Source organism: Falco rusticolus, chromosome Z, assembly GCF_015220075.1.
Source record: "Falco rusticolus isolate bFalRus1 chromosome Z, bFalRus1.pri, whole genome shotgun sequence".
In the NCBI taxonomy this organism is placed as follows: Eukaryota; Metazoa; Chordata; class Aves; order Falconiformes; family Falconidae; genus Falco; species Falco rusticolus.
Window position 1 is genome coordinate 34,042,543 of NC_051210.1, and position 71,524 is coordinate 34,114,066.

The 71,524-nt window shown below is 41.2% G+C and overlaps 3 protein-coding genes and 1 long non-coding RNA gene across 4 annotated transcripts in view; 3 read left to right on the plus strand and 1 right to left on the minus strand.

Annotated features, from left to right (window-relative positions):
* Nucleotides 1–18,103: 18,103 nt before the first annotated feature.
* On the plus strand, nt 18,104–29,043 carry PHAX (phosphorylated adaptor for RNA export). Its single transcript, XM_037373663.1, has 5 exons — nt 18,104–18,314; nt 21,356–21,975; nt 24,148–24,268; nt 25,952–26,035; nt 27,693–29,043. Exons 1-5 carry the CDS (start codon nt 18,210–18,212, stop codon nt 27,960–27,962), a joined length of 1,200 nt encoding a protein of 399 aa, XP_037229560.1. The 5' UTR covers nt 18,104–18,209; the 3' UTR covers nt 27,963–29,043.
* Nucleotides 29,044–30,414: 1,371 nt separating this feature from the next.
* Nucleotides 30,415–40,107, plus strand: LOC119141380. The gene is made up of 3 exons (XR_005101915.1): nt 30,415–30,427; nt 34,870–34,871; nt 39,696–40,107. It is a non-coding gene; the product is annotated as an uncharacterized LOC119141380 (long non-coding RNA).
* A 1,175-nt stretch (nt 40,108–41,282) lies between these two features.
* Nucleotides 41,283–52,145, plus strand: LOC119141544. The gene is made up of 4 exons (XM_037373976.1): nt 41,283–41,910; nt 42,484–42,594; nt 45,679–45,783; nt 50,652–52,145. The coding sequence occupies exons 1-4, from the start codon at nt 41,694–41,696 to the stop codon at nt 50,825–50,827; spliced, it is 609 nt and encodes a 202-aa protein (XP_037229873.1). The 5' UTR covers nt 41,283–41,693; the 3' UTR covers nt 50,828–52,145.
* Nucleotides 52,146–70,182: 18,037 nt separating this feature from the next.
* Nucleotides 70,183–71,524, minus strand: part of MARCHF3 (membrane associated ring-CH-type finger 3) — a 20,689-nt gene continuing 19,347 nt past the window's right edge. Inside the window, 1 exon segment of the mRNA XM_037373878.1 lies at nt 70,183–70,394. Coding sequence (XP_037229775.1) covers nt 70,236–70,394 — 159 coding nt within the window. The 3' untranslated portion in view covers nt 70,183–70,235.

Consider the following 71,524-nt stretch of genomic DNA (forward strand, 5'->3'; position numbering starts at 1 on the left):
AATGGTGAAGGGCAAAGGAGCTCAAACGGGCTAGCAGGCCTTTAAAGACGGTCTTCTCCAAACACAAGAAATGTCCATGCTGGTGCTCAAGAAAAAAGCACAACAGATCTATCAGGAGGCTGGCATGGCTAAAAAGGGAACTCACGGCAGAGCAACGCAAAACAAGATGTGGATGGTTGGTGGGAGTCAGGACAGGTCGTGAAAGAGGCTATAGAAACACTGTTGAGGTATGCAGAGATACGATCAGGAAACCCAAAGCTGAGCCAGGCTTTGCAAGGGATATGGAAAGCAACAAGAGGGCTGCTTCTGCTGCTACGTGAACAGTATATCAGGCAAGGAAAGTACGTGCCTGCTTGCCAAGTGGCTTGTGCGATATTGTAAGTGCAAACGCGGGCAAAACTGAGGTCCTCGGTGCCTGCCACCTTCATCTCAGTCTTCACTGACACCGTTCCCAGGCGTTTTAGCCCAGAGGCAGGGAGCAAGGAGCAGAGGAGTGCCAGTACCAGAAGATGTTCAGCTCAGGAGTCTCCTGCAAAATCTTGTCCCATACAAGTCCATTGACCCTGATGGGATCTGTTGGAGGGTGTTGAGTGAGCTGGCTGATGTCACTGTGAGGCTGGTGTCCCTCACCTCTGAAAGGTCGTGGAGCCTGGGGGAGGCATCCAGGTCTAGAGAGCACCAAACGTGAGAGTCATCCTTGCTTCTGCACCTGTGGAAAGTATGGAATCCTCTTGGTAGCCGTTTCTGGCCACTTAATAAAATAACATGGGGTGTGTGTGGATGCCTCAGGACTGGCAGAAAAAGGGCTGTGACAATGGCAGATTTTGATGGCACTCACACTAGCACTTCCTCAAGATCACATCTATGTGCAGCTTCTCAGGACACCCAGGCAAGGACAATCCGGGAGATGTGAAAAGGCCTCCAAAGGCTGTGCCTCTTGTCCTCACCTCACCTCAAATAATTCTGTCCAGGCTAGGTGGGAATACACATTAGCTGCTTGCAGACAGGTGGCTATGACAGCATGCATGTGAATGGGTGAAATAAATTTTATTTTGAAATAAAAATCTCCCTCTCCTCCTTACTTTGAATTTTGCAATATTATTGAGATTTGCTGACAGTTTGAAACAGAGGTTTGGGGCTGGAAAGCCCAGAATGCCCCAGGACACCCTTGCAGACTCTGCCTGGAGACCAATGGTGCAACATGATCTAAACAATTCAAGGAGAAGATTACATATTATGTTTCATGGCCCTTCTCCTTGCTCACATATGATTTATTTAGGATGAAGTGGGGGGGAACAGATTGCTGTTCAGCGATTACAGTCATGCCATTTATAAAAGAGTACAGTGTGCTACAGGGAACCTGAAAGAAGACCATGTACTCTGTTTATATGTGTTCTTTATTTTCATCAGACATTTCAATATAATTTGCCTCATGTCATCAAGAAGCATATAAAAAAAAGTCTTGAATGCATTACTTTATCAAAAGCTATCTTCTAATTACATTATGTATTTACAACTTTTTGTGCAACATGGCCACAAAACAACCACCAAAGACAAGAAAACAAGCAAGCAAACAAAGGAGGGGGCAAGAACTACCACACAATTTCAATGACAACTCTTTTTCAGACCCTGGTACCCAGTAATCTAAGCAAAAAATCCCCAAGAATTAATGCATTCTTGTCAAAATCAAAGGAATGCCTTAGACTGCGTGAAAGAAGAGCAGCTCAGGAAAAGTGTTACACAGAAGGGAAGATCTGAGGTCACAGTGGCTTTGGTGGCCCAGTGAGCTGAGAGGAAAAGGTACTTGATCCTCATTTTTTTCTCTTCTGTTTCTTTGTTTTGTTTTTTTTTTTTCTGTCCTTCATTCACAAAAATTCCTCTGAAATAGTGGTGTTATTGGAACCGGGCTTACAATTTGTTCCCAAAGGAGTTAGAAACTCCTCTCCCAATGAGGCCTGGGAGCTGCTGGATCCCAGCCCTGATGTTAATTCTTCAGTTCCTTGGAAACAGACGTTTCTCTGCAAGGTGTGGTCTTCTACCCTAAATCATGGCTGCTTGGCCATGCCTGGCAGCAGCTCCCCTGCAATCAGAGAGCAAGAGTATTAAAAACCAGTACTTGATCTCTTGGCACTTTATCTGACGCCACGCTGAGAACAGAATTTCATTCTGGTTTTGCCCTTATCCTTCCCTGAGGACAGACGGTTTTTCATAGCACAGTGCAAACATACAACAGAGAACACAATGAAAATGTAAAAGGAAAATTTATTCCTGATCTTGATACTTCTGAGTGTGCATATTGAATCGATAGGCAAGCCAAGACAAGCAGTATTTTGTCATACAGCTAAGGAGAACTTGTCGAGGACTTCCACTTGAAGTCAGCTGCTCTCATTCATTTCAGATTCAAGTCAGTGCACAGAGCTAGACAAGGTATTTCATCCCGAATGTGTTCTGCTGTTAGTAGTATAGTTAATGACAAAATTTAGCTTCTCTTTTCTCTTGGGCCACTTTGCAGCTTTGGTTACCTTCTTTACCAAAAGTGCACCTGAGTAATTATAACACCAAACACATTACTACATGAACAGACTGTCCCTGAGAAGAAATTATCTCTGCAATATGTATGCCTGAATTACACATAAAATAAGCCTTCAGAAAAGCTTTAAAAAGGAAGCTAGGAAGAAACAGAAACTGGGTACACACTGGAAAGAAAAACATAACACTGTGAAAATAAAAGTAAATGATAAATGAAATGTAAAAAAGAAATTGTTAGCACTATCCACAGTCAGCTGGCAGGTCTCCTCGAGCCCAGATTTCACTGCAGCAAATACTTCAAAACAGGGCAAGATAATTTGATGAGGAACATAAAATGGCCAGAGGTTTGAAAAAAACCCTTCACCACTCCCTTCCCAAGTGCCTTTCCGTCAGCTAATAGGTGCTCATGCTGTAAAGTCTATGCCATCTTCCATCAGGGGTAAGGAAAACACTTCTTTTTTCACAGTTTTTGAAGATTTTGGGGACAGGAAGAATAAGACACGGAATTCCACCTTTCTCTTTTAGAAACAGGTTTCTGGAAAAGGCCTCTCGTGGGTCTGATCCGGCAGGACAGCTTTCCCCATACAAGCTCACAGCGCAGCCATCTCCCAGACACTCTGGAGGCAGATTCCACCAGTGGACACCGTGGCATTACGTATTTCCTCACAGGTGGAAAGGCCTTTGCCTGTGTTCTCCCTATTTTCCAGCTTCACATTTATGAGCTCTTCTTCACATACTTTGACACAGTCCTATTTCAAGTGATGCCACAGCTTCTGTGGAATTTCACAAGGCAGCTGGGCTGGCTGGACCAAGAAAGCTTGAGCATGGCTGCCTCACGTTCGTGGAATTGTTCCCTGCATCGATCCTGTAAATTGTTATTTTTTCCTACAAAGTGCAGCTTAGTTTTAGAATTATGCTTCTCGTTGTAGCATCATTATTTTAGTACAACAAGCTTTAGCAGAGAAACAAGCAAACAGCTTGGATTCAGCAGAGTGCTTTGAAAGTGCTGTTTTTCCCGCGAGAACTTGAATTATCACACAGCTAGTACTAACAACATACAAGTAAGGTCTTGCTTATGGTTTAGCGGCTGCCTTCGTGGCACTAGTCTGGTGACAGAGAGAGCGAGCCACATCTCCATTAGACCAACGCCAGAATGTCTGCACAGGAAAGCCAACACGCCCCTCTCCTCTGTGCGGATGAGCTCGTAGCGGAGCGCACGGGTGCGCCTTTGGAAGGGCGCTTTTCAGAGGGACTGTGAATCTGACAGCTATGAAGGCATCCTGCTTGTGACAAGAAGTCTAAACCTTTACAGAAAGTTACATGAGATCTCCCCAGCAGTACATACAAAGCTCAAAATACTGTACTTCAGTAAGTCATTTCTTCAGGCTCATCTTTTCTCTCCCATTGGTTGCAAATCTTTAAAGTGCCTGAATTCCTCTTGGTAGGTCATGCCAATTCATTCTGTGCATTAGGGCAATTCTGATTATTTACTTTGCCTGTAAATTTTTGTTTTCATGTAATGTATTCATCCCCAATAATGAAAAATTAAGAGGAAAGAGAAGGGGAGTGACATTTTTTAACATTAGTTTTTATTTGCCGTATTAAGTCCAATTAGCATGATTTTTCTCTCCCAAGAAGGTCACACTAGTGCTTGAGTAATGGCCTTGTGCAGCCCCTTGTGCACTGAATGTGAATTACTGGCAGGCCAGGCTAGATCGGAGCTTAGGAACTGTGAACTGTGAACAAAGGGAAAAATTTTTGGTTCAAATCAAGCGCCCTGAAGAGAAGCTCCTGTCATGACACTGCTGACTCTTTGTACTGATTTTGATAAGAATACTCAGAGTTTAGCCATTTATCCAGTAACATAACCTATGGGGCACACTGACCAAGGCTTTCTTACAGAAGCCCCAGCAGGTCATTCTTAAGCAAATGGCTCTGATTATCAGTTTGCCATCTTCTCTTCAATTTTTTTTTTTGCCTTTTGATTCTTGCTTTTAATTTGGTAATATTTTTAAGCTTTCCCTGACTTGCCTTACCTTGCCTAATGTGTTCTGCTATCTTAAAATGCTTCTATAAAACTTTTTCTTTTCAGCAAAGTGTTGGGTTTGGGGCTTTCACTTCTTTAATGTTTTCTTGAAACCGTTTGAAAAACTGTCATAATTGAACCAATGTTTTTAATTGTATCTCTTCTTTTTGAATTGGTTATCTCCCCTTCTAATCTATTTCTGTGATTACAGAACTTTTAAATAAAGCATGAGCAGGTACTGTTGGAATGACTAGCAGCACTTCATAAAAGACATACCTTCATCAGGATTTATTACAGTAAAGATTAGTTGTTAGGTGAGATCAGTCAAGGCTTTTGACAATAACTCTACTAGCTTTAGAATGTAGGCCATTGACTGTAGGAAGGGAAGGTCATCTGACTGAAATATGTCCCACTGCTGAGAGTCAGCCAAAGAAGAATGGCACATCCCTAATCTAATATTGCATTCTTGATCCTTATTAAACAGAGCTAAACAGGAATTCAAGTGCCTTTGCCTTCATGTGGCTTGCTTAAGAGCCATATACTCAAATGCTTTGTTTACTATGAACTTAACAGGAGTAATGTGAAAATACATTTGTGAGGGCTAGAGGCACGAAACCAGGATCAAAGTCAACTCTGTACTTTCTCAGCACTTACTCGCAGAGGATTTGGATATATCCTAGGTAATCTAGTTACTTCAGGAAATAGAAACAGGATCTTGCAGGTCAGACTTCCAGATATAAAATAGTTCAGTTTCTCACGTGAATGATGTTTCCAAAACAAAATTTTGTAGAGATTCTGATTTGACAGTTAGCAGTTGACTTAGTGGTCTCAGTGGACTTAGCTGGTGAAAACTTTCCTGATCTCAACAGACACTTCATTATGCCTCAAACATACTCTTACTGTAATTTGTATTATATATTATGAAGACTTACATACTTTGCATCATAAAGTTACCAGTTTGGTCATAACAGCAAGTATAAAACAGCTTCACTTGATGGGTACCTCTGGTTAGAAAAAGAAAGCAAAATTAGCATGGAATTAGCTAATTCTGGCAATTATTTACTGAAGCAAAACTTCTCTGCAAGATCTAGGTATATGACAAGTAACTCCCATTCTAGGAATAGCAACTTTTGTTAATCACTAACTCAGAAAGATTTCTCTGTCCCTGATGGTCTTGAGAACTTTGTACCCCACAGCATGAATAAAAGTAATAAAATATAATGATTCTTCGTATTTTGCCAGGACAATCATGGAGTGGAGTACAAATGAAACAGCAGTTCTTGATTTTGTGAGGCTTTGTTATAAATCAGATGGTACAGGTCAATACAGGAAAGGAATGGAAAGAGGGTCTGGTTGACGATATGAATTGGAAAAATGTCAAGTGCTGAAAATATGGCAGACACTATGATCTGGTGGTGAGATTTGTGCTTCTGCCATATCCAGGGTGTTTTCAGTTCAAGCTGTGCTTTTGATCTTGAGCTTTCTAGCATGGCTTCTCAGGCAGTAAGTATTGCTGATGTATTCTTCTTGTCTTTAATGATTCAGCTTGATCACCTCCAGGTATCTTGTTCTGCTTACAATCAAACATATTCAAACCACAGAAAAGGGGCTACTTTAAGCTCAGAGAAGATGGAAGTGATTATATTTTTAATCTGTCCCTACAAACCTTGCATTGCCTGTTAGTCTCACATATGAATTAAAAAATCTGGTAACAACACTTTATACTCTTTGACAGCTATTTCTTAGGAGTTCTGTAGGATATCATTAGGTAATTAGTACAGAAGCCAGATGTAAATCTGGTAGAGGTTTAGATTTTCCTTAATACAAAGGGTATTCCTGCAAGAAAGCTCACTTCTGTGCTTCACTTCTTAAAACCTGAAAAATGAGATTTTGAGATAGTTACTGGGACTCACCATATCCTTACTCATTATACAAAAACACTTGACTGTAAGCTACTGTAGAATTTTCCACTCACCTGTAATCAATGTGGAAAATTATTGTGGTGGTCTTCTTGCCCATCATGGTGAGAAAGTTCAGTATTCCAGCAGCACATACTTCCAGGCAGGGCCTGAAGGCATAAGAACTGCAGAAATGAAAGTGTGTTCATTCCTACAAATATTTCAGCATATCTCCTAAGACAGATTGACTTGAAATTTATCATAAAGTTTTATCCCTTTTAAAACTTTCTCTGCATTGGTCAGTATAATTTAGAACATTCCTGCTGATTAAAATACACAACATTTTTAAAAAAACTACAGTTATTCATCTAAAAGATGTCATGTGCCAATAAGCTGTATTATTTAACTCTGAACAAAGAAAAATATTTCCTACTGCAAATCTTAAAAATTTTACTTGCAAATATTTTTTTCTTTCCTGTTTTATGCAAGATACCATATGTAAATTTGATTAAGCTGACACACAGACATTGGGAGGTTTGGGGTTTTTTGGGTTTGGGAGTTTAGTTTTTGGTTTTGGTTGGTTTCTTTCCCAAATGCTGGATAATGATTGCACCCTGCTTCCCTTAAGGCCCTTCGCACTGGAACTCTTCCAGGCAGACCCTTGAAGAAGCCAAAGTTCGCTCTCCTGAAGTCCAGGCATATATTTTTCCTGCACATCCTACTGGTGTGCTTTGTGACCCAAAAGTGATTTTGGGTTGGTCTTCTGTTCAGGCAGGGCTTCTCTTCCCTGCCATGGCTGCCATGGAGCCTAGTATCTGCACTGGCAAATGCAGATCAGGACTGAATCAGGACAAAGAGGCTTTGCATGACACAGGGCCAGCCCCCGTGGTGCTAAGCTCTGAGGGAAAAGGTCCTGCACAAGCCAAGAAAGAAGGACATGCTGCTGCCATTGAGCACAGGCTTTCTTCCTGTTTTTTCAGATCCAGTCTTGCTCCACCAATTCTCATCAGCTTGGAAAGGACCGCTCTTTGGCAGATGGGCAACATCAGGTTCCCAGTGTTCCTCGCCACTACCATGATACCCTTCCACATTCCACACTCTCCCTAGCGTGAAAGCTTGGAGAAGAACTTTTATGAAAGGTATTTCACAGTTTTGATCAGCATCTTCTTTATTTTAGTGTTCTTTCTAGTTCTTCCTCAGTGTCTCTCATCTGCATAGTAGATGGTGGCCATTTTGGAGCAGGAGTTCCTTTATACAATTATTGCATGTAGTGTCACGGATCTTGGACTTCGGGCTTTCAGGCACTTACCATAACACAGGTGCATGGCAGTCTAATGGGCTTTGGCTTCTTGCAGAAGGAAAACCACAGGCGTTTCTCCAGGTGACTCCACCTCATTCCCCAGCCACCGGTGACCAAACAAGTGCTTTCTTCTGGGGAAGGCATGGCAGGGCAGCTTCAGTTGAAAATGCTGCGACATGGAGATCTGGAGATCGTATCGCCCAAGTCTAGAGGTCAAATGCCCTCTACTGGCCATGATTTCCTTGGTGTTAAAAATTAAGTCACAGCATTCCAGAGAGTTTATTCTTAGCAAAACTCATATTTATTTGCAATCTTTTCTTTTTTTCTACCCCCCCCCCTTTTTTTTTCCCAGTTGCTGTCGTGCAGAGCAGGTCAGATTATTGTGAGTAACTTAAACTTACTCAATAGATGGGGGCGTTTTGCAAAATGTTCTTCATACTGTGTGTCTCAGGAAAGAAAGGCAAAAAAATACTGTATGTCAGGAAAGAAAGCAGAAAATTATTCTTTGGGAGAAAATGGTTATCTGTTCTGTGACGGTGTAGCTTAATGCCCATGCTAAAGTCAGGACCAAGAAGCTATGCAATGCCCACGTACGAATGTGTCCTAAAAAATTATGACCATGATAGAAAAAGAGAAAGTATGGGACACACCTGTTACAGATTTGCTAATAAGTTAAGACTGATGACTTTATTTGATTTTATAAAATAATTTTTAATAGAAATATAGAGGGATAAGAAATATATTTTAATGAAACTTATAGTTGCACAGTAAAAGCTGTTATGAAATCCTTTGTACAGTCCCATACCATGGCCAGAAGAATGGGCTAGAATCAGTGTTTAAAACTTAGGTAATAAATTTAGGGTTTGAAAGGTTTCTTTGTAGTTAACTAGTCTTCCATATGTAGAAAGTGTATTGAAATGTCAGAATATTTCAGAATGGCCTGAGAGCTCTTTAGTGACTGTTAGGCACACAACACCAGAGCCAGCGTGAGGAGGATTTACTGGGTGGAAGAGGACTGTGCCCCGCTCCTAGGCTGTCAGCCCAGCCAGTTACAGCCCTGTATAACTGGGAGATACCTCAGGAAAGAGGCTGCACAAAGTCTTCCCTGACAGGGGCTTCGGCATCCTGCCACGTGCATAAGCAGCCTCCCAGGCAGCCATGCCCACTTGTTACCCTTCTTTGATCTGTTCTGGCCTGGTTTTGCCCAGTACCGCTTTCTTTGTGGATTTGCCCTTTACTGGACGGGGAAGGGTGTAAGGACTGACCAACAGCCTCTCTCGGACTTTGCTGATGCTCCCGAGAGACAGGCAGCGAGATGACCCTGTTCTCGCTGTGCTGACCAACCAGTCATCAGAAGATGAAAAACTTCTAGAGCGGAGCAATGCTGTCTTACATTGTCTGTATTTCAGTGTGTGTTACTTTTCTCATGGACTAAATCTGTTCTTCAGTTGTGACTTCTGAAAGCAGGAATGCGGTCAGCTGGAAGATCTCTTTCAGCTGTTAAAAGCCAGTCTGCAGAATAACTGGTGAGGTTGTTTTCATGGAAGGCACAGGCACGTAACAGCAGATGCTGTAAGATAGGATGTACAGGACAGGGGAGAAGGGAGGCGCTTGAAAGCAGGCTAACAATTTTGTTTTCAGCAAAAGCCCCTTCAGAATAGTGCAGAGAAAGGGAGCACGCTCTTGCAAGGTACTGGGAACAGGTATTGGGCATTATACCACAGTTTCTTCTCAGGCAGAGAAGCCCCAGCCCCACTTCTGCCGTTGGACCATGCAGTCAGGCTTGTACACCCCTGTGATTGCTCAGGCCCCCCTGAACAAGCAGTGTCTGTCCCTGCTGAGGTCCCCACAAATGCAGCTCTACTCCCCAGATCAGGCTTGAGGGCCAAAGCCTCAGCTTGGACATAGGACATATGAAGCTGACAGTCCAGCTCTGTGGAAGAAACTTCCCCTGGATCAAGTACTACTACACCTGAGGAGGCACAGGTGTGTCACTTTACCTTCTGATTTAAAAACAGAAAGTCAGTAAGTCACACTGTTGCCTTCCTGCCACTCTAACATGCTTTTTCTACAAAATGCCATCTTCACATCACTTCTTCATGAGATACGCAATCTTCTTGCCCCGTGCTGACTGCGCTGCCCTCATAACAAACATAAGCATGCCCTTGTCTACAGCTTCTGCTTTGTGAGTTTACTGTGTGATACTGAACAAATTTGTCAAGATGCATGGCTTTAAAAGGTTTCTCAATGTAGTTCCACATTCCTTTCACCAACAGAAGAAACACAGGGCTGCATAAACCAACACAACATTTACATACTTTTTGCTGTACCTGTTTCCATTTCATATCCTCTTCTGGTGTCAAGATGGTGACCTTCTGAGATGAGGACAGCTGAAAGTGGTTTCTGTGTTAAATTTCTGTCTCTGTCTCTCCTGGGTGGAGACACCTATTTGTTAAACTGGAACATGCATTATGAAAGCTTTTGGTGATATCTGGGTGACATTTTCATGGGCACATTATTGTGCACCCTCAGAACAAGTCACCCTTGAACTTGGAGGTCAATTTTTAAGTCAGTACAGAAAAATAGGACGTGTTGGGTGGGCTAAAGAAAGCAGCCCTGAAAGTTCCACCTTAGAATTCACTTGGGTTATTTTCTTGCTTTCACTAGTGATACAGTCAATTACACACAATCTTTGTAAACACAACTGCTATTTGATATGCTTAAGCTCCTTCCTTGCAAGGCAAAGTAACAGAAATAATGAAGAGCGAGATCAACTGCTGACTAAGTTCTGGTTTTGTGAAAGCGGGGAGGGAGGAGTTTGTCGTATCCTGCACAATAATTCAAAAGGCTAGGAATGGTGCTAACACCAATAGTTTCATAAGCATTGTACTTCTTACTGGTCCAGTGTTTAATGTTAGCTGCTTTCTCTGAAGTGGACTGTGAGCGGCTGAAAATTTCCAATTATATAGGTTTTTTTTACATTAGCTTTTGCAGTTCTGAAAACAGGACAACCTTGAGCGACTTCTTCAGCAACAAGTATATCTATAGATAACAGAAAGAATAAAATGCATAAATAAAATACTCAGGCTGTGGAATTAAAATAAAGGAATCCAGGAAAAGCAAAGTAGTGCTCTTTCATTGTCTTCCATCCTCTACTGCCACTTCAGTTTGTTCAAATGTGGTGTGACAGTGTGTTAATCATCAGCAATTTCTGCATCTATTTTATCCCCTTACTAAAAAAAATAAGGATATTTTATACAGTCTTTTTCAAGACTGAATAGCCTCTGTGGTCGACAGTTCTACTCCCCTCTGTGAGATGCAAAGGCTTAGAATTGGAAGCAACTACCTTTCAAGAAGATAAATCCCATTCTTGAAGTGGCATCATAATAAAAACATTCCAGCAAAAGAGAGAAAAAACCCAAAACCAAACCAAAAAAAAAAAAAAAAAAGAAAAGAAATCAGGCTATCTGCTCTTGCTGTTGAAAAAAATGTCAGAATTCCCACTGACTACCACAGAAAAACAAATGGACCTTACAGAGCAGATTTCCCCTGAGAGTACAAGACAATAAAGGTGAAACAACAGTGCTTGAAAGAAAGCTTCAGAACTCTAGGAAACTCAAGAAAGGACAAGATTAAATTGAATATACACTTTGTTAATACTTAAGTTTCTATGGTGCTACTACTTTTAATCACCACTTTAAGTTCAAGGTGTTTAGTTTGCTGCTAGAAAAAAATAAAATAGATAAATCCTCCTTGGTTTTTCCTCCTGGAAAGAGCCAGGCCACATAGGCACAAGCAAAATTAAAGTGATTCCTTAAAGATAACATGCTTAAACATAGATAGCAAGATATCTACTTAACCTGAAGAGAAGACAAGTATTTGTCTAGATTGAAAAAATACTTACTTCATATGGCACACCGGGTTTTTCTGAAAATTCTACATCTGCTTCTGAACAATGGAAATCTAGCCTTACAAAAGCCAACACACTTAAAAATAGAAATTTAGTCCTACTGAAGCCAGCAGGAAAATAAATAAACCCATCTCGTTCAAGGGAAAGACAAGAAAGATGGAATTTAGGTGTTAATGCCTCCTAAAAACTGAAAAGAGCTCTGAAGTAAAATGAGATGTGACCACCTGTACTTTCACTGACAATTTTTATATATTCATCATCTAAACAACTACCTATCCCTCCCAACCTTTTCAAAATGTAATGAACACTGACATTTTAAGTCTTCTAAAAAGAAACGTACTTTTAAGACAGAAGTCCTTCTTTCCCCACTCATACATATGAGAACATACATACATAGGTCCTCATACACAGGAGAACAAAAGGCCATACTACAGCAAACTTCTAACCAAAATAGTGAAGAGTGACTGTCTATAACAAAGTAAGCTTTCCTAGTCCTTATCATAGCATTGACCTATGTTCAGATTCTGTGCTCAGATCCTGGCCCAGCCAAAGATATCTTTGAATTGATAATAGCTTTTTTGTTGGGCTTTTTCCCTGATGTTTTGAATCACCTTTGAAATTATGTAAATAAATACTTTGACATCCACAGCACCCTGTGACAAATAATGGCAGTGTAGCTGTGCATTGCACCACCACCTTTTCTTTGTTTTGAACCTGCCACACTCTAGTCCCACGTTCCCTCTGCAAGGTAAGACAGTGAAAAAATATCCCCAAAGCATCTTTCCCACTCCAATCACTATTCCACAGATCTCTGTTATACACTTATTCAGTCACCTTTCATTTACTTTTCCTAAAGGTTTTACATTGCTGTCACCCTTTATTTTCATCTGCTCTTCAACATTTTGAAAGAAGAACACAAGCAGTAGCCAGTATTCAAACTGTAGACACATTATGGACTCACACAGCATGAAAACTTTGGTTTCTGTGCTACATTCTTTTCCTAATAGTACCCAACATTTAATTCATTTTTTAACTCCACCTGAGCACTCAGCTGTTTTTTCATGGGACTAGCTATTATAATGATCATCTCAGCAACCACTGCTGTATATGTCTTGTTGTGTGTGTCCCTTTTCCCATGTGCATCCCTCCTCATTTACCTACACCTGGCTTCTTGACCTGGCCCTTAAAACACAAGTCTTAGAAGGTCCTTTCACAGTTATTCACTAGTTCTTCACTATTCTGCATGATTTCATCTACAAACTCTGTCACCTCTTCCAGACCACTAAGATGAACGCTGTATCTGACATGGGGACTTACCTTGTCATGATTCACATTTTTTTTCCAAATAGATTTATGCAAAATTTGAACAGTGGGACTGAAGACGTGATTCCAAGCTAACCACCTGAGCTGCTTTACATACTCCTGCATGTCTTGCTGAAGCAGCAGTTCCTGGCAGAGAAGATAAATCCATTCTACTGACATTATTCAAGGAAACGATGGTACACTTGTCCTCCATACCAATTTTCTCTTCCAAATGCCTGAGTATCTCAGGGAATCATGCTGAGACAAGGACTTCAAAGTGCCACTGGTGTCCAGATTCAGCTATACAGTACTGAGCACAAGGCATCTGAGCTATCAGCTCTACTACTCCTGAAGGTGTCAAGCTCAGTACTTTGCCTGGAAATCTTACATTGCTGAAGCCAGAGTTTTGTGTTGATGAACAGAACGTGTGCTATTCCTTACACACTAGAAAATACATCCAAATGATTGCATAGATTTCTGGATGTTTTCAGCTTATTATCTGTAGACTTTCTCTATGAGACCCAAGTGTTGTTCTGCTGACGTGCTGGACCCCTTTATGGAAAATTAATGAGACCATGAAAATCAACTTTAAAGTATACAACATTTGCTTTATGTAAGCACAGTAAGAGATCGACATTTTTCCCCTCATAAATACTACTGTCTTCCAGTTGATACTATTTACTCCTGATGAAAGTAAATTAACAGTGTTTCCTATATTCTTCAAAGATATTTTACATAATTATTTAAAAATGAATGAAAGCCAGACAGATATGCACACAAGCATAGAAATGTGTATATATTTGAGAGGCTGGCTTTCAAACTGCTTTGCAGTTTGATACTATTATTGATACCTTATACTGATAGATAATAGATTCAGTAAGGTGAGCCATATCAATGCAAAGTTTTAGTAATTGTAAAACATTTGCATACTGCTGCACTTTAAGGGAGTAATTCCCTTTCAATTCCATCAAGCCTGCTGCTGAGGAAAAGAAATGGTCACGAAAGCTTGAGAAGGTAATAGCAAAAGGACCACTCCTAGATATCGCTGATACACTTCAGGCTGCAACAGCCCTTGGAATAATCCAAACCACTCCCTGAAGACTGGTTATTAATATAGAGCTACATGCATTAGAGAATGACTTTACTGCCGAGTGTAATTGTAAGAAGCCTCGGCTGGTCCGAGGGATCGAAATGTGAGCCTAACATTAGCCTTGAACAGATGCCTGTGTTTCCTTGAAGAGCCTGGGGAAGTCTTGAGAAGAGCTGAGCCAACAAGATAAGGAACTGCCAGATGTGCAAGTAGAAGTGTATCAAAGATGTAGCAAAGGCAAGGCCATCCAATCATGAACTGATGGTCTGTGAGTGAACCAATCATGTATAGATAGACACTTACTCTTAATATACAAAAGGGCTTGTTAGAACAATAAATGGGCCTTTTGGCCTTTTGGGTTTGTGCACAATCTTTTGTGTGTCATGTCCATCTCAACAGCAACATGTAATATTGTCACACAGAGAACTGCATGGAGTAGAGTGATTAATCCTATGCTTCCCTGATGTTTTTGTCATGCTGTGTATCTTTTGGATATATTCTTGGAATTCTGAAAGCCTTAACTTGTTTAGCTCTTTGAAAAGGTAGCATGCTTCTACTACATGGATTTATTTGCTGTGTCACAGTCTGGAGTACCAATCCCATGAATATCATCCTCACAAAGCATTTCCCACTCACTGTTTGCTAGCTGCCTTAGACAACAACAGTCAAAGAAATTGTCTGCTATTAAACAGATGCACCAAACCAAGGTTTCTTTTCTTTCAGTTTTTACATTCCTGCGTGCCTGTATACTTTTGAAGGGCAAGGAGTGGCAAGGTCAGCACTTTTGGCCAAATTATGATGAGTCACTGCTGCACAGCTCTATAACAATTGGAGAATACTGAGAAGAATAACAACATATCCCAAGTTTTTAAGTTTTCAAATGTAAGAAATCTACATTCTTTTAAGGTCAGCTAAAGTTAAGGATAGAAAGGAAAGGGCATGGGTTTAAAGGTTTTTTTTTTTTTGTTTTCCTGATCTAACATGTCCTGACCACACTCTTAATCTTTATCTTGATGTTAGGCAAAATGGCCAGTTCACACCTGCTCAGAAAATTTTCTATTCTTAGACAAAAATACTAAATATACTAATTCAAACAAATACCACTGAAAATGCCATAAGGATCTGTAATGGGGTTGTCTTGGATCCCTGGGAAAGGCATAGTCTCTGGAGCCTGATCAAGAGCTCTGAAGACTGAAAAGCTCCATCCAAGTGCTGTGTGCTCAAGAAGGTAGGAACAAAAATGTTTTGAAGTTTCTGTGGCTGGAATTCAATGCAGATTTTTTTTTTCTGCAGGAAATAACACCTTGAGCACTTTGGTCATTGGTCTGCTCCAGCGCCTTTGCTGATACTACCTGCAGGATGAATGTACATGCTGGCAAAAGAGGTAGACCTGACTGCTTTTCTCTCCTCTCAGTTATTTGTGCCTGCACTGCCACTGTTGGTTAGACACTCAGGGAACTGACCTGGCTAAAGAATAATCTCTTTTCTGACAAAGCCAGTCTTCAACTGAGTAATTTTCTTGATGCAATTCTTGTGTCACCTGCCACATAAAAGTCTAATGTTGTCTAAGTGAAGGCACGGAGGTGCTTCTCCTGTTTATTATTTTAGAAATTTACACAAATTTTATGATACAATTAGCACACCATGTGTTGTGTGACAGGATACGTCAGATGGTTTATGATACAATTTGCTCAACATGTGTTGTGTGACCCACATCATGTGTTGTGTTGTTGTGTGACTGGATTATTTTGCAGAATCCTTGTTTGACACATATTTTATGAATTTATATTGCATTGAATATGTGACTGTATTTCACATTTTGAGAATAATTTGTCGTATCCGTACATGCACAGGTGTACAGCTCTTGATGGGCAAGAATTAGCTTGCAAATATTGTGGAAGTCAGACAAGGTACATGTTACTGTTAATTACAATTCCTTTCTTTGCATGAATTTTCTCCTACGTTAAGATGGGGCATCAAACTAATTTCCACTGGATTCTGTTTCCTGCATCAGAATTCTGTGCAGATTCTCTGAAGCTCTAAAAAGCATCCCATCCCACACTGCCAGCTACTTAGTACTTTGACTGACATTAATCTGATCTTAATCTAGATTTAGAACTGTAAAGCATAATGTTTATAATTTTTTATTTACTCAATAATAGCCTCCTATTTTCTCATCATTCAAACTGTGGGGGGCAGGAACTGTTAATAGCTTCTTAAGTCTTGCAGAAAATTGTATTTCTAAGTAAGTAACACACCATACTTTGCAGGATTGAACCACTGCTTTTTTGCATGGTGCCAACAGTGACAGACCTAACAGCAGCCTGAGATGTCAGGTAACAGAAAAGACCATTCCCTTGGCTTAGTTGTCCTCATTGGGTAGGTTTGGGCTGCTCCCTGCTTTGGGTGTTAATGAATGGATTTCTGCTTAGTTTTTCACTGCACAAGAAGCCTCAATGCCTACCTCAAGGTTTTCAAATTCCACCCAGACACACAGTAAGCGTTTCTCAGCTGGTATGCATTCTGCCCCACTAGCTTGTATACACAGCTGTGGGACTTTATATATATTAATTACCAAAGGAAATATATGAATTACTGAAGGAAGACATAATCTAAATTCATCTATCTGTCATTAATCAGAGCTAAAACAACCAGCACCTTCTTTGAACTCCTGATTGGCATAGCCAAATGGGAAGTGGTTGACCACTGACCATCACAGTCTATCACTGAAGTAAATGCTCATTTTCTCAAGTTCAGGTTGAAGGATGCCTACCAATAATCTCTTAGCCCTTTCCATTTCTGTAGCACCCCAACTGGGAAAAACATCTGTTTTCAGACAAAATGTGACACAACGGTTTCTTTCCCTTTATTGGAGAGTCAGTACCCATGAAAATCTGCAAAAAAATTACAATCAAATGGATCTTTTTTCCTGATATGAGAATAACACTTCATTGTCTTGCAAGCAGAGATGTAATACTGTAAAATGTACCAATGTATTTGAATCTATAGCTGCAGGCCTGTCCTAAATTATCTGATCTATACTTGTTTATACCGGTTGAGGATACTGGACATTTGTCCAATGCTGTGTATATTCCTTCATCACTTTCTCACTCACATCTCCACTATCTCATTCTTGTGTCATCAAACACCATCACATGTATGCGTTATTATTCACAGAAAGTAAGGAGAACATTTAAACTCCATGATCAGCATTCTTTTAGTTGTTTAACACAGATTTTGAACAGCCCTAGAAATTATCGCTGGACTCTTCTGTCTTGTGCTTTATTCTGATCAGGCTCGGATTTTATTTTTTTTTTTCAGGGGGTGGTGGTGGTAGTGTGGATTTAACAGCCTACCTGCCTGTTTTGAACTGGATTAGTGTTGTGATAAAAATTTATCCATATCAGATTATAAATTGCTTAATTAAACCAATACCTATTAGTGTCCTGCATTATAGATCCATACATATGCCCTCGGGAAGTGGTTACAGCGCACAAATGATGGCTTGAGTCATACACAAACTAACACAATAGGGGTACACTGTAATTTAGGTTGAAATGGATCCAGGGAGGTCACTTAGACCCTGCTGACTAGCAGAGAACAGATGTTTCTCCACTCCTCCGGTGGGTTTTGAGTGACATGCCGTAGGCAGAAACTGCTTTTCTTCCAGCATTTGTTAAGAAACATCGCAACAACCTGCAGCCGAGAGCAAACTGGGCCATTTTACTAACTCGGTAGTACAACAGCCTGTTGTTGTTGTTGCCTGTTGTGTTGAGGAACTGCACGCTGTGGTCAGTGCCCCGGGCACCGGGTGGCTGCACGGCCCTGCCAGCCGCCCCCGGCACGCAATAAAGCCGACCGGGACGGATTTTCACCTAAACTTCCTTCTTTGTGCAGCACCTGCTACTTCCACAACTGCAGCGACAAGACAAGCGGCACGCAACAACACCACGGCAGTGCCGGGCCACTTCGCCGCGGACAAGATGGCGGCGACGCGCAGCGCGCCATCTGCCCCGCTTCCCGCCGGCGTTCCCGACATGCACCGCGCCCGCCGTCATAACCGCGCCCTCTCCCTACTGGTGGGTGGCGGTTGTCGTGCGCCGCACCGTACGTGTCCTGCTCCCGTCCACGAGCCGCCGCGCTCCGGCGCTGACATGGCGCTGGAGGCGCGGAGGATGGAGGGCGACGTGGAGGACGGTGAGCTCTGCGACTCGGACTCCGACATGCCCGGCGCCGGCTCCCCTGACGACCCTCAGCAGGTGAGGAAGAGGAGGTAGCCGGCGGCGAGGCCCGGGCTACAGCCGGAGCCGCGCCACCGCTGGCGGCGGAGGGCCCACCGGGAGAAGGCAGCGAGAGGGCCGCAGGGGCCCTGCCGCCGCCCGTGGTGCCCCGCTGCCGGCCAGAGAGCGAGGGGCGCGTTGGGGAGCGGGGCCGGCCGAGCCCAGCCCGTGGTCTGCGGGGGGGCGGGGGGTTGTGGTGGGGGGCCCTTCCCCAGGGGTGACCGCTGGGCCCTGGAACTGGCTTGTGTCTCCGGTGCCCGTTCGTTTGGGAAGACCGCTCGCTGTCGCGGGGCGGGGAAGGCTTTTGTTGTTGCTGGGCTCTGGGTCCGGCGAGCAAAGCAGAGTGCTCACCTGTACCGTGGGTCGCCTCAAGAACAATAGAAACAAGCCGTTGTAAACACTCATGAAAACAATGAGGGGCGATTACTGCTGTCCCTTGACTTCACAACTCTTATGCATCCGTAAATTCCTGAATAGGTATTATTTATTTCGAAGTGCCTTACACTGTTTTCACGTTAGAGTGTGTTACGAACTTTATGGGTGTGTGTGGGCAGGGAAAGATTTCAAAATAAGTAAGTGTATGAGGCTGCACGTGTAAGTTTTTATACTCTTTAGGTATTTTGATTTACTTGCAATATAGTTCTGGGATGTGTAGCACAAAAATTACTAGAGATGTGGGATTTTTGTTTTTGCTTGTTGTGGTGTTTTTTTAGTTTATGGAGTTGTTAGTATTTTACATTATGGATTACGTTTTAAATTAAAGATTTATATTTCATAACACCATAAAATAAATTGAAGACTTCTGTCTTCTGTTTGCTAATAGGAGGAAGAAGAAATAGTGAAAGCAGCAAGGTTAAAGAGTTTTTATTTCACCTTAAACTGAAGGAAGACATCTTCTTTTTAAAGATCACAGGATAGCATATAACTTTGTGATAGGAAGTCAGTTGGAGAAATACTGGAATTATAAGTGAGGAAAATGCTTACTACAGGTGATCACAGGCAGTGTGGCCAAAAGTTTCCAGTAATTGGGAATAAGAATTCTGGGTTATGATACCTATGGCTCTTTCACAGGTTATGCAGATTTGAGCAGGTTTGGCTTTCGTGTTTTCGTTTATTTGGCAGGTGTGGGGTGGCTTGGTGATTGACCTTGGGTGGATGCCAGTTGCCCACCAAGCCACTCCATCACTCCCCTGCTCAGCAGAATGGAGAGGGGGGGAATAACAACAAAAAAAAAAAACACCAAAAAAAAAAAACCCAAACACTTGTCTGTATAGGTGAAGGCAGTTTAATGAAGAAATGGCAAAAGTTATGCACATGGAAGCAAAAGAAAACAAAATATGTTACTCTCTACTTCCCATCAGCAGGCAAAGTTAGGCCACTTCCAGGGAAGCAGGGCTTCAGTACACACAGTGGTTGCTTTGGAAGACAAGTGTAAATAACAAATGACCCCCCTTCCTCCTCCTTTCTCTTAGCTTTTATATCTGAGCATACATCTTATGGTATGGAATATTCCATTGGTCAGTTAGGGCCAGCTGTACTGGCTGTGACCCCCTGGCAAGGTCTTGGCCATCCACCCCCAGCCTGCTCGTCAGGGTCAGGTGGAAGTTTGGAGGAATAGCCTTGATGTTGTTGCAAGCACTGCTCACCAGTAGTCAGCACACTGGTGTGTTATCACCACTTTCCTAGCTACCGATACAAAGCACAGCACTGTGAGGGCTGCTGTGGGGCTCAGCCAGACCCAGTACAGGGGAAACAGCATTTCTTGAATGTTTTTATAGTAATGAGACTTTTTTTTTGTAAGGTCTAGTGAAGCCTTTAGGGATTTTGCCCTAATTACTAAGGCATAGTGAGTCTGTGGTGTCTTGTTTTAAAGGAAGAAAACCCCAAGTCTTCTGTAAGGTGCTACTCTCCCCAGCTGGTCATGTACTGTCTTAATTGAATCACAATATACTGTTAGCTTCTCAGAGTCTGGTCAGCATGCAAGTTTTATGGGTTCGGTTTTGCATCTTTTGGTCATTATTTCTTCTCACTTGAGTCTGTGGGAACAGTATTGTGGTTGCAGATCACTAATCTTGACCCCTTTCAGAATCTGGAGAGAATATTAATTTCTGTACTGTTAAAAAACTTCTTGTAAGTTGCTGTGGTGGTTTGATTTTTTTAAATCTTTATTAGAGCTGCTGTGCATGTTGTGTCTTTGTCTGATTTAGGAATTTTAATAGCTTTTTCAGTGTCACGATAATCTTAATTTCTTTCAACAAAGATTACATTAAATAGGTTAGCAAATCCTGGTAGGTGTTTTTGGTAGTAGCCATGTGTAGAAGAATGGCTGCAGAAGCATGGCCTTAGAATCTCTGAAGATCTGCACAGTCCAGGCCTGGTATTAGAATAGGCCTGTAATCAGAATTGTACTGAAGTTGCTGTGCTGAAGTTAACAAGAAAGGTGGCCTGGAGCTGTTCTTGAATCCGGAGACCAAGTCATTATGTTGTGCCAACAGGCCGTGGGTGTAACAAGCTACAGCTGCTGGGAAAGCAGGTGCAGGGCCAAGAAAGATGGGGACTGGTATGGGAAAATAGGGAGTAACAAACTACAAGGCTGAAGCACAGCAACACAACTAGCTACATGGGTAGAATGCTTATTTTAGTCATGATAATTAGGCGTGTGAGAACTGCATGCGCTTAGAGGCTAATAATCAATTATATTTTTGCTTTACGAATATGCATGTGTATCTATTCTATATAAGTAGTCTTAGAAACTAATAAAGTTGAGCAAGATGCATAACTCGTATTGAGCGACTTCTTGACTCCGGCAAACCCTTCTTCCAACAGCCATGCTGTCTGTCATAATACAGACATTTCATAGGATGCTCCTGTCAACTGTTATCAAGAAAATGCTCATGGAGGACTGCTTAGACAGTCACATGAGTCAGAATTAAGTTTATTAGCTGATCAGCTTTGACATGACTTGATAGCTCTTTTAATTTATAAAAGTCAGTTAATGGACTCTTATTCTTTTATTTCAGAAATCACATGATGGCAACGATTCAGGCAGACTGTTCCAGAGCAGCATTTCATCATGTGCACCAACTGTTCCTTATCGGACAACCAAAAGTGTGGATTCAAGTGATGAAAGCGTTTCTGATTCTGATGATGACAGCTGTCTTTGGAAACGAAAGCGACAGAAGTGTTTCAACTTCCCTCCTGCTAAATCTGAGCCTTTTCAGCTTAGCCAGAGCCACCAAAAACAAACTGCAGTAGGTGCCAAGAAGGTCAACAACATTTGGGGTCTGGTGCTCCAGGAGCAGAATCAGGATGCGGTGGCTACTGAGCTTGGGATTCTAGGCATGGATGGTAGTATTGACAGAAGCAGGCAGTCTGAGACTTACAATTATTTATTGGCTAAAAAGCTGATGAAAGAAGCTCAGCAAAAGGAGGCAGAGACTTTAGATAAAGAACTGGATGAATACATGCATGATGACAAGAAAACATTGCCAGCAGAAGAAGAAAATGGGCAAGGCTTTCTGAAACGGAAGCGGCCTGTTAAAGATAGACTGGGTGAAAGACAAGAGATGAAATACAAAGGGAGGTATCATATAACAGAAGAAGATTCAGAGGAAAAAGTGGCAGATGAAATTGCTTATCGGTGAGTTTAATAACAGTGTATTTTCACTTCAGTAAGTATTGGTAATTGTTGATGGCAAAGAAGAGGTGGGAAAAAATGTTTCTTACTGCTAAAGACGTAAGATATCATACAAGATTACAAAAAACATGAGTGCCTTGTGTGTATTTCCAAAATCCTGGTATTAAAAATGCAGCATTATGGCTATTATCTTGTAGAGGCATACATAATACTGTCTAATTATATATATTTTTTTAAGATCCTCCTAAATAGTTGGGTGTTTGAGAACAATGGCAGGGGAAAATACTTTTTTTCATGGTAAGATTTAGTAGTGGCTTTTAAAAGAAATACCCCATGAGTAAAGGTGCATATTTGGAGTTGGATGCCAAAGAACAACTGTTATGGTCACCGTGAAAATCTGGCTAAGTTGTTAACCTTTGAAACTGTAGATTGCTTGGACTGTGTAGTGCTTTGGAGAGTACAGCTTCTGAAATGTGTGTTCTTTATGTGGAACATGCTCACCTGAAGAAAATGCTTTGCTGCTGTTATAACCAAGGGCTGCACCAGTACTGAAATAAAGCCTTGCCTCTTTCTCTGTGGTAAAACTGTATTGTAGTTCTGTGCTAATTTATGGAAGCCAGTGCTGGGATTACCAAGCTCCAGCCATATGCACCCTTACCACCATCCAGTTCTTTCCACAATCCTGTTCAGTAACTGTACTGAGCTGCGTCAGAAAACTTGTCTGTCCAAAAGCCTGTTGCTGTTTTTAGAGTTAGTTTGTAGACAGATCTTTCCTGAAGCAGTTTGCTGCAGTTTTCTTTGAGGTGGCACTGGCAGCACTGGACTGATGATGTGAGGGAGGATGCATGACTGCAGTCATTCTTACTTAGATGGCAACTTAAGTTGCCCCAATCCTTTTTCATTGGTGCAAGGGGAGAAAATTATGTTAAATAGGGAGTAAGCGTTACAAGATTTACTCATGGTTAACTTAATATTTCAATAAAACCTGGATTTACTGATCATTGTTGATTTCTTGCATGTGATGCTTAGTATTGCCAGATGCTGAAATACAGCAATTAGACAATTATTAATGCTGTTACCAGTCTCAGTAGTTTTCATAATTGAATTATGAATTCATAATTTCAAATTAATAAATTCTTATTCATGAGTTTTAAAACTTTGATTGTGTCTCTTGTAATAAACTTTCCTTTGTTATATTGAACTTGATCAAAATAGGGCAGAAGCCCCTTTTTTCTAAATGTTTATAGCAGGTGTGGTGCTGAAAATTAGAGTGGTGGGGCATTGGAAGAGGTTGCCCAGAGCAGCTGTGGCTTCCCCATCCCTGGGAGTGTTCAAGGTCAGGTTGGATGGGGCTTAGAGCAGCCTGGTCTAGTGTAAGGTGTCCCGGCCCATGATGGGGGGCTGGAACTAGATGATCTCTAAGGCGCCTTCCAGCCCAGACCTTTCTGTGTTTCTGTGATATGATTGCGAACTGTATCAGTAGGATAGTGGTTATACACATCACAGTAGTGTTTGATCTATGCTGTGCCATCTGTGCCTGGCTTTATAACCTTTTGTTGTGCTGGCCCACACAGTGATCTGAAATAAAAAAAAAATTCTGACTATTTTGTGGCAGCTTTTGCCCTGTATCTTTCTCAGTTCCTGTTGCAGTGTACAGGTGCTTGTGAAAGCGTGCATACACGAGGATTGTGTAGGGTCAGAATTTGTGTAGAGATTGTGTAGGGTGGGGATTTGACTGTTGAAGCTGCCACTGCTAAGTCTGTTTAAGCCAGGGGTCCTCAAACTTTTTAACTAGGGGGCCGGTGCGGATGCAGTGGCAGGCAGCCATCTGCTGCTGCTTGGTTCCGCCCCCCCCCCCGCCCCCCCCCCAGCCCCCCGTGGTGGGGGGCGGGGGGGTCTGTAAATACGGGGGGCCGGATTGAGGAGCCTGGGGGGCCATGTCTGGCCCGTGGGCCATAGCTTGAGGACCCCTCGTTTAAGCAGCTGTCAGTTTTTTCTAGTCTGATGCAAGAAGCCATTGAAACATATTTAAATGTATAGACTCTTCCATTTTAACAGTTTTATGTCTCACAAATTGAATTATTCATTATGGGGGTTCCGTGTTCAGTTTTATTGGAGAAGTTACACTGACAATTAATGTGTTGTTTTTTTTCCTCCCCCCACCCCCATTCTCAGGCTTTGTGAGCCAAAGAAAGATTTAATTGCCCGAGTAGTGAAAATAATTGGGAAAAGAAAAGCTATCGAACTGCTTATGGAAACAGCTGAAGTGGAACAAAATGGTGGACTCTTCATAGTGGTAAGAAAAATGTGATATTGTGAGTTTGTGGGGGACCCACACGCAACTTTTTACTCATAGATATTGTACAGCTTTCAGGTTGGACAGGTACTTCTATTCTGCCTCCCGATGAGATCTTTCCCTGACAGACTTCAGAGTGAAGAATTCTGAAGCTTGAATAAAAGCTTGTAATGTTAGGATCCAGGTGAATGAAGCCTCTGGCACATTGCCCCAGTAGGTCAGGTGGATATTTGGCAGCACTGACATGTCTACTGGGTTTATTGGCATGCCATCAGAGGTCAGCATACTCAGTAGTGAGCATTTCTGATGTCACATTAGAAGAGTAACTTTCAAAACAGAATCTGTTAGCTTTGTTAGAGAAACAGTGCCTTGTGTATCAGTAGAGCAAAACAATACTGATTTACATTAAAAATCATGGTAAAAATCCTATACTTAATGGTTAGGTTATTAATTTCTTAATGTGTGTTAGTGTTTATCAAATAATGAGCCTTAGCGCAAAAGGTCAGAAGAGAAGTGGGAGGGAATTAGTAAGTACTTTCAGGCATTTGTTTATATTTTACATCTCTTCTGTCATTGGAAGTAGAGAGGAGAAAAAAAGAGGGGAAAAATAGCCCTATTAAAAACCAAACCCAAACAAAGGAAAAAACACACCCCTCACACCACCCCCCCCCAAAAAGCAACAACTTTCCAGCTAGCAACTTGTCTGAGAAGCAGTCTATTGTCTTGAAAGATCTAAGTACTTATTTACAACTGTTTACCAAGGAGATGAAAGAACATGACTCTTGGTGGCTTTGGCTGCAGATCAGAGTATGCTATTGGAAAGCCAGGTCATACCGCTTTTCTTGGTTGGGGTTTTGTGCTTGATATAAGTGTCATCTGCTGTTTCAAGAACATACTTAAAAAATTCACCATCTCTATAGGTAGAACTTTTGGGTTGTATTTTTCTTTGTTATTTAGCAGAAAAGTATCACACTTAATACAATATCAAGCACTGGAGTAACAGTTCAACTGTATACTATGGTAGTTGAGTAATAGTATGGTAATTAGTGCTTATGATTTACAGAGATTTCAAAGCTGAGTCCTTCCATGCTTCAGTATGGTACACTGCAACACTGAAAACTGTTGAAATGTGGAACTAATATGTTGTGGGGAGAAACTTCAAAGTCCACATTGTGTTTCATATTCCTTAGGCAGAAATGCAGATTATGCAGATTGGTTGTAGAATTGCTGAGCACAATTAAGAAAACCTGAGACCTATGTAATTTTATGAAACTCATTTTTGGCATTTTACTGGGTTTATGTGTTCAGAATGTTCTGAATATTTAACCTAGTGTATATGTTGTTGTAGATAGTTGTGAGAGTAGTTAGAATAATATTAGCATTTTGTTTCTGCACTACCAAAATCAGACTTGCATGTAGCTGAACAGTTTGGTATTGTGTTATAACGGGTTTTTTTGTAACCTCATAGTTCACCTGTCCAAATGTAGCAAGCTGGTTGTTGACCTTCTTATGACTAATTCAGTCATAAATAAAACAGCTATGGCTGGTTTTATGTAATAGATAACACAGCAGAACTTAATTTTTTATATTCTGTCTCAATACAAAGCAGTGTTAGATGGTATTTTTATATCAACACTGAATGTATTAAGCTTGCCATTGCTAATTTACTCTTTCCCTGTTAAGAATGGAACTAGAAGAAGAACACCAGGGGGCGTTTATTTAAACCTGCTGAAGAACACACCTAGCATCAAAGAAGAGCAAATCAAGGTAAAATTGTCCAGAGTGCAAATGATCATCCAAAGTAAATTTTGAGGTTTTTATACTAGAAATGTTCTGATTTAATCTCTCTTAACTTCCAACAAATTTAATTCTGTATTCCAAAGAATCAAACTTCTCACATCCAAAATATAAGCAAAAAAATACACTAAAAAATTATGAATTACTGTTTGTGCTAGGCAGAGAAAATGCCTTTTATGTAGTGCCAGTCACAAAGATCTGTTGAGGATGATGACACTGTAGGGTGTGGAGAGATAAACACTGGATTTTTCTTAATTTGTGTATTCCTTGCAGCAGTGTTATCTGCAGTTGTATTTCTCCCTTTGGAGCTCTGTGTTATTATGCATGGATTTAATTGTGTTCTTTTAATAAATACTTCTGTTCTGTGTAGCTCCAGCTGTGGCACCAGCCAGCAGTCCTCATTAAGTCAGATACTGGTCTGAACCTAGTCAGAATTGCTCACTGGCCTAATCCGTGATGCTCACCACATTAGTTTGGCAGCTTGTAAATATTATTGCCTTTCCTTTTAGGGTGTGAAATAGGCTGAGATGGTATTTTCTTCATTCAATTAAAACAACTTGGGTTTGGTATTGGACACTTTATTGAAGCTTTTGTTAATAGAAAAACTCGTTTATTTTGCTTGTAGGTGGCTACAACTCACTTTGTAAACCATCCCAGCACCTTGCACTGGGAATCGAGGAACAAAACAACATAAATTGTGATTGTCTGGTTTATGTTTAAACAAAAAAAACCAACAATGAACCATTCATAGCTTGTAACGGTCACAAAAAGTTGCAAGGTTGATCAGTTTACCCCATTAAAAAAAGTGCTTTTCTACCCCATTTTCCATACCCTTGTAACTGTGTGGGGTTTTTTTCTCTTGCTGATTCTGGCAAGTGTTTAATGAGACGGCAGCTTTCACTCAGTGAACTTGATCGATGGTGTGAGACATCATTTGTCTTACAAACCTGTGGGAAAAAATGCGTGTAATCCTGTCATGGACATTGTCGCATATGTAACGCTCACAGATTTGCATATCCTTAGCATTTGACTTGCAGCTTTTTGGGGAAAAAAAAAAGCATTAATGCTTTCGGTATGCAAGTTTTGTTTTCTTTTAAAAAAAAACAAGGAAAGAAAAGCTTGTAGCAGCATTTAGCTCTGCTGTATTATATTCTCCCCCTTGAAGTATGGAGAAAACTTGTAACAATTGTGTTTTGTAGTATAGAAGATGGTAATGGGTTTTACAAATGTTTGACAGTAAAGATCATGAGAGCTGGATTCAAATTTCCATTGTGGAGGAAAGTTTTTTTTCTCAAGTTGTCATAGAACCTTTGGTTTAATTTTTTCTACAGGTCCCTCCCTATGGCAGCATGACCCTTTGGGCTACCACCCATTCCTTCCAGTTTTATATCATCAGCAAACTTGAAATGAAAACTTAGTGATACTTACTTACGTGCACTTTGATATCCCTGAGTAATTATGTAATAAAATTATTTATGGGGCACTTAAGTGCGGTCTCTCCTCATACTTCTGTCAATGTGTATCTTAGTTAAATATTGAATGGTATTTGTAATTAAAATTTTATTTTTTTATGTTTTCTTTAGGAAAAACTAGAAATATGAATATTTCTATTTTTTTTTCTTTCAAGGAAATATTCTATCTGGAAAACCAAAAAGAGTATGAAAACAAAAAAGCAGCTAAGAAGAGGAGAATACAAGTTCTAGGAAAGAAGATGAAAAAGGCCATTAAAGGGCTTAACCTGCAAGAATATGATGATGCGTCTCGTGAGACTTTTGCTAGTGATACAAATGAGGCTCTGGCTTCCCTGGATGATCTGCAGGAGGGGCATCATGAAACAAAGATGGAACATGAAGATACTATTGAAATTGATAATGCTCATGATTTGGAGATCTTCTAGTTAGTAGTGTTCTTGATGACAAAGTCTCTATAAAACATATTAAACGAGCCTTTCTTATAATCCCATGACTTCTTGTTTTCATAAGCTGCAGAAACATGGGAAATACTTGATTCTGAAGAACATGATATAATTCTTAGCTAAATTTAACAGCATGAAAGATGTTAGTTGTCCTATTTTTTGTTTGCTGAGTCCTCAAAAGTGTAATGTTTTTCTAGATAATAGCTCTGCATCATGTTTATTCCTTAGGAACATTTTTTGAGCCACATTAGGTTTAGGAATTAAGGCAATACTTCAACCAAATACATCATACTTAATTTGCTGAAGCTAACAAAAGTAATCAAGTGAGCAATGATCCTCATTTCAGTTGAACAGATAAAACAGTATAAAGTTACTTTTAATATAAAAGATTGTATGTTCTAAATATGGCAATGTATTGATAAGAATAGCAGTGTTTGTAGGAGTAAGACCTGTAAAAACAGATTGGTTTATAAAAGTAACTTAATGACTTTTGAATACTAAACTTGTTACGAGCACTGTTGAGCAATTATGTTTAAATTTCTGCAGCAGGTTAATCCTTCATATTATAATAGTGACTTGAGCTTCCTACCTGTTCTGTCTGGACTTTTTCCATGAGTAGACACACACACAGTTCATACAGATCTTTTTGTTTGAAAACAGCTATAGGTGAATGGTTTCTGAGTAGTGAGATTGTACTAACATGTTCCCCTCAAGGGTTTGTAGACTCTACATGCAGGTATAAACTCTTCACCTTACAATTCTTGTTTCCACGCTTCTCGCATGTGCAGTAGGATAAAGTAATGGTTGTCTTGCAGAAGTTCTGAAGTTTTTCTCTGCTAATTCTTAAGAAAACAGTAGTATGCAAAAGATGATTTTCTTACTTGATGCAGAAGACTATTGCGTAGTTCTAGAGTTCAATTGAACACAATTTTTACGTTGAATATTTTTAATATAACTGAAGAACATGTGCAACACTGATATGTGTGATGTCTAAAATACTTTGTCACTAACAAGTTGTGTCTAGGCAATTATTTTCCAGTATAAAATATTTCTGAAATATGAATGAATGAATTCACTTTCAAACCCAACAACAAAATTGAGCACGGAGATTTTCTTCACCTGGAGGCAGATTTCGGAACAAAGCTTATCACTGAAACACATAGTAAAGTTAGAATATTGAGCAATTCAGTACCGTAAAGAGCTGGTATTTGAATTACTAAAATATGTGAAGAAGGAGTTCTTAAACATACAGCACATTCCATTATATATTTCAGTAAATTTAATTAGAGTTTTGACTTTTCTGCATTTTGCTGTTCATGTGCCAGACCTCCCTATTGTTAAGAAGTTACTCATCAGATACAAAGCATGCCTTTGCTGTTATAATTGCTCTTGCTGAAATAACAAGAAGTTTTGATTTTGTGCATTAACTTTCCTAGCAAACCTGTGATGGCTGGAGTTCTAAATTGGTAACTTCTGTAAGGGAAAAATTAATTTTGTACTACCAAACTGGCTTGAGACTACCGTTTGATCCTGGTTTTGGGAACTGCTTGAGAATGTCTTAACTCTCTGTAAAGAATCAAAATTATAACGGTGTTTTTTTATGTAATTTGCTGCTAAATGTTACTATTTCTAATGTTGATTTCCTAAGTAAGGGGTAATGAAAGAATATATGAAGTCTTCTTTTAACAGAAGGAGAATGATAGTGCCCATTCCTTCCTTCCAGTGCCTGACTAACTGGCTTTTATCTTTTGTGTTTTTCTCTTTTCTATTTCATTCGGCTTTCAACTGAGACCTTTCAAAGCAGCACCCGTTTTTGTGTAGCTTGCAGTGGCTGCAGGTCATGTTTTGGTTTGTTAGTGGAGTTGGGGGGGCTGATCCTCCCTTCTCTGCAGCCTGACGCAGGCCCCCTGCCCCTTTTTGTGGGTTGCATAAGCTTCTGCTGGTGTGTGGTGGTGGTGGCCTGGCAGCAGCCACATTGTGAGTCCGTGTGTGACAGTCAGGGGCTTGTGTCAGCGAGCCTTGGCTAGAGCTTGGGCAGTGCTGGAGCTGAGGAGCCCGGGGCTTTGGAGCCTTGCTGCAGTCACCACAGTTTCCAAATGGACCAATGCATATGTGCGAGGTGAGATGAGAGAGGTGCAGGAGTGAGAAAAAACAGGCTGTGATGTTGGTGCACATTGATACAGACCTCTCTTTGTATCTGAAGTTGCTGTAAGGTGTTAAGAGACAGACAGTGGTCATCTTCACCTTACTTATCAACCAGCTTTTCATTCCTCCTTATTTTCTTCCCCCAGAACTACTGCAACAGTAGGAAGCGTGGGTAAGGCTAGAGGTTTTCTCTGTCAACTTGGACATACTCAGCTTGTTTAGACTGTCCTGAACCAATACTTGCAGAGGTAGCAGCTCTGTGGTGCTGCTGTCAGCTGTGCCTTGGAACTAAACTTGATTGTGTGGACTGTGTTTTGTCTGGGAACAGATAGACCTGGCTGTTCAGATTTTAGTAGCTGCTGTTTTACAGACAAAAATCCAAATGTAAGTGTTGTGTTTTCTGTTCTTAAGTTTTTCCGATGGGCAGATGACATTGAGGCATCATCTTTTCTGCAAATGCATTGTGGGACAAATATTGCCCTCTGTCCATTAAGTTATAGCAGCTAAGCTGTCTTTGTCATGCCTGAAGCAGACAGTGAAAATGAGGGAAACATGCTGTGGTTTGAAAGCACAGCTTGTTTGTAACCAAAGTTTTTCTTACATCCCAAATGCAAATGAGAAAACAATGCTTTTTGGTATCACAGGGAAAATTGATTTGTTAGTGATTCAGTTTCATAGTGGATCATGAAAGCATCATTTTAATTATAATTACAGTATTACAGATTTGCCTTCCACTTCCAAGTAGATTTCATTAAAATATTTTGTCCTCCAGGTTTATAAACTCCTATTTTCCAAAATTCTCAAGCAAGCATGGAATGACTCAGCGTTTACTGTGATGCCTTGGAAGGAAAATACGAAGAATAATTTGAATTTAAAGGTAGGGATAGTGAGATGAGAAAATGTTTTTACACTGTATGCAGCTTAATAGTTGTCCCATACTTCCCAAGGTGCTGCTGGGTATCTCCAGCAACTCTTACTGAATCCAGTTCCAAACATCAAGCCAGATGGCAATGCTTTGCTATTGTGTCCGTACTATTGAGTGAAGAAAGCACCTACTTTGTGGAAGATTGTTAATTGTGACCCAGAGACTTTAAAATTGACTTTGAAACATGTTTAATTTTTCATATCAGGTTATGATTATTTTTTGGATTTTATTTTGGTTGGTAGTGTTGGTGGGATCATGGGCTGGCTTGGTGGACAGGAACAAAAGACAAGTAGAAACAGAACAAGTGATTGACATTCCCAAACAAATGGCTGAGGAAAATTTGATGGTAGGATTGACTAAAGAATTTGCCAATTTACAAAATGTCACACAGATCACTGCTTGTTTGCCAGTACCGAGGGCAGTAGGTGAATCTATTCCATGGGGAATTTTAACCATGAATCTGACCAATCTGGAATATAAAAATGAGACCACCTATTGTGAACAAAGGCCAGTAACTCAATGGTATGAACAAGTAAAGGTTATTAGAAAACAGTGGAAGTCGCCAGGTAAAGAAACAGATTGTAAAAAACTATTGAATTATGATTTTATAACAGGATCCCGACCTAGTGCCGTAGCTTGAGTTCTTCTTCCTGGGGGTCCAAATCCCCAGTTGGGATGGTGTTCTTATGCTGAACAACTTAAAACCAACGTGAGCAGAAGTATCATGAAATGGAAGTGTAACAAAACTGGCCGAGGTACCCAATTAGTAGACCAATGGGACTCTATATGGTCTATGTCCGTATTTTCCCATTTTCAGTATATGGCAAGAACTTCTTGGTGTTTTAGCTGGGATGGAAAAGTTTTTTTTCAGTATTACCCTGGGTCAATGATAGATCAATTTCATCGGGAGAGAAGGAAAATAAAATAGTGCTGTGGTGGAAATGTGAAAAAGTGTATGATTGCAGTAGTGCAGACTTAGTAATCCAAAGAATTCCTCCATTGGCCACTGTTTTAAAATATGGTTGTTTTTGTCGAGGTCTTAAGAACACTCTCAATTTAACCAGCACTTTTACAGTTAGAAAAGGAACTTTGTTTAGTTGTAGAAAAACTACTATTTGAAGTCCAGAACATTTAGTTTGGGCATTAAGTGATGGAACCTGGACCACACATTTACCATTAGATGGTAAGGTGAAACAAATTACTTTAGGCATGCCAACATTGTGTCCAATTTGGAAGAAATCACCATTTAGAGGATCCTTAGAGAATTTAGAATTGAAACGAATAAAGAGATCTGAGATAAATGATGATATTTGGAATGAACCATCTACAGGAGTGAAAATTGGCTGGGCACTGGAATCACTTTTAAATCCTATAGCTTCATATAGAAACAGAGCATGGCTCTATCAGTTAACTGGTCAAGTGGAAAAACTAGCAAACCTTACCAAAAAGGGGTTTAAGGAATTGAATATACAATTACAGGCAACTTCCAGAATGACTTTGCAAAATAGAATGGCACTAGATATGCTCCTACCTAAAGAACATGGAGTATGTGGATATCTCAAGGATAAATTGGACCACTGTTGTATCCACATTCCAAATGTCACTCAGGATGTGGAACATGATCTAGACCAATTAGGAAAAATTGAAAAAGAAACTGAAACAATTCAAAAGGATATGTCAGAAGATGGGCTTGGGAAAATTTTTAACAAACTGGGATGGAATTTGAGCTCTTGGATACAATCTATAATTAAGACTTTGTTTCTGTTACTAATTGTCTTTTTGATGAGCATGCTAGTATATGCATGTGTACAATGTGGAAGGAGAACAGTAGTTTCACATTCCTTTTCTTCTTTTTTAAGGATAAATTATAACTACACTTTGTCAAAATATTTATAACAGGGATTAAGAGAATACTTAGTAGACTTTTGTGAAATTTCCCACAGAAGTTATCTGACGGTATCTGGTGCCATAATTTAACATCTCGGTCTCCTCTGAGGCTTACAAGCTGAAGATGTTCTTGGGTTCCTTTGATTTCTTATGTAGTTGCAGGCTTGTATGCTCCCAGTTTAGCCAAAATAGTATAGAGCAGATGAATACCTGAGCACTGCAGCTGTGAAGCTCTAATCATCTTTGCCCTTTTCAGAATGATTGAATGAAAAGAAGAGGGTGCCAAGCAAGCAGGAAGAGAGGGGACTTTAGGATTCCCTACCCTCTATAGCTGGGTAATGAAATAAATTTAATTTTTTTCTTGCATTGCTATCCCTGCCTTGGCAGACTGCCTCCGCTCTCAATTTTTTGTGCTCAGCAGCTGTCTCTGGCAGTGTTAATGCCCCCATGAGCTTCCTGTAGGCGGAGGGAAATGCAAAGGCCAAATAGCCTGGCCTCTCTGCAAACCATTGTCTTCCCTCCCTCCCCTCCTTCCTGCTACAGTTCTGTTTACCCTTTTCTAGCAGCCCTTAGCAGAAAAATGCTTTCACGTGTGGAAGGGAGACATAGGGCTGCTGCAATTTTCTCAGTACACCAATCCCATGGAGAATAGAGGAGTGTGTATATGAGACAAACTTTAAAGCAATTCTATGAGTGAGTTCATCTTAACAATTATGTGAGAAGTTATAAGATGAGAGCAATGAGAAAGACGTTGCTTATGGGGACTCTGCACTCTGGGGATATCTCAGAAATCATAGTCCCTGCCCATTAAATTTCTAAGAGTGGAACCAGTAGGCTCCTCCAACAAGCCCTTAAAAAATAGGAAATGGAATGGAACAGTTCCAGTTGGAAGGGACCTACAATGATCATCTTGTCCAAATGCCTCTGAAACCCTGACAATCATAGGGCGTCAACCACCTCTCTGGGAAGCCTGTTCCAGTATTTGACCACCCTCCTGGTAAAGAAATGGTCCTAATGTCAAGTCTTAACTGTCCCTGATGCACCTTTGAACCATTCCCATGCATCCTGTTGCTGGACCCCAGGGAGAAGAGAAGCACCTCCCTCTCCGCTTCCCCTCCTCAGGAAGCTGTAGAGAGCAATGAAGTTGCCCCTCAACTTCACGTTCCTTAACAGCCCTTTTAAATTATGGGGCCCAGAACTGCACACAAAATGGCACACAATACTTTTTTGGTCTTTCTGGAGCTTTTGGGAGTTACCAATTTTGTCTAGGGAATCTTAAGCCTTCTAGCTGTGAACTGAAACTAATAATACTGTTAAAGCATCCCTGTAAAACTACTTGATATGAGTAATAGATTTCAGATATTTTTATGAGGAAATGAGTTTAAATGTGCAAAAGCAGAATATTCTTCCCTGCAGATGTAATTATATGCAATTTCAAAACTGCCATGTATTCATCGTGGTTCAGAAACTCTTAAAAATGACCAACAGTAGATGCATGTGCCTTGCCTTTCAGATCAGGATAAAGTGGCTAGATGCTAGCAGTTCAACACATACTCCTTTTAGCCTTTTAATTCAGAACACCATGCAGTATGATTTAATGAATCTCTTTCAAAAACCTGTGAATTATCTATGATTTGCAATTCAGAGTTCATTGCTCTGTGTGTACCAGGTCATATTGCAGGGAACAAGGCTATGCTACTGCTTTCATTTATTTATCAGTTCTTGATCTTGCACTGGGCAGAAAAGAGAGAAAAGTATTTCCTGTGAAACGGAATTAGATGACTCAACAATGACTTACTGCTATGCTTTCTGGTCTTGTTCAGCAGAATTTTAGAGTTAAAAATGTTGTTGGCATTTGTGAAGTTGTACTAAGGCTATTTGAGAAGGCTACTTTCAGAAAAAAGTTGGGGTTTCATTTCTTTCATAACCCAGTGGTTGACCCTCCTATCTATAGAGTTGTATTGGGAAGAGTAGTTTTCTTTAAGAAATTTCATTAGTACTGGGGGAAGGGAAAGAGGCTTCAAGAGCGAGATGTGAGAAAATGTCAGCTGTATGTTACCTCAGCCACTTCTATGGCTGTTCCTGCACTCCTGCATGCTTACAACTCTCTTCAGAGTGCTGCTGTTCACGTAGCATTGGACTGGCCATCATTCCTCTTCCCCACACAAGTACCACCAAGCATCTGCTGCAGTTGTCTCTAAAGGTGATCAGAGCTCACCTGCAGAATGCAGACCCCTGGAATATCTTTAAGTGTTTCAAATCCCCAGTTAAGGTTTTCAATTAAGGCCACTAAACATAGCTCACAAAAATCAGATAACCACATCATATACTGCATCTGAGTTAGTACCATACGAAGCAATGACCTCCAATCATGCAGTGCAAGTGTGTAAGATTCTGCCATTGCTTCAAGAAGGGACATAGCAAATATGCTATGAATCCCCCCTTCCCACATGGCTTTTCTTAACTCTTTAACAACCTCGTATTGCACAGGCTGCCACTCTGGAGACTGATTTGGCTGCTAAAATACTGGATGTGTCATCACGACTCCCAGATACCTTCACATAAGCGCTTCCTGCTTGCATTCCCACCACCAATCCCTGAGACCCCCTTTCATCCTCCCCAAAACCACTGTCAACTCATCGGGGGTGGGGAGGGGGAGTGGGGAGGAAAAAGGTCTGGTTCCTTTTCTGGATATATAGGACCTGGATCAAAAGGTTTCTCGGTGCCAATGGAATTGCTGCCCGAGTTGTCCTGTTACCACACTTGGTGCTGTGCTGTGAGGGTTGCTGCAATTGGTGACAGGAGCTTTGGGGGCAGAGGAGGTGCACACAGAGTCTCCATCATTGATGGTGTGTTGAGAAGAGTCACGCTGTCAGTGGAATTTACAGCCTCCCCTGGTTCAGCACTGTTACTGGAATTCATGGATGCTTGGTGAAGACTAGTCAGGATTTGCCACCAAGCTGCTGAATGCTTTCCTGCTGCAGAGTCCCCCCTCTGTGGCAGCATCATAAAATTGTCTGCAAAGTAATTTGCAAAGTGCCGTCAGGCAGAAAGTCCGGCACTTTGTCATGGATCCATTCTAACAGAGTCACAGCTTGTTACTGAGCTGCAAGCAGCTGTTGCAATACATCCAGGCTGCGCTGCTGATCTCAGGATAACTTCCCTCCTATGGTTCCCGACTGCTCACCTTCTTTGTAGGTGACGGGTGCACAAAGTTAGTTTCCGCTATGCCACCGGTTCAGGCTCCATGAGCCTCCTACCCAAGCCCCACTTTTGGGTGCCATTTGTGCCATATGAAGACACATACTCAGGTTGTGGTGCAACCTGAGATGCTTTATGGAGCAGAGAAGCTCATATTGATATCTCTAAGCCCAGATACAAATTCCAGCTGTATCTTCCACCAGGCTCAGGGTGGAAGCTGTTCATGCAGTTACATAGCTATATTATCATTACAAGCACACAAACCCCCTTTTGGCTAGATAACCATGTTTTTTTCTTTCTTTCCTTCATAAGACCCATCTGTTCTTTTAATCAGACATTCTCCATCCTTCTCTTGTACATCTCTCTTATCTCCTGTCAGTAACGATCAGACATTCTCTATCCTCCTCTCACACTTTTTTCCTTATAGAAAAATGCAAAAGACTTAGGAGGAAGACTAGCTTTACTTGCACTGAAACTGTCTTGTGGTTTACTGTTCCAATACTCTGCGTTAGGAATCCCTTGACATGTTGAGGTATTCACAGTTCCTAACTCTGAAAGACAGCGCAGTTTTATAAGTCTTCTTACTCATAAATAATTTTAAAAGAATAACTCTACAACCTAGATGCCAAACTTTACAATCGTAACTACTACCTTGCTAACTTATTTTGAAAATTCATAAGGCTTTCATATGCCTCCCTGTCCTCAGGTGTGTAGTGTGAAAAACTAGTATTTCCAATGCCCATAACACCCTTAGAACAAACACTGATAGTCCTTATCTTTCCATCCATGTAAAAGAAGCTGTTGGTATATAAAACTAAATATAAGAGCATGTTTGCATCTGAAATCGGCTAGATGTTGTTGCAGCATATTTGCACTGTCACCCACATCAGCTACTGTAGGACAGTCAGACTGTATATATTTAAAGTTTTCAGTATTTTCACTGAAGGTCTCAAAAAGCACTCCCTCATAACTCTGTTGTTAGGGAGTCTGGAGCTAAGGTTCTGATGACAGCAAGGAAATCCTAATACTGTGCATCAGTCTGAGTCACTCTTCTTGACCCTTCCCATCACCGCTGCACATGGGTTGTGGTGTTTGGGTTTCATTGTGTTTTTTCTGTGAGCTAGCACCACTGGTTTTATGCTCGGGCAGTATGGAGGATCCAGCCTGGTGAGCCAGTGACTCATGGTGTCAGATATAGTTAGGTATTTCTCCCATCGCTTTCACCTGCCTTTCCCAAGTGCTTATTCTCTTGAGGAAAGGATCTCTGACTGCTGAGAGCACAGCATATATGAGACAAACAGGCTGTTAAAATCCAGTTTTCTGAAATTCTGTGCTACAGTTGCTCAGAGATGTGGAGCACACCATCTGCGTAAGTGCTCATCTTAATGCAGAGAAACTGGGAAACTCACTATGCCTGGTGTTACTTGTCAGATACTAGTTTAGATTTAGAGCAAGTGTTTAATTTTAAGATGCTTAACTTTGCAGTGACTCACACTTCCAACAATATTTTTTCTCTACATCTAAAGGGACAAGAATCTAACTAAAACTTTGAGTTGTGATTAATCAGAGGAATTCATATAATTAGTCTTGGGAAAAAAACAATACCACGCTTTTATAAAACTAATGACAAAGTGACAGAAGTTGGCAACCCTAACCATACCCTTACAAAGTGAATCGGAGTTGTTCTGTCACCAGCTACAACAAAGCGCTCTCATATACTAGTAGGATTAATACCCCTGCAATTTCTTGGCAAAAAGTTTTTCCCCAAAACTAGTACTTCTGTAAAAGCATAAGGCATCTGTGCTTATGATTGCATTCTTAGCAAGGAGATTCTATATTTGTAATCTGGTTTATAGCCTGTTCTGCAGAAACATAACGTTTCTAGTTTTTCACAGTCATTTTTACAGTGAACTTAATCAGATCTTCATGTGGAGCCATACAGTTATCAGTTCCTGCTTTGCTTTACCATCTGCAGTTTCTTGCTGTCTCCTTTGGGCTTTTGTGATCTCCGTGGGAAGTGACTTCAACTACAACTAACAGTCGTATCACCACATCTCCCCTATCGGTACCTCAGCAGCGTCGGTAGACTAGTCCCTGGACTATTCTCATCCAAAATCAGTCATCCACCCCCACGTCTACATTCCTTTAAACACGCATCCCTGCATGGTTTAGGATCTGCTTGATCAAGGCAAACTGAAGAGCTGTGGTTTCAACAACAAATACTGAGGAGCACTGCGATAGTTACTGCTTCTCTTTCCCGCACTGTCTAGGCTGTGTTCTCCTCCCCCTCCCCCCTCTCATCAAAGTTGCAGCTTGTCACAGGCATGCACATACAGTGTGGCTGCATCCCAAATGCATTTATTCATTCTATTTTGGCCTCTCCTGTGCCGCGATGAGAGACGGGACGCTGTTTGATGCAAAGAAATGTCGATTTATTGTACACAAACACGAGTTAATGTATGTTTTCAGAAGCTGCACGCTTTAAACAGATTGGTTCTTTAAGCTAAGCATTGCATACTAGGCAATCCCTGATTGGTGGTTAACTACAAACAAAGGACACTTTAAGTAAGTGTTTACAGTCATCAGTTAACTGCAAGGTGTTACCTCTCCTTGGCACCATCCGTTCCCCACTCCCCTATTCTCTCTTGGCATGACTCATCCTGCTGATTGTTATCTATTCACACTCCTTGTCCTCCCAGGGTTCGTGACCTACAAGCTCGAGCACATTCCCCTCAGCTAACTGATTGCCACCCATGGTCCAGATTTCCAGGCTCCCTCCTGCACTCCTGGAGGAGGAGATCCCACAGAAGACTAAGTAACGTTTTCTACTGTGAAAGATTCAGTAGAAATGAGGAACTGAGTTTTCGTTGTACCTTAAACAGTAATTTTTAACAAATCTGTGATTTTTTTAAAATTTGTATTTCATTTGCATGCAGACAATATTGATAGCTCTGTTTGAATCCTAGTGAAATACAGTGCAAAATTAATATTTTAGAAGTTTCTTTTAGGCAAGGCTTCAAGTTATGCATGAGCAGACCTATTAAGAGTAATGTAGTCATACATGAGCCATTACTGTATAGAGCAGCAATCAGAAACACATGGACCATGCAGGACTTCCCTAACTGGCATCGTTTCTGCACTACTGAAGCCAAAAAACAGTGAGGAGTATTACTATTACCCCATCTGCTCATATGAGGAGTCTCCAGATTTTGCTGTCTTCCTAAGCAGCTGGCAGACACCCCTGTGCTCCCCACTCCTGCTGTGGCAACATCTCAAGGGAAAAATAAGATTCTGTCTCCTAGCTGCTTTGCCCCCAGAAGTGGTCTCGAGTCGGCATTAGATAAGCAAAGAAATCAACATTTTGGCTGGCTTGCCAGAGCTACACACCGTAGTATTTATGATGTATATATGATAACACAACAGAAAAAGGAATCTCCTGGCGGGGAGTTTTCTCAGCACTGAAGTGTAAACTTAACTGGACTTTGGATCAGGCTCTGGTATGGTGCCATGTATGTACAAGCTTGTTTTCTGCTCTGACATGAAAATCCTGTGCGAAGTGATGTGGAGAAATAGTGCAAAATAGGGACAATAAACATCGATTGTGATTGTATATGTCTGCTCAAGGAGTGTAGGTGTGGTGATTGGTCACATAACCATATCATTTTAAGGAAATACCTACTCTTCTTCCTCTAACAAAGGGGCTATTTATAAAAAGGATGAGAAACATTCCAATGTTACCTAGAGATCTCCTCGCTAAAGAAAACCAGATGATCGACAAGGACATGAATTAGCTGCAAACTTACAAGACCACCACATTCCAGGAAAAGGACTGATAAGCTAATTAACATACGAAGTGAGAGTATGGGGGTTTAGGTAACGAATATGGATAGGCTGGATAGGCGTCAGTTGAACATTCATTTGTTTTTTTGTATAAATATGAGATGGTTCGTCACTTAGGGCATGCGTGCATCTGCGCACAATAAACATACCTACTTTATAACTTTCGAGTTATAAGTTTCACATACTTAACATTGAATGTAGCTGACAGGAACAGCTGCCCTGCTACACGTTGCAGGACTGTAGCTGTTCTCTCTAACCCTTGCCGTTACAGAAAAACATTTCTCTTCATTTTTTTGTAGTTTTGTTCTGTTCCTTGAAAGCACAGACCATAGCATTTACTCTGTGTAACTGTTCATTAGCAGACATTCCCAAAATGGAAACCGTCGCATGTCGGTCTGAGACCCGAGCGTGGTTGTTTGTATTCACGGTGATTTAAAGAACGAAGTCAAAATTTCTTGGTGACTAAGTATCCTTTATTGGCAGCGCTGGGTGCATGGGGGATCGCTCCACCAAAGTCATGCACACTGAGGGAAGCCCTCAGCCCCCTCCTTATACAAGTCACTCATGTCTACATATCTCACACCTGGACAATCAGCACATTCCATTCAAGGACCCAGCACATCTTCAAGTTAACAACATAAACATATCTTGTGCCTGGACAATGTCCTTGAGGAGTTATCTCTACGCAGACTGTTCCTTAGCGGCCCTGTTTAAAGCCTCCATCTTCGCCATGTTGCATGTACAACAGGAATCTAAGACAAAATGTCCCTTTTTAAAGATAACCAACCCAAGGACTTAGCAGTCTGTGCATCCGACATGTTGCAATAAGGGTCCCTGGACATCTCCCACCCTAACTAAACACAGGCGCGTCATCCTTTAGGTAAGTGGTACAGCATTCACCATTCAATGGGAACAGAATTAAGACTCAAAACGTAGTCAAGAGCCAAGGAACTTTATTTGCCCAACAATAAACCTGCAAATGCAAAAGAAGAGAGAGCAAGAGACAGAGAGAAAACAAGGAAAGAAAGAAGGGGGGGGGGGGGGGGGGGGGGGAAAAGGAGAGTTCAGAGCAATAGCTACCACCCCAGAGCCGCAGCGTTCAACAGTCGTTTCCAAATCTGGAGGGGAATGTTCCATCTGATGTTAGTCGGTTCCATTTTTTTTATAGAGTTGTTACAAGCTGTTCTGCTTAACCACACCTTTCACCCGGCAGTGGTGTACGTGCCCAACATTCCTCCCTCCAGGCACCTTGATACCCCTGACCCCAAGTCTGGGCACATGCACAGGGGTTTGGTTAAGTTTTGCAGGATCAGCCTCCCCCGTTATTCCATGGCGTCAGCCGGTTTCGCAGCCGGCGGCAGCCGAGCGCGGGGCCCGGCCCCTTCGGCCCCAGCCCAACCCGGGCTGCGGCTGGCCGGCGGCCGCTCCCGGCAGCAGCGGAGGGTCGGGGGTGGGCCCGCGGGGCGGGGGGCCGCAGGCCACGTTTAGGTCGCGGCGCGGAAGCCGACGGTGGCAGTGCCGAGAGGCGGCGGCGGCAACGGGGCGGCTGCCCGCGCGCAGCTGCGAGCCCAGTCCGCACGGCCCCGGCGCCCCCGCCCGCTGTCCTTCCCGCCTCGCTCCGCGTCCCCCCGGGCCCTGCTCGTCCGTCGCCACGGCTCACTGCGCGCCGCCGCGCCCCGCGGCCTGCCCGTGCGCGTCCTTGCCGCGGCAGCGGGATGCCCGCCCGGCCGCCTGCACCTGCAAGTGTGGGTGCGGAGGCGGAGGTGCCCGTGCTGCAGCGCGGGGTGAAGCAGCGGGAGCGGAGGTGCGGCCGCCGGGTCACCAGCCGGGAGGCGCCTGCGGGGCCCGCCTGGTCGTGGGCCGACGCGCCGCGGGAGCGGGCCGGGAGGGCAGCACAGGTGAACGGGGACACGGGCCGGGAGGGCAGCACAGGTGAACGGGGACACGGGGCGGGGCGCGCACAGACGTGTGAGAGGGAGACACGGGAGGGCGGCCAGGCTGCGCGGTGGTGGCCGCTCCCGCCCACCGGGAGGGCACGGCGGCGGTACCGCCTCGGCTTTGGATGGCAGCACGGGAGCTGCGCAGCGCCGCTCCCCCTGACGGGCGGTGGTGGCCGGGCCCCCGCGGCGGGCCCTGCCCCGGCCCCGAGCGCCGCCCTCGCCGCCGCGCCCTGCGGCCCCCGGCTGGGCCCGCCGCGGGGGGGGGCCTCGGAACGCCGCGCCGCGCACCCTCGCGTAACGGGGAGCGGAGGGCTCCGGGGTCTGAGCCGGGGGGGCGTCCACCGCCACCCCCAGCCCCACAGACGGATCGCTGTCCTTGAGGCTTCAGCGGCTTCAAGGTCGAAAAATGTGCGGTGATGGCGGTTCGTGTAGTGGTTGTTGTGGGTCCTGGCTTTCCTAAGTGCCCTTTCCGAAAGATGTTATCGAAGTGATACGAGAATACAGGAGTCGATATTAAGTAGGGTTTACTTAAAACAGAAGATGACTAACTTCTGTTTGTTTGCAGGATTTTCAGATGACAGAGAAGGTCACACCTTCTGTATCTTCATTTGGCCAGATAACCTCGAGTGCAAGCTGTATGGCACGGTGCCAGGATCTCCACTCTTGCAAAGAAACGGTTTGTGCTATTACGTTTTGCTGCTTACACGCTTGACTTGGTTCAGCTGTTTATTTGCTTCCTTGTTTGTGTTTACAGCAGTCACAGAAGTAAAATTTAAGGTAGTTTACCATTAGCAAAAGAGAATCTTCTGGTTTTTGCCTTTTTTTCGCTAATTAGGCCCCACTTGCTGTTTTAAATTCAGTCTTGGGGTCACGTTGTGGTTTAACCCCAGCCAGAAATGTAAGTACCAAGCAGCCGCTCACTCACTTGCCCTCACTGAGGGATAGGGGGGACAGGCAGAAAGGAATGTAAGACTTGAGGGTTGAGTTAAGAACAATTTAATAATTAAAATAAAATAGGAGAGGAAAAAAAAAAAGGACAACAATAGTAATAACAGTTGTAATAATGACAATTATAATGAAAAGGAGGGAGAAAGGGAGAGGAATAAAATCCAAAGGGAAGCTCGCCACCTGCTGGCCGATGCCTGGTCAGTCCCCAAGCAGCAGTCGCAGGCCCTGGCCAACTCCCCCCAGTTTATATACTGAGCATAACATTCTGCGGAGTTTATATACTGAGCATAACATCCCGCGGTATGGAATATCCCTTTGGCTAGTTTAGGTCAGCTGTCCTGGCTGTGTCCCCTCCCAATTTCTTATGCCCCTCCAGTCTTTTCGCCAGCAAGGCCTGAGAAAATGAAGAGTCCTTTACATAGTATAAACATCACCAAGCAACAATTAAAACAGTCTGTTACCAGCATTGTTCTCTCACCAAATCCAAAACACAGCAGTGCATCAGCTACTAAGAAGAATATTAACTCTATTACAACTGAAAGCAGGACAGTATCCACTCCTTATTCCATACCATTTATGTCATGCTGTGTTTTCCAGTACCTCATCACCTCTCCTATCATTTAGTCCATCCCTCAAAACTCTGTTCAGAGTTCATTTAGTCTGTGACATTGGGCTGTCTATTATAACAGTCTTTCAAGGCAGGGAAGATGGTATGAGGTGTTGGATTGTTGCATCTTGAAACCAGTTCTGACTCTGTCGGGGATGTGCTTGTCTGGTTTCACCAGTCAGTCTTTGTTGCTGTGGCAACTGGAAGGGAGTCAGGTTCAGATCTCCAAATCCAAAGCGGGTGCAAACAGGCATGTAACAGTGACTATAAATAGTATATAACAATGAACATCACACAGTTCTATTCATTGGCTATTTTCACCCAAATCAAATCCCCTTGCACACATGGAACTTCCCCATCCTCCCACATTACCTGCCAAGTGCACCCAGGTCCTTGAGCAAAAGCAGTCCCATGATGGGTTTGCCTTTGCCTGAGGCAGGAATGATGTGGAGTGTTTTCCCAAGCATATTTCTAAGGTGCACTACAGGAACTTTATCCCCTTCTACAGCATGTAAAAACTTTGACTGGGCAGGCTAGCAGTTCCTGTGGCGTTCACTAACCAGGTGGCTTTTACTAAATGTGTATCCCAATGTTTGAAAGTCCCACCACTCATTGCTTTCAGTAGTCCTCAAGTGTAGTCTTTAACAGTCCATTACATTGTTTGATTTTCCAAGAGGCTGGTGCGTGCTAGGGGTTATAATATACCCACTCAGTGCCATGCCCTTTGGCCCAAGTGTCTATGAAACTGTTTTGGAAATGAGTTCCATTGTCTGATTCAGTTCGTTCTGGGGTGCCATGTCACCATAAGACTTGTTTTCCAAGGCCCAGGATAGTGTTTTGGGCAGTGGCATGGAGCACAGGATCTGTTTCTAGCCATGTGGTATTGCTTCCACTGTTGTAAGCACATGGCACTTACCTTGGCAGGTCTGTGGGACCGTGATGTAGTCAGTCTGCCAGGCCTCCTGATATTTATGTTTTAGCCATTGGCCTCCATACCAAGAGAGGCTTTAACTGCTTGGCTTGCCTAATTGCAGCGTGTGTTTCAGATTCATGGACAACCTGTGCAATAGTGTCTGTGATTAAGTCCACCCCTCAGTCCTGGGCCCATCTATATGTTGCAGCTCTTCCTTGATGGCCTGAGGTGTCATGGGCCCACCAAGCTATAAATAATTCACCTGTACGTTGCCAATCCAGATCTACCTTAACCACTTCAATCTTGGTTGCCTGATCTATCTGCTGGTTATTTCTGTGTTTTTCAGTGGCTCAGCTCTTGTGTATGTGAGCATCTACATGATGTACCTTTACAACCAGGTTCTCAACCTGGGCAGCAGTATCTCGCCTAATGTGGCAGCCCATATGAGTTTACCTTGGTGCTGCCAGTTACTGTGCTTTGGTTGCACCCCTGCAGGGCGTTTGCCACCATCCATGAGTCAGTATGAAGTATTGGCCATCTTTCTCATTCAGCAATGTCTAAAGCCAGCTGGATAGCTTTCATCTCTGCAAACTGACTTGATTCACCTTCTCCTTCAGCAGTTTTTGCAACTTGTTGTAGGAGACTCCATGCAGCCACTTTCCACCTCCAATGCTTTCCTACAATACAGCAGGACTGATGCAAAGCATATTGCTTTTCATGTTCCGGCAATTTATTACAGAATGGGGTCTCTTCAGCATGTGTCAGCTCCTCCTCTGGTGGCATTCCAAAATGTTTACCTTATGGTCAGTCCATGATCATTTGCAAGATTCCTGGACAACTGGGATTTCCTATTCAAGCTCATTGTGGGATCAATGCAGCCCACTTATTCCATGTAGCATCAGCTGCATGATGTGTAGAGGAGACCCTCCTTTTGAACATCGAGCCCAGCACTGCAACCAGGGCACCAGAAGGAGCTGTTCTTCAGTGCCAATGACTCCTGAAGTGGCTTGAACCCCTTCATAAGCTGGCAGTATCTTTTTTTTCAGTTGGAGTATAGCGGGCCTCCAATCCTCTGCATCCCTGACTCCAAAAGCCCCAGGGTCGACCTTAAGTCTCCCCTGGTACTTTCTGCCAGAGACTCCAGGAAGGACCAGTCTCCCTTGCTGCGGTGTAGAGCACATTTTTTACATTTTGCCCAGTTCAAACTGGCTCAAGGGCTACTGCCTGAATATTTAATTTGTTCAAAGGCATGTTATTGCTCAGAGCCCCATTTGAAATAATTTTTTTTTCAGGTCAGTTCTGCTGTATTGCCCCACATGATGATATCATCAATGTATTGCTGATGTCCTGGAGCTTCACCCTGTTCCAGTGCAGCCTGGATCAGTCCATGGCAGATGGTAAAGCTGTTGTTTCCACCCCTGGGGCAGTCGATTCCAGGTGTACTGGACACCCCTCCAAGTGAAAACAAATTGTGGCCTGCACTCTGCTGCTGAAGGGATTGAGAAGAATGCATTTGTAATATCAGTGGTGACATACCACTTGGCTGTCTTTGATTCCAGTTTATATTTAAGTCCTAGTATATCTGGTATGGCAGCACTCAACAGCGGTGTGACTTCATTTAGGCCATGATAGTCCATGGTTAGTCTCCATTCTCTATTAGACTTTTGCACTGGCCATGTGAGGCTATTAAAGGGTGAGGGGGTCGTGCTGGTCACATCCAGTCAATGAATCAGCTTATGGATGGGAATCAGGGAGTCTTGGTGGGTGTGATACTGCCGCCAATGCACTGATGTGGTAGCGACTGGCATTTGTTGTTCCTTGACCTTTGGCAACCCCAAAAGAGAAGGGTCTTCTGAGAGGCCAGGCAAGGTAGACAGCTGCTGAATCTCCTCTCTCTCCAAGGCAGCTATACTAAAAGCCCACCAGTGCCCTTTTGGGTCCTTAAAATACCCACTCCTGAGGTAGTCTATGCCAAGGATGCACAGAGCCTCTGGGCCAGTCACAGATGGGTGCCTCTGCCACTCATTCCCAGGCAGGCTTATTACAGCGTCCAACAGTGTTAGCTGTTGTGATTCCCCTGTAACTCCAGAAATACTAATGGGTTCTGCCCCCTCGTAGCTTGATGGCATTGGAGTACACTGTGCACCAGTGTCTGCTAGAACTTTGTACTGTGGGTTTGTCATGCCAGGCCATCAGATCCACACAGTCCAGTAAACCCTGTTGTTCCTCTCCTCTGCCTGGCTGGAGGCAGCGTCCCTCTAGCGCTGGTCATAGGATTACCTACCGTGGCAGCAAGTGGTGCAGAGTGGCTGTTGTGTAGAGTAATCACAGTCATGCCCACTTAGGTCTTGTAAAAATGGATTAGTACTCATTTCCAGAGGATTGAGAGTACAGTCAGCTTTTCCACTCTGGGAAACTTTTCTCTCTGGGAAACTCACTAGAGGTTGGAGCAGCAGCCTTCCTAAAGGAACCCCTTCATGATTTTTTCTTTTTTTTCCTTTCAATTCATGTACTTGTGCCTCCAGAGTTGAGGCAGGTTTTCCATCCCACCTTCTCATGTCCTCTCCGTGGTCCTGCAGGTAAAAACACAGAGTACCCCATGGTACATACCTCCTATACTCTCCCTCTTGAGCAGAAAGGTGCCTGCGATTAATAGCTGAGATGGGGGTCCACAGAGGTGGGGAGTAGGATATATCCTCATCGAGTCGTTGGACCAGTTTCTTCATAGCTGAGATGAGGGAGGTAGAAATGCTGTCTTTGTAGTTGTGGACATGGTGAATCACCTCATCCACTGTTGGTGGCACTTCATCTTTCCAGCTTGTTATTGCCAATGATGTGGTATGTGATGATGGTGCACTTAATACAAATTTCTGCCACATGGGTTGTGTGCGTAGGACTTTGTCAGGATCTGTGGGTAAGTGTGCACCATCTTGGCCATAATAAATCATCTCTTTCATGGCTAATTCCGTCAGGTACTGAATACCTTTCTCTGTTGCAGTCCATTTGCTTGGATGATGTGTAATATCCTCCCTGAAGAGATAACTTTCTTTCACACTTGAAAGAAGTTGCCTCCAAAGACTGAGGACTTGTGTCCCTCTTCTGATCGCCTTGTCAATGCTTCTTTAGAAAGTGATCCCAGCTGCTTGGCTTCCCTGCCTTCTAATTCCAAACTGTTAGCCTCATTGTCCCAGCACTGAAGGAACCAGGTGGCAATGTGTTCACCTGGTTGACAGCCAAAACCTTTTCACCTGTCTTTCTGCCTGCACCTGCTGGCCCCACAGCTGTGCCTGTGGGGAAGGCAATGGCTAGTGCCTGGCTGCCAGAGAGCCACAGCCATGTACTTGTTGCTCTGGAGGGTAAGCCCTCTGACTGAAGTGATGTTGGCAGCATCCTTCAAACTTTGCCTGAGTGCACCCTCATGTAACAGGACGGGAGGGCTCTGAGGTTTGAGTCAGGATGACACTTCACCACCACCTTCTGAGAGAGAGCGCCTGGAGAAGTAAGGAGGGGAGTGATTAACTTGTTGCACAGTAATTTAAGCAATTGAAATATATGATTATAGTTTAAGTTATCTGAGAGTGTCTTCCATGCAGAATAAGACATAACAATGCAAGGAATGATTTGCTGTAGGCTTAAAGGTGGTCTCGTGGACGTGTAATGATAACATGGTAATGGGCAGTGACTTGAAAGGTGTGCACTGCAAGTGTGAAGTTCTGCCTGGATTGCTGGTCAGAGTAGTGGAATTTACATGATTGACTGAGCTCTTGAAGAAGGGTCACTATTGAGCGATAAGTGGCTAGAGATGTTTTATGCTTAGTGTTGATTTCAAACACACAGCAACTGTCTCCAGTTAAATAAAGTGGGTGACAGTGAGATAAGCTGAAACCAGGTTACATATATTTATTTGCAGGAAAGGCAAGCTTGTCCAATTACTCTTACTGTCATGTTGATCTGTATACAAAAACTCGAGCGCTTTTAGACAGATGTTTCTTATGCTACTGTAAATCACATCCTTCCAAAACATAGCCTTACTGTTTTGCCTGTCATAGGCAAAAACCATGGAAAACTGACTGCTAGCTAAACAAATCCTAAAGCTTTAATGACTGTAGTTTGTTTTTTTAATTTTCATATTTCTCTACAACTGCAGTGGAAAACCAACTCAGTGTGCAAATATAGGCTGCATTATCATGAGTTACAACACTTGTGTAGCTATGTCATGAATTGGCTGAAAACCAGTGTTTTTTGAGGAGAATTTGGTTAATGTTGGTAATGCTTAGCTTTATGATAGGACTGTAAGTACTGGCAGAAATGAGTGTGTGGGCATGGAAGGCAAGAATCTCCTGTAGGGTGGGGGCGTTCTGCACTTGATTGATTTCAAAGGAACTTTAAATGATACCTGAGATCTAGCTACTAACTGATGGTCTGGGTGGGAGGGGAGGGACACAACAGAGGCCTCCAGTGAATAATGCATGAGAGCTGGAAGTAGGAGCCTACATGGCCAAAACAAAAATCCTGTGCTTTTGTCCAAGCTGTGCTCCCAACTGCTCTGAACCATTGGGTCTAAAAAATGGTATGTAAAATCCCATGAAGGGACTGAATAGCACTGAGCAGCAGAAATGGAAAAAAAAAAAAAAAGTTGAGTGTAGAAGAGTGTGTGTGTCACAGGTTCTTGCAGTTTACCACTTCTGTGAGTGTGGTGTTACTCAACAGGACCAGGATTAGCTAGTGCCAAGTCTGTTAAGTGAAGCCTGTTACCTTGTGGCTGTAGTGCCAAAATAGCCAAACAGTTGTATTTCTACAGATGGTTTTTTTTGTGCACACACCTCTCTTGAGCATGATGTCAATTGCGTATGTTTGCATGTAATCTTGGAAAAGTATCTTTTAAATTTGAGTCTCTCCTTTTGAAATTGTGGTTTTATTTTACCTTATTCTGGGAAGCGTTGCTGTTGTTTCTTCTGGGCAGTACAGTGATTACAAAAGTAGTGAACGTATTAATGCTTTAACACTTCAGTCTTGTTCTTAAGAATCTTTGTCCAATTTTGTTTCCTTGGTTTAGTGTTGTGAATTCTGTCTTTTTTCACTTCTGCAGAGGTGTGAAAACTGAAGAAGAATGTGCTAGCTGTTGTCTTATTGAGCCTGAATGTCTCCACTCCTGAAAAGTGTACATAGTTTGATGATAAACTTCTGTGTGCTACTGCCTTTGCTAGAGAAATGTAGATATGTCAGAGTGAAAAGGAATCAACTTCAAGATGGAAGAACTTGTGTTACATGTTTAAACACAGCTGCTTGTGCCATCTGAAGGACAACAGTAATTTTGATTCCTGAGTGTGATTTTCCTTTCCGCTCTTTTTGATAGTAGCTTGTTGTAGCGTTATTTCAATAATGAATATAGGCTGAAGAGCATGGGTCTGTGTTTGTGGCATTACTTGACTTTTCTCCTGACTGAATTAAATTTGACTGAATTAAACTGACTGCTTGTGTAGACACAAAAACTACTTTGAGTGGTAATTTGAGAAGTTTGTGTTCGCTTTCATAAAGAAAAAGACACCTGTACCTCTGCACCGGTGCCGTTTCAGTGATGGCACACTTTGGACATCTTTGGATGGACAGGATTTGGATATCTTTCCTCAGATTTGTGGAGTCAGTGTATGGTCAGAAGGCTACTGCAAAGCAGTTCACAAGGCTGCTGCTTCTGCTTATGGCGAGCTTCTACTTATGGACTGTCATATAGATAGTGAACGTCAATTTGCATTGAGAAGTTGGTCTCTGCATTGGAAGTGGGCTATTTGCAGCCCAGCCAGTGGATGTGCACTAGTTCCTGAGTAAACAAAAGGCAATTAAGATAAGTTACTTGTTTCTAACCTATGGAAAGAGCCTTCTGATGGGAGAACTTACTTCTTCCTATTAAGATTCTAGTGAAGGTGGGATAATTTTACAGTGGCTAGCTAAAGAGAAAATAAGACATGCCTTTAATGAACAGGCAGTTTCCCCTTTCCGTGCATGCCTTTCAGACTTGTTTGACACTCTTGAGTTTCCCCTATATTTAGGTTTCTACAGCCCAAGCAGAATATTAAGCTAGTGTTATACCAGATGAGAAAGTAGAAATGTAGAGTTGATTTAAATCAGAGTAAATTAAGTCAAGACAGAGTGTTTTTGTTGGATGTGTCTCAAGTTTAAGATTCAGATTGCACCTTGTTTTATTAGTCAGCGGTCTACTCTGGGGGCATTTCTAGACTTTTTTACCACTTTCTCTGATTTATTCCAGCTATGCAAAAAAATCTGATCTTAATGGAGCCCAGATCAGACTTCAAGAGATGGAAACAGCCCTCAATTCTAAAGAAGCTGCGCTGGCTACAGCCCTTGGTGATAGGAAAAATCTGGAGAGAGAAATTCAGTATTTCAAATATCGAATTTGTAGAGGTGAGAAGAAGAAATATTTAACCATCAAGCTTCTGTCAGCCAATGAGGAGTTTTTATATATAATACATCCATAGTAAGAGCTGTCATTCTGGTATAATGCAACTTTGTAGATAAAAAAACGGATGCAAACCTGTCATCTAGTCACAAGCAGAACAAACTGTGGTTCACTGTCAACATTGGAAGCATTACTGAGCAGGTGCCTGTGTCCAGAACTGTGCAGTTTATTAACAACATGAATGGTGGAATAGAGTGCCTCTAAAATTGCAGACTGTAAAATTGCAAGGGATGGTACTTGTGTTGAAGAAAACAGGTCAAAAGTCAAAATAAACAGTATTAATTGTAGAATGGTTTTGGGGGGAGACTGACTTCACAAATACAGATAATGAATAACTGACAAGTAACAGTTCATGATTCTCCCTGCTCTCCTGTGGTGTTCTTCCTGTTCTTCCTGTGGTCCTCCATCTTCTGGGCATCTGATAGAAGAAAGAGGGGGGAAAAAAGTCTTGTGCTGGTTTTGTTAACCCTTTGAAATGCATGACTTGTGATCTTAAGCAACACCACGTCAGGAGGATGAGTTTAAGAGATCACAAAACTGGTATTTGCAATGTAGGAACACTGAGGTTTTGTAAAGAAAATTAATTAAGTAGCTTTTTAATGCTAGTTACCAGTGTGAAATATCTAAAACTCACTTGTGCAAGTGATTGCAAAAGTGGGGGGAAAAGACATTAGTGGTATAAATACTGGATTTGATTGTCAAGTTCAACCATAACATGTATTTAGCTGTACTTCTAGGTAGCTGAGGTCATTGTGTTATGTGAGTTATGCTACATAATCATTGTTGTGTTATTTTTGAATTTCTTTTTCTTCAAGCTTGAAGTTTCTTTAGCAGTGCCAAGGAACAGCTTGCAGCTGAAGCCATACCGAAGGCAGATCTTGAAAACTGGTGTCAGACTCTCACTGAGGACTTGGAATTCCATGAAAATATGTTTAAGGAAGTAAATGCTTTAGTCTCAAGAATTCACATTTTTAAAGGGAAGAAGACAACTGTGGAGCCATTCTATTAGGTTGCGAGGGACCTCAGGAAGTCATCTGATCTAAGCTCCCACTCAGGGCGGGGTTTACCTCTATTCTAGTTGGAAGATTTCCAACTTCTATTTCTAGGAAAAATACATTAACTCAGAGCTCATGTGATAAAATAGCATCACATATGATGTTGTTTCATGCTAAATTCTACCTGTGGTATTGCAATGTACATGTCTTTTCATAGTAATGAGACAGTGGGTTAATGATTTATTGCATAATCCCTTTGAGAGAAATAAAATGGAGATAGACACTCAAACAGATGCTATGGACTTGCACTTAATTTCAGAACTTTCTAATATGGTGCTTTTGAATACTGGAAATGGAAGTTGATGAATATTTGTCTTTTAGAGCTTTTTCTTGCCACCCTCCCTGTCACTTGTAGTACTTCAGGCTTTCCAGGAGGAACCTTAGAGCACTAACAAATGCACCTAACCACACTGTCTTTTGTTCCATGTGCACTTTTTCTTGCTAGTTGTATTTTCAGGTTTGTTCATGTTTTTGGAATCCTTTTTTCCAGAGAACATGGACAAGCATACAAATAAATAGGGAAAATGCTGGTTAGTGAAAGTGACTGTTTAATTTCACAGTGTTTTCATTTTGTGCAAGCATAGAAGATACCTTAAGAAAGAGAGGGATGGGTTTCTAATCATATTGAGGTGTATTTGTTGAAAATGCAGACACGTTGTACAAGGATAAGTGTCTCTACATGCTGATGGTATCCTAGGTCTTATTTCAATAACTGGCTATTGCAGAATAAGGTACTATGCAGATCAGACTGGGGAAGTGGCCCTGTGTTTCTACTGAAAGTTTCAGTGTCAAACCAATCTAATGATGATCCACAAGGCTAGCGAAAATCTGCTATTTGCTCAGCAGATAGTCTTCTAAAGCTTTTGTCTCATAGTTACTGGATGTTCTTTATTTATCTGTTTTTCTTAGGAAGTCAGTGAAGCAAGGAGGATGCATAAAACTTGCTTAGATGAGGCTGATAGTAGGCATCAAACCGAATGTCAAGATAAACTGGCCCAAACCATTTGTGAACTAAGACAGCACCATGATGCGGAAGTGAAGCTGTACAAAAAAAGAGCTTGAACAGACTTACCCTGCCAAAGTGAGAACATCTTTTCATATGTTTGTTTGATGTACTTTATTTTTGTTTTTTTTAATGGAAAGATGCCATAAGTACTTGCATTTCAGAAGGTTTTATTATGGAGCTTGCTTTAAATTTATCATACCTTTGAACGTGAATTTACATTCTCAGGTCTCATTTTGGCAGCAAGTTTAATCCTTGGGAAGTGCAATAATAGTAGGAAGCACCATGTGAAAGTGAACTATGGGGAAAAATTGATTAGTACTGGGATTAGTATGAATTGCAGGAAAGTTCATGTGTTATTACGTATCAGCTGTCACATAGTCTTGGTGATCATTAAGGTATTCCATATTTTCTATAAAACTTATTTCTTAATAGGGCTTGCTGAGAAGACAGCATCCTGAGTCCTCTGACCCTGTGCAAAAGTATGAAAGTTTTACCAGACTGAATGATTTCTGCTTTTCACTCTTATAGCAAGGAAGCATAATCAAGCTGAAATCAGTTGCACTTAATTTTCTTCCTCTGCTATGATTGAGCATTTCAGTCAGGAGGGATCCTGATGCCTCAGCTGAACCTGGTTTCTGTGGCTGTACTTGTTGCAGTTAGTATTTTTAAAAACAAGGTGGGATGTTACAGCAGAAAAGTTGGTACAAGCTGAATTTATTAGCATATTTTTCAGTGGTTTCAGTCTTTACAGTCTTAAAGTGTGCAGTTGCTTATCTTCGCGGCTTCAATCTCACTTGGAAAAATTTATTGAAATAGATCTAATAAAAAATATTTTTTAGTCTAAAAATCCTGTAATAACTGAAGCCACCTTGTTCTCTCTCTTCAGGTATACCGTTTCTGTGGGTTTTGTTTATTATTTTGAAAAAGTTTTTTTAGATTCCATTTCTTCTGCAACTACAAGTTCAATAATAAGTCTGTGGTGCTCCTCAGCTGGATATGGTAGTGTTCAGCAGGAATGATGTAGCCAATTTAAAAAAAAAAAACCCAAACCAATTATTTGAGCTTCAAGTTGTGGTAGAATGAAGCATTGTGAATCATGGCACTGATCCTGTAATCTGAGGGCACGTGACCGATTTGTTTATGTTGGCTAAAAATTACCAGTTCTCTGAAAACAAGCAAACTGATGTTTTCAGTTTAGCTTCTTCTATTTATGCATACTCAAAACCAGTGCTACAGTAATTAAATACATAAAGCTAAACATTGGCCGGTGTGAAAACTGAACTTCAGTATTGTCTACAAGCAACACTTTAATTTAACACTAGAATGAATATTCAGAGGATTATAATTTCAGGTAGGGTAATGCAGTACGTTAATCGAGCCACTATATCGAATCCCTAAAGGAAGAGGTGTTTCATTGTGTTACAGCTGCAGAGAAGAGCTTTGCAGCTTGGTGTTGTGTGTGGGTTTTAGTGACTCATTTTTTCTTTTAATAAAAGCTACTTTGAAACTGATGTTTTAACTTGATCTACTGCAGCTTAACAGTGCTAAAATGTTCTTTGAAGCAAGCAGTTCTGTAGTCACCATAACAAAAGAACTGATGGAATATCACATATGAATTGGTAAACTGTCTACCCATCTTGTCATCTTTCAGGAGGAGGTAACAAGCTGTTTGACTGTTCTGGTTTTGGCTGGAATAGCATTAATTTTCTTCTTAGTAGGTGGTACAGTGCTGTGTTTTGGATTTAGTATGAGAGTAATGCTGGCAGCATACTGATGTATTTTTACTGATGATTTAGTTGTTGCTGAGTAGTGCTTACTCTAAGTTAAGGAGTTTCCCGTGCTCTGCCACTGAGGAGGTGCACAGGTAGCTGGGAGGGAGCAGAGCCAGGACAGCTGACCTGAACAGTTCGAAAGAATATTCCATAGCATGGAACATCATGCTCAGTATATAAACTGGGAGGAGCTTGGTATGTACGCTTGGGGACTGGCTGGGCAGCAGTCAGCAGGTGGTGAGCAATTGTATTATGTGTCACTTATATTTTCCCCTTGGGTTTTATTCCTCTTTTCTCTCCTCTTCATTGCAATTGTTGGTGTTATTAATTATTATTTTTACTACTTTTCAATTATTAAACTGTTCTTATCTCAACCCACAGGTTTTACCTTTTTCTGATTCTCTTCCCCATCCAACCAGGGGCAGGGGGAGGTAGGGGGGAGAGTGAGTGGCTGCATGGTGCTTAGTTGCTGGCTGGGGTTAAACCATGGCAGTGACCCTTCAGTCTTGCCAAGTACAGTTGTTGACTTTTATATTAAAGTTCAAATATATATTAAAGGACTTTCTTTCCCTTAACTCGTATGTTCAGTGTCATGACTTGAATTTGTCTTCTGTTCTACTGTACTTTCTCAAATTTCTTATTGTCTCCTTTTGACAAAGTTGAATTTTTTTATGCAGTATGCTACTACAGAGTGAGTGAAAGGTTGTACTGTTAACTGGCTTTTGAAGAAACTTTTGCAGAATGATGGGACAATATTAGACAAGATCTCTGTATTAAAAGTTCTTGACATTCTAAACAGTTCATTACTGTTCAATAGTAATTGGACAACCTAGCATAGGATTCCACAAAGCAACATTCAAAACCAGAGCTGGAATATGCAGTCTCTGTCTGTCTGGTGTCTCTCTTTATCCTAGATCCAGTTTGCATCAAGGACTCTAAAAAAAAAAAAAAAATTTAAAAAAATGGAGTGATCTTACCAGGATTAGGATAAAATATGAGACTAAGAAAATAGATCAAATAACTGTACTTGAGTATTTGTAGAGCAAGGTCTTGAACAGAAACCAATTATGCTTAGTCAGGTCACAGAGTATATAGATCACACCCAAAGAAATATGACACAACCTATGACAAGCCATGTGTTCAGTACTAGCTTATTTGATGGGAGTAACTTTGTGTGCACTGCAGTGGAAAATCTAGAGTGAAAATGAGAAACGTTAAGAGTTGGTTCTGAAGTGGGCTTTTGTAACTCACTAATCAGCTTAAAATGCACAAAACATTTATTATTTTGAAAAATATAAAATATTAGTAATATTTGCCTTTGATCCTTTCTGTGATACATTTTGAATTATATTTCTCCTGTACTGTGGACTCTTGCAGAATGCAGGGGACATGATTTCTTAATTTTCCAAATAAACTTGGCAGATACTAGTATGAGTCTTCCCAGTTTTTCTGTTAGATAGGCAAATGAGTCTCTGGAAAAGATGGTTACACAAGAATTGGATTGAGAATTTTGTTTCTTGGTTCTTATTTTTGCCTTTAGGTTCCCATCATCTTTCTTTTGGTGATTCAGTCAACAGATGTTTTTTTTTCCTTTTTACTTTAGTTAATTACCTGTGTTCTGTTGCTCACTTGGGAGTGACAGCTAGGTTCAGGGAACTTGCTTCTAAATTTGCAGAGGTGTTGGTTGTGAACTTCAGGGCTATCAAAATCAGCTTCTGCCAGTTTGTCTGTAATTGTCCATCAAAAAACCCCATTTTGCTGCTGTGTGTTTGGTTTGTTGTTTTTTTTTTTTCTTGTAGTGTGAATGCTGTTAACCAGTAGGGTTTTGTTTTCCATTTGCTAGCACTAACTTCAGCTTTGTTCACTTGGAAGAAGACAATTATTTTATTACTGATGCCGGTCTGGTTTGTTACCAACACAGAGCTTTGTAGTAGTTTCCACTGTGACAGTCAACTCCTTTTATTACATTCCTTAAATTAAATTCTTTATCTGACTTAAAACATTGACAGCCAGTTACACTCGTCCTCTGTGTCAGACTTCTAGACTGCCTGTTTTCATTATCTCTCGACTTTGACTCCCTAACTAGAGTGCCTGTATAGCAAACTTGGTGACTTAACCAGACAAGGCAATTGTGGGGTATTGGCTCCTGTGTCTGTCCTGTAATTAAAAAAATCTCAATACACTATCAAACAGAAAAAGGCATGCTCAGGGAAGGTAAACCTTAAAGTTGTCATCACTTGGCCTTTCTTTGAGAAGCATTCCATTCTGTATGTACAATACTAACTTTTACTGGCTTGATGTGATTTTTAAAGTATGTGACAAACTGGCTTTCTTCATGGGACAGTTAACCACTGTACTTTCAGCAAGCCTTGAAGGCTTTGGTAATGGGAAATCAGTCCTTTTTCACTGACAACAACCCCTATTCCTTTAGAGGAACTTCTTCCCAGATTCAGAATTGGCAGCAGCAAACTGAAGCAGGAAGTAGACACCTGAAAGCTAAAAAGTAATTACTGACGGCAGGATCTGAAGTACACTGAGCTGCACATACATCATAAATGGTTTGACTCTGAAGCTCAGTTTTTCTTGACTGAGTAAAGTGAGGTAACATATCTTCAGATCTCAGAAAAATGGAGCAGGTAGTTGTCTTTCAAAGTGTGTTGTAAGTTTCACTGGAGTTTAAGGTACAGTATTTGTAGTAGATGAGGTGGAGAAGAGGAAGTTGAATATGGGTGAGTTTGAATTCAGAGCAGGGGAGGATGTTTAACGTGGTGTTTTTAATTCCATGTCACCTGAATAGCAGAGTGCATGGAGGTTTGGGTGAGCTTTCATTTGCACCACTGGTATTTTCAGTGCTTTCTAGTCTGGAATATGGCAAGATAAAGTTTGGGAGCTTGAGGGTGGCTTGTGGAAGGAACAGAAAAGGTCTCATAAATGTTGTGTAAGGAAGAGAAGGAAATGGCAGAGATGGGGAATTGGGTGCAGGAGCAGTTGAGTAACTGAAAAACTTTGAGATGTTAAAGTGACACTTGATGCAGCAATGGATGCATAATGGAAACTGCTGGAGTGTGAAGAGGTGTGACAGAATGTAGCAGCAAATGTTGGTATTTATGTGCTCCCCTTGCTTGTCTCATTCTCTCTTAAAAGACAGTTCTTACTGGGAATGCATTCATTAGGTGCTTTATTACAGTTTCCAAGTCACTCTGGTATTGCCTCCTCATGTCTGTCACACTTGTAAAGCCCCATGACACAAAGCTGCTTGAGTATTAGACCAGTAGCTCTTAGAAGAATGGTGTTTGTTCCCTTGTCAGCACTGAGGATGTAATGAATTGTCATTTGTAGGTCTGTTTGGTGCCATGGTTAATATCCTTTTTCAGACTTAATTACAGGGTTATTTGTTAGCCAAATAATTCAAAATATAGAGTAATTTTTATAAGGTATTAGCTGTTATGATTGCCCCGTTTGTCAGCTAGCTGCATTTTCTACATCTGACCCCATAGTTCAGCAATACTGAGAATTTTTGTCTGGTAAGTTGCAGCTGCCATTTAAAAGTAGTTTGGTATTTAACTTTTCTGAATAACATACTACTGGTCAAGGCTGATTTCTCTCAAGTGCGGGTATGAAACAGCAAAACTGCTTGTACCAATGGATTTGTACGTAAATTTCCTACACTGGCTTAAGCCCCCTAAGGGTTTTTTCTTTACATGTTCCATGTACCCAGGAATGCAGTCTTTAACAAATGCATAGATACGCCTTTATGATCTTAATGTAGTAATCCATCAGTATTCTATGCTACAAAAGCATTAATCAGCTGTTTGACATTATAGTCAATCCTTCACAAAGTACCTAAGGCTTCATTTTGTCATGTAACATGCTTTGTTTACTATATTCCTGTACCTTTTTGCTGCATAATTCTGTGGGAAGAAGGGAAGAGAGGAAGAAAGTTTATCAGAAAGGTGGAAAAAGTAAAACCAGCGTGTGATGTATGCATATTTCTGCCTTTCTTCAATATAAGTTGAAATGTCCTTTGGGCCCATCTTCCCAAGTTTAACAGGCTTCATTGGGCTGTAACGTGCATACTACCAGAGGGAAGAGGAGGAGAGCTGATGTGGAGAAATGTGAAGCTAGCAATAGTGTTAGTGTTTCCCACTCAGCTTCTACCGCTGGAGATGTCCGAGTGAGGAGATACACACTGGTGAAAAATTCATCCACTTGAAGAACACCTCTGAACAGGTGTTTGAAAATGCACATATATCATGACTTTACAATGGGCTGATTAGAGATAGAAGGCATCCTCAGCACCGTTTCAGCCCTCAGGCTTCATGTTGATTGTGAAGCTAACGCACACTGTTTAAGAGGTGCCACTAAGAAACTAGTGTGTCACAAAATAAGGTTTCATACAGTATTCTGGATTGATGATGACTTCTTCCTAATGATTTTTAATGCTTTTTATAGCAATTGTTTTATTGCTAGATTCCCCAGCCACCAAAGTGTTGCATCACTCTTCAGAGTTCTGCCTTGTGAGTGATCTGCCTGTAAAGCTTTGCAGATAACGTTGTCACTGATAAGAATTATGCAAGCAGACATTAGGTTCCTTTAGAAGCCTTTTAAGAACTTTCTCTGCCTTAAAGCCCTTGAAGAAATACATACTTGTGCGAAATAAATGACTAAATGTAATTGATGGCCTGTGTCCTTTGGGCTTGCATATAGCATCTCTGAACCATAGTTTTCCTTCTTCCTTGGCTGCATCCACAGTTTTTAGGAGCCCTCAGTTCCTATGCCAAAGCCACCTTTTGATCAGAGTATTTAATTCTATGAATAGAATAGAGTTTGGATTTTCCAATAGAAATTGGAGTTTATACTGGGGGGAACACACCTGTATTTTTATCAAAGGGTATTTCATTTGAGTAATAATCAAGACTTTTCCTTATGTTGCCTTCAGAATGATGCTCACTGTTTATGTTCAGTAGATTTACCACCCCCTACCTGTTACTTGTAATTTCTGCTTAAGAAAAAGTGTCCTATGCTATATACAGTTCTGCGAGAGGAGAGGCTGGGAACTGGGGACTGTGATTTCTTAGATCCTGTATCTGAGGGAAGAGAGAACTGAGCATTGTCTCATTAGGACACCAGAATTACAAGACCTAATTTCTTGCAGCCTGGATTTCAGAGAAGGTCCAAGTAATTCTTACCTTCTCCTGTCCTGTCTGTGCCTTAGCTGTGAGCAGAAGTGTGTCAGCTGCATTCTTGATTTTCAGTGGCACATAGGCTTTGTCTAACTTCATATCCTTTACTTTCACTAAAAGGCAGCTGATCTTGATGTTTTAGATGACAAAGATGGGGCTGGTTCTGAGTGTCTCAGTCCCTTCTAATCAATGAAGAGACAGACTCCTCCAGATGGTGATACATGTGTATCTGCATTACCTGCCTGGAGTGTTGGCTGAGAATGCTAATTTCATTTGCTGAATGGAAGAAACTTTGGCAACTGTCTTGGTCTAGACTGCTAAGGGTTTAGATGACTAAATTCAAACAAATCGGACTACTTCTAGTGAGTCAGGACCTGACATTTTTTCCTCTTCGGGTTTTTAAATTGTACGGGATTCTCCTACTTTGTGTACCACATGGGTTTACCCACCTTTTATTTACTTCTACTCTGCATCCATTGCTCCATGGAAGGAGCATCAGTTCTGTTACCAGTAGTCACAGATGGTTCATGGTTATAGCACTTTGTCAAGGGTCTAGATTTGAGCAACTGCCTGTAGTGCTGTGCAATAAACTGTACTCGGGGAACTTTCACAAGTGTTCAACAGTTTCTATACATATAAAAATAGATAGAAAATATATTAAAATTCTTTAAGTATGGTGTGCTTTGTTGTAATGACCAACTGAAATGTCAGCACCCATTAAGATAAATAAGGTTGTTTACTTTAGATGATCTTAACTATCTGTTTTCAGACACCAGTGGCAGCTATTTAATTTTTGGAAACTGTTGGTGGGAGAATGTATATCTGCTCTTGTTTTGAAACAGTCATTCTGTAATGATGACTTGAGCATGTTTGTTAGTTAGATTTGCTAATGCTTTTCAGGTAGTTGATAGGCAAAAAATAATTGAAAAGAAGAAATAATGTAGGTCTTGCAAAGGAGTAAGTAGCGGAAGGTGTGCATATGTAGAAACATTTTTTAAGATGGCTGACAGGTATATTTTGTTTTCTAAGAAGTCTGCTTATTCTGTGCTTCAAAAAATGTATTATGCATTTTTAAGAGGATTTTAATTTTTATGTGTCTTTCTGGACCAAACGATAACAAGATTGATGTAACTTATTAATATAACATCAGAACTGAAAAGCAGAATGTATTAAGCTTTAATTTGAAATAAGAGGTAAGACAAACTTAACTAAAACTATTCCAATTACGTGCTGAAGATCAAGTGATAATAAATGATTTTACTGAAAATTTAATGTGCCTCATGGCCTTATACGTAAAACAACCTAAATGTGTAAGAGAAAATGACCATTGATGGATTTTTTTTCCCCTCCTTTTTATCCACAGGATCAACCTGTGGAAGGCTGGGAGATGATCTGAAAAACAGGAGACACTACGGCTAGTTGCAGGTATAGCTCAAGATACCTCCTGAAGGCAGGTCAGTCTGTTACAGTAAGATGTCAAGCTTCAACTTGCTGAAATGGGCTTTAGGCCAACTTGTGCGTGTCAATAAGACATGAGCTTTTTAGTTTTTTCAAAAAATAATTACTGATATTTGTGTTGGGCATTAGTTTTTATCAATTGCTGGGAAGAAGTTGGACAGAGCCATGTTTTTCAGAAAATTGCTTTCTATGTGGAACGATAATTTTGACCATAAACAAGTACATTTACATATTCAAAAGCCTGCATTGAAAAACATAGGGGTGTTTTATTGTAAGAAACTGTGGAAGTAGGTAGGCTAACACTCGTATTTTCTTAACTGGAGAAGATTCATCAATGTCACTTAAAAGGAATACATTAACTCAATAAATAACTTAGAAATGTATAAGACTGGCAAATAATGCTTGTGTGTGACTTCTTTTAACAGATCTGAGCTGAAAATATTGAAGCAACTGCTATGCCTCCCAATAACCTCCTCTGGGAGGAGAATTCTTGCGGAACTGGCAAAAATGTGGAAATGGTACTGAAAAATTCTTTGGGAGAGGTAAAGTACTTCAGATGTGTTTAAACTTGTCTTTCTGTGGTGCCATCCCTTATAAAGATGCAGGTCTTAGGACTTTATACATGAATGTTCAGTAAAGTTTTCTCCTTTTGCTTTCAAACCAAGGATACTGTACCCCTGTCTGTCTTTTATTTAGGAATTTAGGAATGCAATCTATTCACGTGTGTGAATTTTTGCTCCCATATATTGAGTATAAGTAGTAGAAGAATGACTTGTTTAAACACAGCCTGCCCTCATGGCAGAAATTAGGCAGTGCCTTAGAATATGCCTTGACAAGGAAAGGTTTTAGTAAACTCTTCAGTGATTTGTCTTTTAAATTAGTTTTCCTTAAAATTCCGTGTTTATGAAGGATGGGGAATGTTACAGTGAAACTGACTTTAAGCAATGAAGCATTAATTCTGGTAAGGTGGGAGTTAAAACTTTGGGTAGAACAGTCACTATGACATCTTGCAATTGAAAGAAAACATTTAAATATATTAAAAAAGCAGATTTTGGAGGAACTTGATGAGTGTCTTGTTACAAAAACTCTTTATTAAGAGATTTAAAACTAAGGTGTTATGAATGCTGTTTTTGCACAGCAGTACATGAAAAGTATATATCCGAAATCATTACAAGTAGCTTTCCCAGCTGGAACTCCCATTTCTCAAAGTCTAAGTAGATTGGCACCACACCTTTTGAGGAGTCAAGTCTTAAAGATAAAACTCTGTTGCAGGAGGTTTCTCAGAGAAGCACTGTCTGAAAGAACTATATGTGAAGAAGAAGAAGCAGCTGAACCTGTGCAGAAAGCAGACATTTACAGACAGCAGGTATCTTGTTTCAGGTTAACAACATCATTTAGGTTGAAGAAACAGACATCTAAGTCATAAATTTTTGGAAAAACACCTGTTTGGGTGTGGATTTTATTTTTGTTTTGTTTAATCAGTAATTTAATGAAAGCATGCAGCTGTGTAATTGAGAACAGTATAAATTCTATTCAAGTATTCTGTTGATGGAGAGAAGTAGATTCTTCTTAAGGTTTCTCTCCCTTGATGGAGAGAAGTAGATGCTTCTTAAGGTTTTAAAGTTCATAGATTTGGGGATTATTTTTTTTTTTCTTAAACTCTATTCCTGATACAGTTTCCTCCAGACCAGTTGTTTATTGTAAAGTTTGGCTTAAGCAGGTACACCTAAATTTACCTAAAGTTTTGAGAACTTAAATCTCTTGTTTTCTCTGATACAGGAAATGAGAAATTTGAAGATACTATCAGAGAAAATGTCTCATGGATGCTGAAGAAATGCAACTCTGAAGGCAATGGAAAGATGTGAACTTGCAGTAACAGTATAAAATGTTTTGAAATACAAGGGAGCATAATGAGATATGATATATTTGATTGTTCATATTCTGAGTTTTATCCATTACCTTACCGTGTTCACCAGTTCTTCTAAAAAAACCCCAAAAAAACAAAAAGGGAAGGGTAACAATTGTAAGTTTCTCTAGTGCAACATTTGAGTTTGCTACTTTGCCATGTTTCTGTTAGTAGGCATATTAAAGTCAGTTAGAAAAGGTGATACAGAACAGTAATTAAGTGTGCATATCAAAATGGACAAAAAAATGGAGAGAGCTGGCTGTGTTGGAAATCATATCTTTTGGCAGCCATAGTTTTTGGCCTATAACTGAATCTTAATTTCATGGCATTTAATACAAAATTAGGTTTTTATTGCAGCTATGCCAAAGTACTAAAGCGCCTCCAGCTGCTCTTGCAGTTCCTGGGATTGTGTAGTTCAGCTTAAGTTGTGGTAGCTTTACTTGCAAAAATATTATAGAGAGATTAGATTTCTTTAGATAAAAAACTCTCAAGGTACTAGTATATGCTCCCTGCAGTATTCACCACCTGTTTAAACTCAGTGATGCTTTCTGATTCGAGATTCAAATACAGTGATTATTTAAATTGTGTTTTTCTGAACCTGTCTTCCATTACCCCTCATAGGAAAGGAAACCAGCATTTATTTACTCACAGGGAATAACAGGTTGTACAGCTTTGCATGCTGACTCTTGATTAGACTGTGCCAGGCTGATTATTTCATATATTAAAAATGCACAATATATTGAGTTCCTAAACCTCTTACTGCGCGATTTTTTTTTTCTGAGGTAACTCTTTGTATTTGTAACAGAAAGACCCAAGGACATTTAACAAAAGCTGTATGATCATGTAAACTTCCAGTCAGCCAGGTTCCTCAAATCATGGTAATCCTTGCCAGCTTAATAGAGCCTTCTCAGAAGCACTGACGAGCGAGGGAAAGCAAGCGGCCGACTCAATATGAGTGATAGAGCAAGCTTCGATTTATTACGGCGCGATTATGTCTTATATACAGTTCCAGTTAATTATGCCTACAAATCATCTGCTGATTGGCTAAGCTCTAAAGGGTTACATTTTCATACGTCCTCCTACCTGCGGTTTCTGCGGATAGCTAGCTACATATTTTTTTTTTCCTCTCTTGTCTACGCGAATTCCTCAAAGTTATTTACAACATTAGGCACAAGGTCAGTGTTTTTCTCAGCTTCCTTATCAGCATGCCTCAACATAGCTGCAAGGCCTGCTTCAGCTAACTTACGCTAACTTTGTTTCACAAAGATCTTTAAGGGAGTCATGGCCGTGATCACACAGCCATTCTGCAACATTTCCCCCTTTTTCTCTTTGCGCAAGCAAAACTTGTGCAGTTACACGCTTGAGTAATTTTTGAATACAAGAGAGAGCACAGCTTAAACATATGAGTGCAATGATAACAATTATTACTATAAGCAACACACTTTACAACAGCCCTTTTAAACTACCAGAAGACCGCCCTAATAATAGAGCACCATAACTTTGTCCATTAATTATCAGAGGTCCTCGGACACGAGTTGCGATTTTTTTGTGGTCGGTTGTCAATTAATGTTGTATCTACTGCTGTTGCCAGGTCCAGGCCGAGGCTCCTTCGGGTGGCGGGTTATAACACGGTGTCTGCCGATAAGAGTTGGTCATGTCTCCTGGAGGGGGTGTCGTGAAGGTGACAGGAGTCGCAATTGGGGTCGACGCGCTGCGGCTCCTCGCGCTCGGTTTCCCGTTTCCCGTCTGCCGACAGACATTGGTGCTGTGGGTCCCTCGCTGACAATTTTGGCACCACACTTGACGTTGTTGACATCGGTCACGGGTATGTCCTGGCTTCCCGCATCGATAGCAGGGGAAGTCTCGGTGCGTGGTGGTCGCTGGCTTTGGGGGCGCGGTAGCCCCAGGGGGGCGCAGAGGCGCAAGCGCTGCAAAAGCCTGACTTTGGGCTTGCACTAAATCTCTCCCTACTGCTTGGATTGCTTCCACTAGCAAGGCTTGCTGACCTACTGGCACCCAACTCATTCGCTCTAGCATTGTTTCTACAGAAGAATCTAAGGGCAGGGTTACTAAAATGCCTTTGGTGTAACTGTTACTATTCTCCAGAATACACTGGCACAATAACGGCCCTTTCATAAAGTTAGGTATATCTGGTGGGCTCACTGTGGAGGCCTGACTCATTCACTGTACTACGTAACTGACTTAATATTTTCCAATCAAAGCCTCCCAGGTTCCCTGTCTTTGGTTAGCGGCATTTATCTGATACGTTACAGGGAAAGCTTGTGGGGGGTTGACTTGCTCAGCAATATCAAATATTCCCTGAGCAGCTGCTTCTTGTGCTATTTTTTGCCAATTAATACACGTAGAACGCACCAGTTTGTTTACTGTACTTTTTGTTTGGGTTTTTTTTGGTTTTTTTTTGTTTTTAATTTTGTATTTGACTGCCCACTGCTATTTTCTTCCTCAGCAGCACTTTTGTCACATGTGTCCCCGCCCTCTGGCCCCCCCGAGGCTACTTCGCCGGAGGGGGGGGCGGAGGACACGAAGGGTCTATAGGTGGTACAGTGGCCTCTATAGGTGGTACAGAGAGCACTGTTTGTGATAAAGGGGGTATTGGAATGTAATTTTCACATGGCATAATTTTTCCTGCATTAGGATCTGCGCTTGCAAGTCGGCTTGTTACTGCTGCAGCAAGGCGCTTTTCTGCTTGATATCTTTTTATACAATTAGTTACTTCATGCCATGATTTCATCAATTTTTTTGCTGCCTTATCATCATCTATTACTAAATCCCATAAACAATCCCCATAATTACGCCATTCTTCTACTTCAAACATATGCTCAGGATCTGCAAAATATCCTTTTGCTTTACCTAATACAATTAACCCGGCCAGATCTTTTAAAGGGCCTACTCCCCCGCTTTTCTAAAAAGCATTGTAAAAGTGCTAGCGCTACCTCTTTTTCCATTGTGCACTCGTTAAAGTCCTCTTTGTTGCAGCCTTTTCCCTTGGGTAGCAGCTCACGGATGGCGAACCCCTTCTTTAATTATCCTGGGCTCAAGCACGGATCGGGTACGATGCCAGCATCAGCCGATCTTCTGCTCTCTGGTCGCTGCTACCAGTGCTTCTCCGTCCTCGCTGTCCGGTGAAGAACAAGGTTAGGGGTCCCTGTTCGGGCGCCACTTTGACGAGCGAGGGGAAGCAAGCGGCCGACTCAATATGAGTGATAGAGCAAGCTTAGATTTATTACGGCGCGATTATGTCTTATATAAGTTCCAGTTAATTATGCCTACTAGTCATCTGCTGATTGGCTAAGCTCTAAAGGGTTACATTTTCACACGTCCTCCTACCTGCGGTTTCTGCGGATAGCTAGCTACATATTTTTTTTTTTCCTCTCTTGTCTACGCGAATTCCTCAAAGTTATTTACAACATTAGGCACAAGGTCAGTGTTTTTCTCAGCTTCCTTATCAGCATGCCTCAGCACAGCTGCAAGGCCTGCTTCAGCTAACTTACGCTAACTTTGTTTCACAAAGATCTTTAAGGGAGTCGTGGCCGTGATCACACAGCCATTCTGCAACAAAGCACAACATATTTTTGTGCTTTCTCTATGTGAATTTTTAATCTGTGAGCCTGATGGCATTTATTTCCTCTGCTGCCAGAAAAGAATTTTTATAAAAGAAATACCTGTAACTTTCTTGCAGGATGTGAATTGTTGACTCTAAACAATGTGCTATTTGAAAAACGATGTCCATGCCCCCCAGATTTATGTGTTAGTCTCTGTTTTATTGAAACTTTGCTGGAATAGAAATATTCCACTGTGGTTTTGGGTATCAATTTTCTTAGATTATACCACTGCAGACTACCCAGTTGCTGTTGACCTCTTCATGTTGAGGTGCTGTTGGGGAAGGCATTTTCAACACTGTGCATGCTTGCATACTAGAAACTTTGTTTTTTCCTACAGAGCAATCAAGGCTCTAAAACGTTTTTAATAGAAAAGAACAGCTTTGTTAAAAAAACTTAAATGAAACAATAAAACCAAATGAAAACAAAAAAAGCCACACAGAAAAAAGAATGTAGCCCAGCTGATCATGTGAGCACTTAGACGGTGAAGGATGCAGTGAAATTCCTTATTGGTACTCTTCCTTTATTTAAATTTCTTATTCTGGAGATGGTTTCATGTTAAACATGTTGGTTGTGGTGTTAAGATAGTGTAACCAGCTTAAATTTGCTTACATGATTTTTTGACAAATAGAAGGCTGTATTGATATGGATTGTCTTGCTTATTTACAATTTGTAGGAACAAAACAAGTCTTCAGCGGTCTAGTCTAAGTGTGTATGGAAAACAGTTGTAATTCTGTCTATGTGGAGACTTTTTCTGTCCATTTTGCATTAATCTAATGCTTGAAAAAGCATTGAATAATATATGACTGTTAAAGATATTAAAAAGTAAATCTTTTGGAGTTTGTTTCTTCCTGGAACTGAGCAAAAAGTTAAAAGAGCATTGAATGCTTGGAACTGGTAGATTTTGAAGCTGGTGAAATGTCCATGTAAATGCAACAGTGGCAAATGGCTTGTAAGAATTTCTTATAAGTAATGGGTAACATAACTTCACATTTGGAAAATGAATTCTTTAGAGCTGTATTCAAATTCTGTTGTATAACTGTTTCTGCATTGTCTTTTCTCATATGTTAATTCTTACTGGACTGGCTTTTACTACTTCATACAGGTACTAGGCTGAACAGTTTAAGCACAGCACAATAACATGCCTTCTTCAGATTAAATCAACTGTCTTGAAATAAAAAAAAAGAAATCTGTAATAACACAGGTGGGCTAGACCAAGTTATTATGCTGATCTGTGTGCATATACCTTGCAGTTTGATTTGATAGTTGTTTTCCTAGTTGCTTCTTAATTCTGTATCCTATTTTTTTGTTTCATGAAACAAAACCAAGACTAGTACTTAAGAATTACACTTCCTTTGTAGGCCAACTTTCTGGGGCACCTCCCAAAGAAGTAAAAGTAGTAGCAGAATTCTGAAGAAAGCTTACCTAAAGCAAGGGTGTAGGCATTAAGACGCTGACAGTGTCCTGACCCAGCTAAACTGTTTTGATTTCTGCACCCCTGGCTAGCAAGTTTCCTTACAACCTAGAACTCTCTGCTTACGTGCACGTGCAGTCTTCCATCCAGACAGTTAGTTGCCTTTGGGAAGAGGTTAAGAGGGTGTTTTTTTTTTAAAAAAAAAGGTACTACAGGTTTTAGGCCATCACAGAGTTTGTGATACCCATATCTTTAGATTCTTGTATAGTTTTCTCTTGGAGAAGCATGTATTCACTGCTGACCTCTGACCTTATTGCTGAGAGTAATGAGTACAGATCTGCAGGTTCATGATTTTCTTACCTATCTTGGCTTGCTGTGAAACTAGTCTTACGTCTGAATGAGGCTGTTATTGCTTTATATAGGTAGTTGATTCGTATATCCCCATGAAATTGACAAAGTACTGTTAAATAACATGACTACAGCTAGACTGGTCCAAAGAAGAAGAGTAAATTCTTCCAATAAAGAAGCTAACAGCTTTGGTCTTGTGTACTAAGCTTTATCTCCCACAAAGCACACACAACATCAAATAGGCTCTTGTCTGATGGTAGACACCCATAACATCTTGAACTATGGAGTTATAAATTAATAGCTTTCTTACTGTATGTTCCTTTTTATTTGCAGTTCCTGCCAAGTTTGGAAAACAAGCCAGATGGTGGCATTGCAATCGATGCATACTTCTAAAAAAAAAAAAATCTATTCAAACGTTCTCATGTATCAATTTCTAATTCTAGCAGCATTTGTTAATGAAATTTTGTTTAGTTGTGTAAAATAAGTCTCCCTACATAAATGTGTCTCTTCTGAGGGTAAAGAATTGCTGAATGAATTGGGCATAAACCCAAGGGGAACTAGATAATGCCACCCAGGAATAAAGTCTTGTCTTTAAACACCAAATGCAGTTTGGTCACCATAGTTGGCTGTATATTACATTTTTTAAAAAGTGCCTTAGTTTTAGTGCTACAATGAGAAACCAGGGTTTACATACACTCTGCTAAATCTATCTGTCAAACTGAAAATTCTGCAGCTTTAAAATAATGCTAATTTTTATGGAAGACAAGTTCCTGCTTCCTAAAACATGTCTAATGATCTCATTCATGATGTATGCACAGTTCTCTTAGAAAAATAAGTTAGGGAAAAATACAATTAGGGTTAAATTCAGCTTGGTGTAAATGTAAACCAGCAGAATATGCACTTCATTGCCAAATATGGTGCCTAATTTGTTGCTTCCGAGTGGAAAAAATACAGTATTTTTTTTCTTTAGAATACTTTTGAGTAGGAAGACCATTCCAATTTTTGTCGTTTCTTTTGCACACGCTAGATTTATTACTGAAATATTTTCCTATTAGAACTTCCCTGCCAAATAGGAAACAGAAGATAATCTTCTAATCACTTCATAGCATTTAAATAATATGCCGATTTGTAGAACTTATTACACACATTTTAATACTCCAAAAATATTGGTATAAAGGCCCTTCAAATAAAATAAACTGGGAAAATGCCATTGCTGTGTTTAGGAAAGTACACCAATTACTGTTCAGCTATCTAAAGAAATAATACCAGAGGAACAGGAAATGATGAAAGCAAAGTACTTTTAAAACCTATTTCGCACTGTTAGTTATCATAGTTTAATATTTTAAACAACAAAAAAGTTTGCATCACTTGATGAAGCAAGTATTAGCATGAGTTTGCAGAATTCCATACAGTATCTGCTAAATAAATAAATTTGGCAGCTTAGTAACTGTCCTATGATTGCAGCATCCATGGTTTGAATTCAAGCAGTGACTTACTCTGCAAAGAGTCTGTAAATCAGAATAGCATGCTCCTAGGTTGTGGACAGTACCCGACCCCAGTGAGTTCGAGGAAAATACTTCTAGTGCATGGCCCCTGTGTAGAACAGCCCAAATCAAACGATTGTCTCCTTTGAATTCCTTTTGAGGGGCTGGAAGCCCAGCAGGGACTGCTGGTTGGAGAGGTTGCTGGCCGACTTTGGGATTAGGAGTATCACCTGCTGATTGGTCTGGCGCCATTCGTTGTATAATCTACAGTGATACCTAAACGATACCTGGGGAAAGAAGAGAGATGCACTGTGTTTAGACTCACTCCAAGAATCAACTGGGGTTTGGGGGAAAGGGCATTCAAGTGGAACAAAAAAGCTGATGAGCAGCCTAATTGGGCAAGATAAAAATGAGCAAAAAGTGGTATGCAAAGTTGAGACCTACCATGTAGATGGCTTGTTCCCCAAGCTGCCACAGTAGAGAAGAAAAGCTGCCTGTGCCCTACTTTCTGCTATTGCCTACCTCTCATTCCCTTTTGTATAACATGAAAAATCTGACATTGTGCCTCTGTCTTTCCCAAGAGCTTGAAGTATTGCTAGCCACCTAAAATGAGAATGAGTTTGGAGTACTGCTGTGCTGCAGCCTGTTAAACTGACACATTAGGTAACTGGCTGAGTAGTGAAGTTTTACAGGTAGCTAAACTGCGTGCAAACGCTGAAAGGGTTGTATGTTCTACCATGTAATGCCTTATTGTTAAATGCATCAAAATCAAGATCGCAAAGATGCAACAAGGTGAGTGTGAGCCATCTGCCAAAGTGTGTACCTCAGTTTAGATTGTCTTTGAATTTTTTTATTGTTACCAGCTAACCAATTTCAACCTTAATGCAGTTCTGCTAACCGTGGAAGAGAAATTACTGACTGCTATGTGTGTGTGAGATAGTTTGGCCCTGTATTTATTTTAAATAGCTTACTGCTTATTTTAGTGACTGCCAAGTGTAGTGAGAGTTATGTCTCTGTAAGATGATATGCTTGTGTACGTTTTTTCTTTGATTTGGGTTGCTTTTTTGCAAGTGCAGTATCTATCTTTCTAACTAACTCTGAAAGAATTTGGGCTAGACTGTGTTTTAAACCAGCAGTTATGTTATACTGGAAATTATAGGGCCAAATCCTTTTGTACCCCAACATGCTACTTGATCTTACAGGAGTTAAGATTACCCATGTGCAAGAGAAAGTAGAGTGTGGCCCTGAATTCTTAGTTTAGATAGCGATCTCTGTTTTGTGTCTGAAGCTTTCTTCTTGGGAATAACAGGATTTGTGTGTGTGTGTATCAGTTACAGTGATTAAATGCAGAGAAAAAGCAACAGCATTTTATGGAGAACTTGGCTGTTTTAGAGGAAGGGATAAGATAGCTTCATGG

What these genes read in the sequence shown, in the direction of transcription:
- PHAX (XM_037373663.1), top strand. Translation starts at nt 18,210, where the DNA reads ATGGCGCTGGAGGCGCGGAGGATGGAGGGCGACGTGGAGGACGGTGAG. An exon ending in GCAGATGAAATTGCTTATCG is followed by an intron (nt 21,976 to 24,147) that starts GTGAGTTTAATA and finishes CCCCATTCTCAG; the next exon opens with GCTTTGTGAGCCAAAGAAAG. An exon ending in TCAAAGAAGAGCAAATCAAG is followed by an intron (nt 26,036 to 27,692) that starts GTAAAATTGTCC and finishes TTTTCTTTCAAG; the next exon opens with GAAATATTCTATCTGGAAAA.
- LOC119141544 (XM_037373976.1), top strand. Translation starts at nt 41,694, where the DNA reads ATGCCCGCCCGGCCGCCTGCACCTGCAAGTGTGGGTGCGGAGGCGGAG. An exon ending in TCCACTCTTGCAAAGAAACG is followed by an intron (nt 42,595 to 45,678) that starts GTTTGTGCTATT and finishes TTTTTTTTTCAG; the next exon opens with GTCAGTTCTGCTGTATTGCC. An exon ending in GGATCAGTCCATGGCAGATG is followed by an intron (nt 45,784 to 50,651) that starts GTAAAGCTGTTG and finishes GATTTATTCCAG; the next exon opens with CTATGCAAAAAAATCTGATC.